Source organism: Trifolium pratense, linkage group LG6 (genome assembly GCF_020283565.1).
Source record: "Trifolium pratense cultivar HEN17-A07 linkage group LG6, ARS_RC_1.1, whole genome shotgun sequence".
Taxonomy (NCBI): Eukaryota; Viridiplantae; Streptophyta; class Magnoliopsida; order Fabales; family Fabaceae; genus Trifolium; species Trifolium pratense.
Window position 1 is genome coordinate 23271158 of NC_060064.1, and position 72089 is coordinate 23343246.

The window sequence follows — 72089 nt, forward strand, 5'->3', positions numbered from 1 at the left end:
TCTATCACGCAAGAGTTCACACACGCCTCCAGCAGCACAACCAAGCAGATTATTTATAGTTTCAAAAGAATAACTCACCTTGACACCCCTAACCACAGAAATATATTCCGGAAACATAGGTTGATCCGGTAAATAAGCATTTGCAAAGAACTCCCTAGCCCACATCTGATTTCCAGGATTCACCTCATCTTTAATCATCAATTTATTAAATTTCTCCCATCCCCTAGACTTTATTTCATTCCCTAACTCAGCTACACCAGTCAACAAGTCTTCACCAAAACCTTTTTCTTGATTAATAGTAAAAGTTCGAATCTGTGAGTACCTTTTCTCATGCACTTCACTAATGAAGTGAGGATGAACTTGCGGTCTGGTGACACTGCTCCGGCGAGGAGGGGATGCTTGAGCAGACCTAGAAGATTGGCCCTTGCTAGCACTCATCTTTGTTCTTGGTTTCTTTGGAGGTTCTTGTGGTGGGTTAGCATCACTCTTCTTCTTTCCCTTTCCGGTTAGCCGTGTCAACATGGTGAGAGTAGATAGATTGAAATGGGTTAATTTGGGAAAATGGTGAAATGAGATGAATTGGAAGTGGAATTTGAGTGGGTGATATGAGTGGTATGTGAATGTGAATGAAATGGATGATTGGAGGTGATTAGAAGTGAAATTGGAGAAGTTTGAAGAGTGAAAATGGGTTGTCAATGGAGTTTTCCGTGTGGGATACCGTGTGAATTGATGATGGGACGGATGGAGTGGTTGAGAAGATGAAGAAATTCAAATTTTACACGCTTTCCTGTGTAACCACGCCGCGCGTGACCCCTGCTACGCCGCGCGTAGTACCAATTGTAACGGTCAAGAACTTATTTCTTCAAGGCCACGCCGCGCGTAATCACCATCACGCGGCGCGTAATCACTAAGTCAGAGACTCCATATTTCTCCAGTTTTCACGCGGCGCGTGATGCACCCCTACGCCGCGCGTAATGCCTTCTGAAAACTTCTTCCTCTGTGATGAAGGATCACGCCGCGCGTGATTGTACTGCGCCCCCGGCGTAGTAGAATTCTGTTCTGCCCTGTTTTGCTTCCGTCCTTGCTTCTGCTGCACACCTTACCTACATACTTCAAAAGGAAACAAACTAAAACATTAGAAACCGTTGGGTTGCCTCCCAACCAGCGCTTGTTTAACGTTCCGATGCTTGACGTTCCATACCCCTAAGGGTTAAGGAAAAGAAGTGCCACCATGTGGCACGTAGTGTGCATTCCAAGGTAATTTAAGAGCATGTTTAACCATATGATCATAAACCTGGATTTTAAAACATTGTGGGTCTCCATCATCACACTCCATCTTATCAAAGACATTGAATGTAACCTGCTGATCATCAGTCCTTAGCATGAGTTCGCCCATCTCCACATCGATTAGGGCACGGCTGGTTGCTAAGAAGGGTCTACCAAGTAGCAAAGGTTCCCACTCCCTAGTCTCTTCTATGTCTAAGACCACAAAATCCGCGGGAAACACAAACCCAGCAACTTTAACCAACACATCATGGAGAATACCTTCCGGATGCACAACCGATCTATCCGCCAAAGAGAGACTCATCTTTGTCGGTTTTGCTACCGCTCCCGGTATCTTCTTCATCATTGATAACGGCATCAGATTAATGCTAGCACCCAAATCACACAAAGCTTTTTCAATAGTGAGCGTTCCAATAGAACAAGGAATTGTAAAGCTCCCCGGATCTTTCTTTTTCTGAGGTAGCTTCCGTTGAATGAGGGCGCTGCACCCTTCTGTCATACTCACCATTTCATCATCCAATGGTTTTCTTTTCTTTGTAAGCAGCTCCTTCAAAAACTTTGCATAACTTGGCATTTGCTCCAATGCCTCCACTAACGGTATAGCCATCTCAAGCTTGTTCAACACCTTCATAAACTTCTTGAACTCCTTCTCCCGCTCAAGATTCTTAACTTTCTTTCTCCTAGGAAAAGGCATCCTAGCATATGGTGATTCATCAACTCCTTTATCTTTCTCAACCTTCTTACTCTCTTTTTCTTTTATCTCCCTCTGTTTTTCAACTTCTTCTACTTCATCCTCACTAATCTCAACTTCCTTAGGCATATTTTCCTTTTCTACTTCTCCCTCATATTTCTCATTTTCAACTACAACTTCTTGCTTATTTTCAACTTCTCTCTCAATGACCTTCTTTTTCAAGGGTTTCTCCACAGCTGGTCTTTCCGGTATCTCTCTACTCCTCAAGGTGATTCCATTGCAAGTTTCATTTTTCGGATTGTCATGAGTGTTTCCACCGAACCCTCCTTGGTTTTGCAACATAGAGAACTGTCTTGACAGCTGGCCCATTTGCACCTCAAGATTCTTTATAGAAGCTTCATGATTCTTGTTAGAGGTTGCTTGACTCGATTTCATCGCTTCAAAGTTGCTTTGAGTCATGAGCATGAACAGATTTAGAGTCTCTTCCATCCTTGATGGAGGCCTTGGCTGCTGTTGCGTTGCACCTTGACTTTGCATACCATTCCCCCATCCGGAACCGTTGTTATTGTTGTACGGCTTCCGAAAATTGGCCAAGTAGCGAGCCTCCTCTGAACCTTCCGGGAAGCATCCGCCATTTGGGTGGTCCTGCAAACAAAAATCACAGCGCACATTGTCAATTTTACCTATCGGAGAAGTTTGGACTTGCGGATTGGATAGCAATTTCATCATTGCTTCCATTTGGCTAGTCATGAGCTTTTGCTGTGCCAATAGTGCTGTTTGAGTATCCAATTCCAACACTCCGCCTTTCTTTTTGGCTCCTCTATCATTAGTAGCTCTATACTCGTTTTGAGCCATGCTTTCCACCAATTCTCTTGCTTCAGTTTCGTCACGGTTTTTCAACGAACCACCGGCTGATGCATCAAGTATCATTCGCGTTTGAGCCCTCAAACCTTGGGTAAACATTTGCATCTGATTGTGGCCATCGAAACCGTGATTCGGACACCTTTTAAGACAAACTTTGAACCTCTCCCAAGCATCATACAACGTCTCACCATCCGCTTGTTCGAAGTTGCTAATTTCAGCCCTTCTTTCTAGAAACTTATGAATAGGGAAGTAACGATCTAAGAACTTCCGCTCCAGCTGTCTCCAAGTTTCAATAGTTCCGGCGGGTATCGTGTCTAACCAATCTTTAGCACGGCCGGTGAGAGAATGCTTGAATAACCTCAGCCTTTTGTCCGATTCGCTCACCCCCGGTGGATCGGTATAGTCGCAGGCTTCATAGAAATGAGACAAGTGTAAGTTCGGGCATTGAGCTTCCGAACCTGAATACGGATTCTCTTTTAAGGCGGAAAGGACCGTGTTCTTGATGTCAAATGAGACAGGATTCGCCGGCTGAAATCCTTGATTTGCCAACGCGTCGTTGTCTCTCCTCCCATAATCACCAAGGGTACGCCTTGGCGGTTGAGGAACCGGTGGAACATGGACCGGTGGAACCTGTTCTTCTTCCATTGTTGCTGAATTCTGTCCTTGACAGTACGGTGTACCACCTAGCAAAACTATTCCCCTTGAAGCTTGAGCTTCCCTTCTTGCCTTTCGAATTGCGCGAGCTGTCTTTTCAATCTCTGGATCAAATTGCAGCTCTTGAGGACCTGTTCTCCGCATGCACAATGAAACACACAAGTAGAACGCTCCGGGAAACAAATATAAAACAGAAAATAATGAAGAAAACACAGAAAATATGAACACTATTGCCTAGTTGAATCAATCACAATCCCCGGCAACGGCGCCAAAAACTTGATGGATAATTTCGCAAGTGCACGAAAACCACGTAGTAATAAAAATATCGATCCACAGGGATTGTGTGATCAAACTAGTCGAATTGTGTTCATAGACATTATACAGAAAATTACACATAAATTGGGGGTTTAGTTTGAAAGATGTGCTTGTACGAAAATGTGGAGAAATCAATTGATTAAGAATGAGGTTGGATCGTCGACAATTCCCTAAACACTAGTATTCACATGCAATTCAATTGTATCGTAATGAATCACTCGAATGTTACAACTAGATCAACAATATGGTGAATCGCAATCTCTTGTCAAAATCCACCCTATCCTCTACCGATACTTCTCCAATCTCTTGGATGGAAGCTACCGGTAGCGGAGTATTTGAAAACGCGTTGATCGTATGCTACATTCTATGTTTCAATCTCTCGACCGGAAACACTCAAATGCACAATGAATTCAGTTCTGATTTCAACTCATACTCTCGTACATAATTAAAATCTAAGTTCATTGCAAGATTGATCAGAAATTGTAAAGCATTAAGGATAGAAATTCATTGAATAACATTCATAAAAGAGAGATTCAATACAGATACAATTGATTACATGAAATACATTGGTTTAGTTCCTCATCATGATCCAACCTCAATGGAGGTCTAGCCTCTCATCGCGAAGTAGCTCGATTCTTGCTCCAACTTCAAGGATTCCACTCCCATGATGTTGAATGCTTCCAATCTAGCCACCTTTAGCCTCTGCAACGCAGGATCAGCCTTCAATCGTGCCTGGAAATCAATTCCCGAGATCAAGATCAGATTCCTCCAAAATTTTCCAACCCTGAAACAGAATTCTGATGAAAATATATATACAGAAGGCAACCACGCCGCGCGCCAGATCTATCACGCCGCGCGTGGTTGCAATTTCATCAACTACGCCGCGCGTGGTAACAGAATCACGCGGCGCGTGATCAAGTCAGAGAGCAATCTTCATCTTCAGCAAAGCTTCACGCCGCGCGTGGTAAGGCATCACGCGGCGCGTGATCAGAGTCAAAATCTGGGCTCTCTGTGAGCTCCATCACGCGACGCGTGATGGCCTACGCCCCCAGCGTAGTGAAATGCCTCCATTTCCTGCAATTTTTCCTGTTTTCTTGCAATTCAAGTAATCAAGCTAATGGTTAGATTTCTCTTATATTTATTGCTAAAAACCTACTAAAATGTACCTAATGTTGCTAAAATAGGCATGGATTAGATAGTGTGACGATTTGTCATCAGCCGTCAATAGCGGAGTTTGAAATTTTGTATAGATCACCATGTGTGTGTATATGTACGGGTGTGCGTGCATACGTATGCGTGCGCACGTAAAAGGAGATATCAAATAATACTAATGTACTTTGAAGTGTTCTTCCACTTCCACGAACTAGGTACTATCATTATTTTTTACGTTAACCAGGTACGTATAATTGGTAATTAATCATCTGTACAAAACACCTCTCTCCCTCACACACTCTCCTCCCTTAATTTTTTATGAACAAATCGAGAAACCTAGTAACCACGTTTGAACATGTCTCTAAAAAATTGTAAAAAAATCTTTTGTGCATTCACAACATTTTTCACATTAATTTTATTTCTTATCCTTTCTATCTATGTAATTTTCAAACTCAGACCATTCGATTCCACAAAACCTCAATTCTCACTTCAACTCTTTGACATCCAAGCATTAAATCTGTCAGGAACAATCCTAATCTCAACGATGAAAATCGATCTTTTATCAAAAAACCCAAACACGAGAATTGACATTTAATAACCAATGATTCAATTGTGCAATCATTTGACCAAGGATATTTTAGAGACAAATATACTGTCATCTTTTTTATATGCAAATGGTTTGATAGTTGCACCATCCACTAGTGTTGGATTGAGTTGAGATGTAATGTCTGGAACATTGAATCTCACTCTTAAAGCTAATGGAATGTTAAAATGGGGATTGGAAGTCAGATCCTTACCCAATCTTAGTTAACTGTGCATCTGTTGTTTATTTTGATGGAAATTTCCCTCATATAACTACATTACAGGAATGCACAACCTCTAGAGGTTGAGTCATCTGCTACTCATAACAAAGTATTTGGTATGAAACAACATATTCTAAAAAGTATAGCATTGTTAAGAGTCTTTATGGTGCTCTTGTGATTGCTGAAATTGAGTTTGTAATTCTAAATTGTCTGAATTTTATGACTAGTTTATCAAATGTTGTAGTTGTGTAGAAGGTGTGTAATGAGGCAGTAAATAGTTTTAGTTAGCCTGTCAAAAATTAGTGGTTGTTGTAGTTGGTTGGGTTGCATTCCAGACTATTGTATGAACTCATATTGTAATGATCTCTTATATATGAAATGGAAGTTTCATGTGGTTGGGTCGCTATGTGTGCTGGTTTCATGTGTTCTGGTTTGTGCTTTTTTATTTTTATTTTAGAGTCTTAGTTTTATTAACATTATTAACAGTATAAAAAAGGAAAACATAAAATTTGTTCTTAAATATAAGCTCATTTTCAATTCCATAGACACAATTATTATTACTTTTCAAAACATAACCTTACTTTGCGTTAAAATACGAAAAATCAACTACAAATACTTCATCCGTCCCAAATTATAAGGGAAAAATAAAAAATCACAGTTATTAAGAAAAATGTAAAACATGATAATTTGGAATAATTTTTTATGGATTTTCTTTGAAATAATTTGAAATAATTTTTTATGGATTTTCTTTGAAATAAGTTCGGGTACAGGTCAGGTCTCGGGTCAACAATTGCAAAAAATCGGACATGAATGGTTGCACATGCGGGTCTCGAAAGTTCTATCTCTTAGTAACCGATCGAACAACCATTAAGATGCAAATTAATTTTTTTTCCTTCTCTCCCTCTCCCACTTAATCTTGTATACTCTTTGCTATGTTGTTTTTATCCATATTCGATATAGGAGATAAATGTTATATTTTACAAGCTTATAATATATTGATGAAGGAGGTGCGAAATATATATTTAATACTTCTTCTCTTCAAAAAAAAAAAATATATATTTAATACTTCTCTTCTACTTTATATATTATTGTCTTTAGATCTACAAATTTGAAATAAAGTAACATCTCACCCTCTTTGAACTATTTGAAAATTACGAATTTTTGGATAATGAAGTTTTAGATGTAAACAAAGTTTCAATCTAATCTGTAATAATCGACTCATTCTACCCGCCACCCAACAAATCAAAAATGTAGACTGTCGAAATTGGGTCCAAATTAAATGGTTGCGGTTTTTATCGGTTTTACGATTTTCGGCTTGAACCCGACCGAAACCAACCGATGCTTAGGCATCTGAACACCAAAACAAACAAGAAATATTAGGATTTCCGTTGATCTCAAACCTAACATACCCCTTTTTTCAAACGTGAAACACGTCGATATTTAACGTGAATGATATGGCCTTTTTCATAAAACAACCACACAAACGAACTAGTTGAACCTTACCTCTCACATATATCTTGCTCAAACTTCATTTTGGGACTTCAAACGTCATATTTACTGCGCAACACAAATGTAACTATATGTTGTCTCTAAACAAAATATGACCCTTTAGAAGAGGCTCTTCAGTTGAGGATTGGGACATTTTATAAAGTATGACTTTCATTCTCTAAACTTTATTAAACTAAACTTGTGTATATGTTATTACTCAATTTAGATGTTTTTTCTTTCTTGCATTTTTTATGCATGCTGTATACATCATTTCAGATCTTCCGCATGCACGCTGCATGCCACGACCTCATGAAGTCAAAATTATAACTAAATTATCTTTCATTAAAAATTATTGTTTTGTATTTTTTGGCTTTCTTGTTTAGCAATGAAATGTTAAGTAATCAAACATAAAAACAAAATTGAATATTTCAAAACAAAAAAAAAAATGTATAGCAATTAACTAGAAGAATAATACAAAGATAATTTTTAATGACAACTATATTATATGTTAATATAAAAAATTAAAAAAATATAAGAGGAGGTTCAAAATACAAAGAGAACCATATAAATACACTTCACCAGAACTCAAACACTAAGGAATTTGAGTTTGATCAATTTACTACTCATCCATTTATAAGAGAGATAGACACAAATGAATATTAGTGGGACCCACTAATTGGTGGGAATCTTTACTTGTGTCTATCTCTTTCATAAATGGATCACAAATGGATGAGTAGTAAATTGACCAAACCCAAACTCAACTCTAAGGTAAGACAAGTAAACAAACAGACAAATAAACCTAACCAATAATGCCCACCCCAACAAACTAGAGCTCCTCAAAGGCACCACCACGAGAGGAAGAATACCCCTCAGAATGAGAAAGGTAAGGATCAACCATAGATAAGACATAACAATAAGAGGACATCCAATCCCCCTGACTCATCAAGACCCAACACGATACCACAACTAGGGGTGGGGAAAAAACCAAAAACTGAACCGAACTGCAGAACTAAACTGAACCAAACCAAAAAAAACGGAACCATAACTAACAGTTTTAAAACTAAAATGAAACAGTTTGGTTCGGTTCATGATTATCAGTTTGGTTCGGTTCGGTTATCTTAATGGTTCAGTTCTTTTTAGTCAAAAGTTAGTTATTGTTTGGTTCAGAACCATAAAACCAAACCATTTTAACAGTTTGGTTTGGTTCGGTTTAAAAGACAAACGGTTCAATTCGATTTGGTTATTATGAATTTTGAAAACAATTTGGTTCAGTTCGGTTTGATTTTCCTTAAAAACCGAACCATGCCCACCCCTAACCACAACAAACTCTACCAATTCCAACATAAAGTAGAGTACCCCACTCGTAGAAGAAATAGGTGGAGCCATGATTTTTACCTAATTGACCAGACACTGGATCGAAAAGTTCCTTCCGAAAAGAACACATCATTTCGAGAATTCAAAATAATGCACACAATAGTATGTCAAATTAACAACCATTCAAATCTATCTTCTTTTTTTTATCCATTGAGTTCTTCATCATAAAATAATTGAACTTCAAATAGTAATACGAATTATTAAAATAAAAAATCTCTTAGTGGCGACACTAGCTAATGGGTAATGACATCGATCACAAACAATTCTTGTTTAACTTTTCTATATCTCACATCAATATTTCTTATTATTTTCATAGTAATGCATGCCTCAGATATGAAAATATTAAATGCATAAACAACATAAATATCTCAAATTAGGTCGTGTGTCTCATAATTAAGGTAACAAAGTTGCTTCTTTTTCTTTTTTTGACAAAAGAAAGTTGCTTCTTAAAATTAGACTATGTTATTCAACATATAGTGCGTCCTTTGTCATGAAATATTTTACAATAAATATGACAATGCAAACAGAATCAACTGATTTTAAAATAAGTGTGCCATTAAAAAAAAACCGATGTTAAAATAATTACAACATTTTTCAAATGATTGTGTATGAAACTGAAGATTCAGAAACTCGCAGTGGCGGAGGGCCGCAACGGTGCAATATGGGGTTTGCTAATTTAGACTCATCTAAAAACATGAAGGTCTAAATTAGCAATAAGGTGCACATTTTCAATAATAATTTATTGACACCAAGTTAGGATTTGTTGACACCAAGTGTTAAACATTACTTTGACACAAAAATAATTTATTTAGGGGTATATTAATATTATATATGCCAAAAAAAATGAATAAATAAATAAGGGTCCATTTAGAATAACTTATTTTTGAACTTGTATAAATAAATAAATTTTTATGTATTATTATAAATTTTTCAAAGTAGTTTGTGAAAAAAGTAGCTTATAAAAATACAATTTTTGTTGGTTGGAACTTATAAATTAACATAAAAACTTATTTATTTGCATAAATTATTTTGTATAATAAATAAGCTATTCCAAACAGGCTCTCTCTCTCTCTCTCTCTCTCTCTCTCTCTCTCTCTCTCTCTCTCTCTATATATATATATATATATATATATATGGTGACTATTGCATCTACCGAAAGATGTTCTTTGAAGTTCTAATTAATAAAAATTAACTAAGATTGTCAATGTCACGAGAAAGGTTGAATGATCTAGCTATTTTATGTATTGAGTAAGATACGATAGAACCTATTGAGATATAGAAACAATTATTATTGAATTTGCAATTAAAAATGCTCGTATGAAGTGTGTTATGTATGAATATTTTGATATTAAATAAAAAATTCAATGTTTTGAGGAATTAAATTTTTTTATACTACCATCTAGTAGTCAGTCTTAAATTTTAAATTCGCCCATGGACCACTAAAATCATAAAAACGGATCTGTTGATGGTCGTGGTCAAGTTGAGCTAGGCTTGCTGAATGTAGAGCTCATGGTCAAGCCGAGCTTAGAATGCTCAAACTAAAGTTTAATGTGACCTAAATGGTCAAGATGTAATAGAGTTCACTTGGTATTGTCCTCCATATATATCAGCCCACAATCCACTAAGCGTTAATCTTACTAAGACGTAGACATTTGTTCTTCATCGGGTCAGTTTGTACTAGTCCATTGTCCAAAAATCGTCAAGCCGGCCTATTAAGGAGTAGATGTTTGTTCTTCATGAGGTTGACCTGTATCAGACCACATTCCACCAAGCGTCAAGCTTGTTGAGACGTAGACATTTATTCTTCATCGAGTGGACATGAATGAATGCATGAGCAAGATCATTACTCGACAATTCAAAATCAAACAACAACTATCATCATCGGCAATATACAACGACTTAAATTCGACATCAATAATCAACGGCTATAAACAACATCAAAGAACAATAGCTCACCATAACAACACGACAAACGGCAGCACAACGGCCACCATAACAATAGCAATACAAAAATATAAATCAAATTAGTTTCTTTTAATTAGCTTTTTTTTCAATTAATTTCTTCTAAAATACAAAGGCCAACATGCCGGAACCAACAATTGTTCACACCCACCTTTATTTATAGTTATCTTCTTTATATGAAGCAAGAGATGAAATAATCCAAAAAATAAAAGAAATAGTCATTCTCACGAACTGATATAGCATAACAACATATATGTATATGTAAACTGAGCAAATTATATTGTTCACATATATGGAAGTATTCAAAGCAGGATATTATCTCACACAACAAGATGTATTTTAATCAAATTAGAAGCATAGTTAATAAAATATAAACGGACGGAACCACAAAATGCATACAAATAGTAACAAAGTTTTTCTATCTAGTTTCTCTTTTAATTTATTAGTTTCTCTCGATAAATAAATGATCTACTACCATATCACAACACAATTTCTATGAAGAATGAGTGTATAGGACAAAAGTTTTTACCTTAGATGCTTTTCTATCTAGCACCAGACTCTACCGTCCACGAAAATCACACAAGGGAAGAGGTAGGCATGTGAATGGAAGAAGTAAACGGGAACGAGTTGGCAAAGCTTAATACAATTAATTTAGCATGAGCAAGCCTTAATACAAAACTTCACGTAGGTTTGACTCAAGAGAAAATCATGATATTATATTGTTCTTTTTTGAAGAAATAATCATGTGAGGAATAAAGGATTGACATGAATCTCATTTATAATCAATTGAAGAGTTACAATGTAGCAATTTTAGCAATTTGGAGAGAATTGATGAGACTGAGGTGTCGCATATCATTGATAGCAATATTTAGGTTTTTTTTTTTTACAAAAAAGAAAACGATATTCATTCATTCCAATAATCGATAGAGCACTAGTAGAAAAAAGCTTTTTTACATCTGGCGAAAAACACTTTTTACATCTGAAAAATTTCAGATGTAGGCGCACGAGACTTAGTAAGTATACACGTTTTACATCTGGCGTAGTCAGATGTAAAAAAACACTTTTTACCTCTGACCAAGGCGAAAATCAAATATTATTTTTTTAAATTTAAATTGGACCTTTTACATCTGACTAAGTCCACCAAATGTGAAATCTTAATTTTTTTTTTTGAAAAACCTGCGGTTTTTTTATATATTTTAAATTTTTTTTTTTATTAAAAAAATCTAACCCACAATGCTAACAATATAACATAACTTGCATCAAGAACATAATACTAAAATTCAACATTCAACATCAATAGCCAAATTCAACATTCAAGATATATATAGTAATAATGTCATTAAAGTACAACCACATTGTAATCCAAAATACAAAACATCATAATAATTAATACTAATCCATCCAAAATACAAATTAAAACATATTCTGATATGCATATCAAAACAGCATTACAATATTCTTGGCAAAGAGGAAGATAAATCAAAACAGTATTACAATATGTTCGGAAAAACAATATAAAGTAGCTCTAGACAGCAATAATGATTCAAGCCTAACCTATAGTGTTGCAACCTTGACTGCAGTGGCATGCCCATCTTACCTTTCTAATCGGGGATTCAAATTGAGCTGGCTTATCTCCCTTCAATGAGTCATGTGATACTTGATTGTCTTCTTTCCCCTCGTCAACCTGTGAAGTTTGTGAAAGTTCAGGGCAATATTGCGCAAGTGCAAGCAAACAAGTACATAATTTTCAATCTACATACTTAAATATCATGACACTTAACTCCAAATTAATCATGTTGGCCAGTAACAATAAAAATTCTAAATAAGATGTTCAACTTACATCAAAATAATGTGTGCACACAAGATACTCATGGAGCTTGCCTTTCTCCAGCCAAAACTAGACAAATCATGCTTGTCCTTTGCATAAATTTTTTTTTCCACCTATTATAACAAAAAACAAATTCCAACACTTATTACTAAATTGTCAAAAGGCTAGCACCAAAATTTATAATGTCAAAATAACTTTGTAAATTGTGTCAAAACTCATGAGAATATCTCAATATTCAATATCCCAAAGGAACTTTATTCATTGTTGTAACATTGGATAACTCCAAGCCTACTGTAAAACACTATGCAATAACATTCTAACTCAAGAGTTTTAGCTTGGTTACTAAATAAAAAGTTTCTAGTTTCATCTCCAAACAAAGCAAATTTAATTGAGTTACTAAATAATTGTTTTCTTCTAAACCATGATCATTCTCTTTTTAAAATAGCATGAAAATTTTGAAAACAAGCATAATAGATATACTATACATGCCTCGGCCTCTCAATAAAACATGGCTAGTTCAAACATTTCATTCCCAAAACCAATAATCTACTTGGTTCACATGCAAAAATTTGTTTGCATGAGTATATACATTGATAATGACTTGTCATGTGGAGACTGATGAACACTCATTTGGCATTTTCTCAAAATCTTTCTTCCACGAAACTTCGATGAGTCATACAGGACCACTATTACATAAGAATAAGAACCACAAAATTAATGTGAATTCACAAAGTTTTAAAAAACAAAAATTGATAATGGAATTGCATGTTATACGAGCGCTTTTATTTTATTTTTTAATTGAAAAATTATACCAGCCCCGTAGGATCTATGAATTCTTTTCTTGTATAATGATAATCATTATATCATAATTAATCATATAATTATGTTTTTATTTTCCTTTTTCTTTTTATTCCTCATTTTGAAATCTGATTAATCAACGAAAAAGCTGGGGAAAATGAAACTGTAATCCTCATCTAATATAGTCCTCTAAAAAATGTCTTTATTTTTTTGGTATATTTCTTTCTACTTATATTATTATTATTATTATTATTATTATTATTATTGTTATACAATCTACTTTTTCAAAAACAAAAAAAAAAAAAAAAAGAGACTTTTATGTTAGAAAATTTTCCTTGTGTACTTTTTCAAAAACAAAAAAAAAAAAGACTTTTATATATGTTAAAAAATATGAATTACAATTTGATTTTATGGTTTTTTTTTTTGAAACATTGATTTTATGGTGTTTGAATTTAAGTTTTGCAAAATTTTCTCGGTCATTCTCACCGCAATTATTAGGAATTTGGATCCTAATGCAGCTTCCACATCAAAATAGTTTTATGTTGCTATTTTAATTTACTTGGTAAAATATAGGTTTAAATGCATTTTTATTTCCCTATTTTTGTTGAATCGGAATTTTACTCTCTAATTTAAAATCCAAAATTTTAACCCTCCTATTTTATAATTATTTGGATTTTGCCCCTATGATATTTGCTATCAAATAGATACATGTTCATAAAATACCAATTTCAATAAGCTTTTCATATTAACTTTTGTAAACAAAACAACTTATACAATAATTTATATATAAACACCTATGATAAATCACATTAATTACTTAATTTCAACATGTATAAAGCTATTTGGTGACAAATATCATAAAATGGGACAAAATCCAAAAAATCATAAAATAAAAGGGTTAAAATTCCGAATTTTAAAATAGGGGATAAATTCTGATTCAATCAAAATAGGGGGATAAAACTCCATCTAAGCTTAAAATATAATAAAAAAAAATCATTTGCTTGAAAAAGAAAGACAATCCTTAAATTACTTGGTAAAATATAATAGAAAAAAAAGGCTTTATTAGTAAAATAGTCCCTTAAAGACTTTTTTTGTTTCACATTGGTCCCTTAAAAAAAGAGGTTCGAATAGGTCCCTTAAATACATCTTCGTTAATTAGTTTGGTTTTTTCCGTCCATTTTTTCCAGAAACCGTTAAGTAGTGTACACGTGGCACTGTGGCTGCTTACATGGCATACATTATGTGGTAAATCGTGACGGCTTACATGACATATATGTAGTAAATCATTTAAGCGTTTCTGGAAAAACTGGACGGAAAGGACCAAACTAATTAACGGATATATCTTTAAGGACCTATTCGAACTTTTTTTTTAAGGGACCTATTCAGACTTTTTTTTAAGGGGTCATTGTGAAACTAAAAATATCTTTAAGGGACCATTTTATTAATTAAGAAAAAAAAATTAAATAGCTAGCTAGCCAGGGCTGGTTTTATTCTTCTGAAATATCCGTACTTCTCTCCTTATATTGAAAAAAGCATCCGTACTTTTCTACCGCGATATAAATTTCATTTGACATTCTAGTATCAGTGGTATGTATGTATTTGTATCTTACTTACATTATGTGTGGTTTAGAAGAAAGTGAGAGGAAATAAAGTCAGAGAAAGGGAAAAGGAGTGGAAATAGGATGGTTACTGGTTCCATTAATTGTTTGGAGTAATTTAATTTTTATTTTTGGACTAAATTGAGCAATTAATCATTTTTTTTAAATCAAATGTACTCTCTGTGTACAATTGTAAAGATTAATTTTCTCGAAGTAACTGATATTCATATAAGAGGTTGATATCTTCTAACAATTTTTTTTTTAACTCAATTGAGCAATTAATCAATTTTATAATGTACTAAAAATAAAATACAATTATCCAGATTATTCTTGCCGCAATCATCAACATTGGCTTTAACAAAATGAAGGGAGGGAGCTTCTCATTTTTTAAGAAACTCTATCAATAACAAGTTTTTTCAAATATGTAATCTTTAGATAAAATTATCATCAACAACTATTTTTCAAATTTTATATTGAAACTAGAGACTTGTACAAATGATATTTAAGTTTATTATTATGTTCAAGTAGAAAATTTATTTAAAATAAAATATTAATAATACTCCTTCTAGTTATTATTATATGTTCTGGACGAGTAGAACATATGGTTCCTTCAAGTAGGCTGGAAAATGTACCTGTAAAAATGTTAGCAATTCAACGTTCAAGTTAGTATTTGCTCAATGTGAAAAATAGTTCAAGTCAGTCTTGCACAATCAGTCCTACACAAACTAGCTGTTACGCGCTCTGAATAATGTTCATTTTGGCCTCAAGATTTCCCAGTGCATCACATGTTGGACAAGATCAAGACTTTTTTCTACAGGTGGTTGAAAGCGACGAGTTGTATTTTTGCTTTGAACTGTCATAGCTGGTGGTCTAGTCTTATGCTTTGTTTGGACCTTGTATAGTTTCTTTTGGTTCGTGTATCTTGACTCTTTGTATCCTTACTTAGTCTTTCTTGGCACCTCTTGAGATGGGAAGATGATATATATATATATATATATATATATATATATATATATATATATATATATATCATTTTGGTTTGTTCAAAAAAGTATTTGCTCGATGTGAGATATTGTAAATTGGGTAAGAATGTGTATCTTGAGGATGAATGCGCATGTGCATATATAAAATAATGATGTGCATAACAATTTATGAGTCCCTCCATGTGAGTGGAATGAGTCACAAACATCTTATAAGGGGATCATTTATTCGCTAGTGTTGATGAATTATACAAATACATTAGACTTCCGGGATATGTCATTTATACATTATGCATGAAGCTCTATGAAGATGATACACATTAGTTAAATGTATACGTGTTGATGGGTTGTGACGAAATGGGCTACTTATGTCTATGGGTCTTTGGCCAGTCCAGAACAGTTGCCCTCATGTCCTTACTATATGTGATATAATAAGGATTTAAATATTCACTCTTGAGGAATCAAGATGGAAAGTGTGTTCACTATATGTGAAAAATCTTCAATAGGATGGATGTTAGGGAGTACGGATGTACTTTAGCAAACGTTTATCTTGTGTGTCTTTATAGACTGTCTATGGTGGCATAGGAACATTGTGAAAGTGAAACACTTTTGGGATATCTTTTGCTCCTCATAGCGGTTAGCACGTGCTGACGTGTACTCTATGCGGAAATGAAGAGACATTTTAGGGAACAATAATTGCCATGTTTCCCACTCGTTCGTAGGTGTACAACAACGTGCCTAGATTCATTTGAGTGCAAAGATACTTCCAAGATGACCCTTCAAACAACGCTTCGTTTACTTCCCCCATCATTGAATAAAACTTCAACGTTTTCTCGTTAGGAAGTATTTCCTCTTCGCCGCTCCCTTCGTAAGACATGTTCACCCCGAGAGCGTCACCATTCATATCTTCCATCTGGCCAAAGTTTTCACACTCCTTTTTGCTCCACTGCTCAAAGCGTGCATATTAACATCAAATCGAGCATTAATATATTCGGTGGCTCTTGTTCACGTAATAATCTCCACTCTCCACATGTAATAATTATTCATAAATCCAACCTTCTCTAAATGATCTATGACATCTTTTGACCTCTGAATTAACTCATACATATATTTAAGACACAAAAATCTTATCTCTCCCGCTCTTTTAACAATATCTTGTTACACCGTGGAAGTAACAAATTCTTCAACGATCCATCTTTAAAACGCGCTTTAATTTCCCTTCTACCATGATATTTCTATCATACATCCAAATTTAATGAGAAAAATGGAGGAAGGGTTATTGAAGAAGAAGATGAGTGAGGGTATGCTAGGTTACTTTGAGATACTTGTGTGAGAGAAAACGTGTTTGTCTGAAAAATGAAATATACTATAGATACACTACAAGAAAACAACGTATTACTGGCGGTCAAAAGCCCTCAATAATGCACAAATTTCGTCAAAATTGCATGCATTATTGGCGGCCAAGGGCCCTCTGGAAAATGCTCGCCGGTAATGTTTACTGGCGGCCCAGGACCGTCAATAACGTTACTGACGGCCTGGAGCCGCCAATAATGCACAACGGTCAAATCAAAAAGCATCCTCATTTGTGACGGCCTGCAGCCGCCAATAACGGAATTCGAGGGTGAATTTCTGGCGGACTGCAGCCGTCGGTAATGCACTATGAATTTTAAAAAAATAATTTAATAATTTAATTATTTAAAAATCAATAATATTGATTTTTAAATAATTAAATTATTAAATTATTTTTTAAAAATTCGAGTTTTAAAAAGAGGAATATAAATATACTGTTTTTTTGGAAAAAAATAAATTCTTTTTTTTAAAAAATATTTACTGTTTTCGAAATGTTCAAAATTAAATTTATTTTTTTAATTTTTTTTACAAAAACAATAATTTTTATACATAGTGATAATAAAATGTTAGTAACAATTAATAACTATTACTAAGTATACGGTCAAAAAAAACTATCACTAAGTATTATAAAATAAAATTACGTTACTTACTTGGGTGCCGAGTAGATTCTTACTTGGCGCGCTCCTAACCCACAAACTCCGCTCCTAACCCACGACCTCCGATGCCACGAGAATAAGACTTGCTAATAAAAATGGTAAACAACAAATATTAGAACATATACATTTAAATAACAAAGCAAAAATTTTAACTTTGTAAAAGTAAAATACAAACACTTACCACTTTTTGGATGAAGATATGAAAGTTAAAAGTATGAAATTTAGGAGAGAAGTTAGAGAAAATTTAGAGAGAGAATGGAAATGTTAAAATGAAGTGAAGTAGAATGGATTTGTTGAGGAGTTATATATAGGAGAAGTAGGAGAAGTGAATTAAATAAAATATTCACGTAACGTTCACATTTGAAATTCGAATTTGTACATTACTGGCGGCCCCTGACCGCCACAAATGCTCAACGGTAATTGTATTACTGGCGGCCTGCAGCCGTCGTAAATACTGACACCTTTTACGTCGTTCAAGATGCATTACTGGCGGCCCCTAGCCGCCACTAATGTTCAATTTGACCGTTTTGAATTTTTACGTCGTCCAAGATGCATTACTGGCGGCCTTATACGTTATTGACGGCTGGGAGCCTTCAATAACCCACAAATACATTACTGAGGGCTTTTAGCCCTCAATAAGTTTGGTCAATAATGTTATGTTTTCTTGTAGTGATATAACCATCCATCTTCCTTTTTGTTCTATTTTGCTTTCAATATGGTCTTTGCCTACTTGGCATCAGATTTTAAACGGAAGTGACATGTATTAGTCAACGAAGTCAACAAACCGTCGTCGGCACTATCAAACGGTTCTTTGCTAAAAATTAATGTTAGAGACTATTCTGACTAACGGAAGTTACATTTATAGATTTTAAAATATTTTTTTATGATTCAAGGATTATTATGATAACGAGTGACACTTTCAAGAAATAAAATAACTCTATATGCTCAGACAAAATGCTAAAAAGTGCACAGTAAAACATAAGACTAAAATTCTGAAGATTAAAGTTCAAATTCAATCAAAATAAAATGTTGAAACTGCATTTAAGTGAAAGATAAATCAAGGAGTAATTGATATTGCAAAATAAAAAGGTATGGGCCTTAGGGATACCCTCACGTAGGTACGAGGCAGTTAATGCTCATTTATAGACAAAGAATGGTACAATAGTATGAACATGTATCTACTGATATACATTTATCATTAATGGTTATGTGGTCACCACTCTGTCTCTCTCACACACACCCTATACATCACTAAAACGAATGTTTGGCTACTACAAGTCTACAACCATTATCCATAAGCACCAACTTTTACATCCAAAAGAAAATGGACACGACACATTCATTTCAACGTGTTTTCTTCCTTATTATTGCCAACGCGGTTCCTTAACATAATTCTAAGCCTCTTTCTCTCTTTTTTTCTTTTATTTTAGTTTTCACTACCTATATCCAGCTTACTAGAACGTCTAATCGGATTTGGAGATCAGTTCTGACATAAAGTGATTTCAGCCCCTCCAAATCTCATTTGCAGAGAGAATCGAACTGTGATCCTCCTTATCAAATTCAACAACACAGATCATCATTGGATCACTTAACAATTGGTCAATTGTAAATCTCTCTTTGGAAAATGATAGTGAAGAAACTATAACAAATAAGAATTTACAAAAATATGTTAAAAATAATTTGAAAACAACTTATCAACATGTTATAAAATATTTCTTAAATTCTCTCAAACAATTTTATGGTTGTTCAGACTAGTTGTTTCAACTTCACCATTCTACATTTGTTGAGGTATTGTCTTGTTTGAGATTTGTACAAGGCATCATAAGTTTAATCTTTGTAAAAAACATTTCATTATATTGAAAAGTGTGTGTTATTTATAAACTGATTTTAGCCTCAATTTTTAAATAAAGTAGGAATATTTTTGTGTACTAGAATATCGATCAATAATTTCAAAGTGGAAGTATTTTTGTGTACTAAAATATTATTTAATTTTATTGGATTTCTAATGTATTTGGCATATGTTACAGGTCACATACATTATTTATTAAATTAACCTAAAAAAGAATTTTATTTTTTTAATTAAGAATCAAAAACTGTAAAATTACCAAATTTAAAATATAAACCGTGTGTTATCAAAATCAGACATCCCACAACCATTGACCCCAAGTAACACTTGTGTTACGTATATGAAAATGATTACTATTATTATTGTACCAACATCAATAATACACCTGTTTGTTTACAACTTACATTAAAAAAAAAATCGTGTACTAAGTATTGTCGTACGTTCAAAGGCAGCATCCAACCTAGAAGTGATTATCTTTAAATAGCTTCCGTATTCCACTCTTCACTACACCACATAACTTACTCTTCTTTTCCTTTCCTTTCCTTTCCTTTCCTTTCACCCAAATATACTTCAAAACAGCCATTATTTTAATAGTGCGTGGCTCTTGAAGTTTAGTTTCTTTAAAGATTATTCATTAATCTCCAAAAGCACGTTAGAAAATCTCCAGCACCAATAATCATTAACCACGGCAACTCTAAACCCAAACAAATCCTTATCTATCTTAAATCAGTTAGATATAAGGTACAAAACGACACCGTTATGGCAGAAAACACGCAAATTCAAACACAAAACGAGTCAAAACGCGTCGTTTTGTTCGGTAAATACGAAATTGGAAGATTATTGGGCGTTGGTGCATCCGCGAAGGTGTATCACGCGACAAACGTTGAAAACGGGAAGAGCGTGGCGGTGAAAGTCATAAGCAAGAAAAAACTCATCAATGGAGAATTCGCCGCCAACATTGAACGCGAGATCTCAATTCTCCGCCGTCTCCACCACCCTAACATCATTGACCTGTTTGAAGTTCTCGCATCGAAGTCCAAAATTTACTTCATCGTTGAATTCGCCGCCGCCGGCGAACTCTTCGAAGAAGTAGCAGGCAAAGAAAAGCTTACTGAAGGCCACGCTAGAAGATACTTCCGGCAACTCATCTCCGCCGTGAAACACTGTCACTCTCGCGGCGTTTTCCACCGCGATCTTAAACTCGATAATCTTTTACTCGACGAGAATGATAATCTCAAAGTAACGGATTTCGGTTTAAGCGCCGTTAAAAACCAGATCCGACCCGACGGTTTACTTCACACCGTTTGTGGTACACCGTCCTACGTGGCACCGGAGATACTCGCGAAGAAAGGCTACGATGGTGCGAAAGCTGATGTATGGTCATGCGGCGTCGTTTTGTTTGCTCTTACTACAGGGTATTTACCGTTTAATGATTATAATATTACCGTGCTTTATAGAAAAATTTACCGCGGTCAATTTCGTTTACCGAAAGAGATATCTTGTGATCTGAAGAATCTCTTATCACGTTTGTTGGAAACGAATCCTAAGACAAGGATAACCGTTGATGAGATTCTTGAAGACCCGTGGTTCAACTTGGGTGGATTTAAGTTGGACCGGGTTTTAGTTAAGTCTGAGCTGGAGGGGGAGAATCGAATCGGATTTAAACCAATGAACGCATTTGACTTGATATCTTTTTCAACTGGGTTGGATATGTCGGGTATGTTTGAGGAAAATGACGGGTCAGTTTTAATTGAACGGGTTGTTTCGGCGGAGGTGCCGGCAAGGATTTTGGAGAGGGTGGTGGAAATGGTGAAGGGGACAAAAGTAGTGGTGAAAAGAATGGAGAATTGTGGTGGAGCAAAGTTGGAAGGGCAAGAAGGTAATTTGATTGCTCTTGTTGTGGTTTACCGGTTAACGGATGAGTTAGTTGTAGTTGAAATGAAGAAGCGTGGAAAAGGGGAGGAATATGGCGCGCAATTGTGGAAAAATAAATTGAAACCTTTTCTTGTTGAGTTGGCTAAGAAACAGGAAGTGCCGGTTTCTCGGTGACTTCTTGTTTAGTTTATTAAATTAAATTGGATTATTATTATTATTTGGAATCTATATTGTTTTTTGTATATGGTACCAAGTACCAACATCTTTGCATCAATAACTTCCGTAAAAAAATAAAATAATAATCCATTGGTAACAATTTTTTTTGAAGTATGATACTCACAATTTACTGGTTGTTGGCTTTATAATTTTTTTAAGGATTAGATATATTTTTTGTTAATTTCTATAAAATTATAAAATATTAAGTTTAATTTCGTTATGAATTCAATTTTATTGTCTATTTTAATTTGACTTTACCAAAAAAAAATAGTAAATACTTAATACTAACCTTTTAAGAATGTCCATTTCGTAAAAAAAATGTCCATGTCATGCTGTAAACAATGAAGAGAATATCCATGTGATAAGTGAACTTTTGGTTTTTTACTTAAGAAACAAGTAGAAGGGAAAGGGACCAAATCTAAAGAGAGGAATAAGTACCTTTCAGAAAAAGAAAGAGGTGAATAAGTATTTAACCAAATTTAGAAGATATATCGGTCAGTTTAGTTGAATGAAAAGAAAGAGAAAAAAAAAATTACGAAAATTAATAAATGGATTTAGATTAATTTTAGTCTAAGTTGATTCACTGGTTTCCGTAATTTTTTTTCTTCCCTCTTTCTTTCGACTCAGTCAAACGGACTCGTGTTGAATGACATGTTGACCCTAGGGGATGACAGAAAAATCCAAACTTGAGAGATCCATCCGAACTCAAACCAAAGTCAACGGGCGAAACTCGAGTTGACTGAGTTTGGGTTTGGGTGACACCCGATAATATGGGTGTGGGTTGGGTATCGGTCAAACTCACACCCGAAACTCATACACTCACCCGAAATATTTTATAATTACCTAATTATCCCCCATACTCTCCCTCAATTTCCTTGGAAGACCTTAATTTTAGTTGTACATTAATTTCTTGAAAGTTTATGTTGTAATTTCTTGAAAGTCTATGTTTGAATTTCCTTGGAAGACCTTAATTTTAGTTGTAATTTAATTCAAAGTCTACGTTGAAATTTAATTTCTTAAATTTGTAAATTATTTTCAAATGCGCTGCAGGTTTGGATTTGGGTGGAAAAAACCCGAACCCAATAGGTGTGGGCGTGGATGTTGTTTTGCCACCCGAACAGCATTTGGGTTTGAGTGATGATATCGGGTGTGAGTTTGGTAAGTGTCAAACTCGCACATATGGGCGCCTGTTGCCATCCCTACTTGACCCAATATTATTTTATGTCTTTCTAATTAACTAAGGCCCTGTTTGGTTTATCTTATTTTTGAGCTTATGCAAATAACTTATGCAATATAAATTAGATTTTATGCTATTTTATAAGTTCACACTAGTGAGACTTGTGTTTTTTATAAGCTATTTTATTATAAACTACTTTGACAAATTTATAATAATACATAAAAATAACCCACTTGGGGTTGGTCTAGTGGTGTTGGCTTGGGTCCTTGGAGTATGCTCCTCTCAAGGTCTCAGGTTCGATTCCCCCTGGAGTCAATTTCGGTGGGCTAAGTCCATACAAAGAAAAAAAAACTCTGGCTTTAATTGGGGCCCTCGCAAGTGGACGGTGGGATTGGTCCTCTTGGATTAGTCTGACCTAAGGCCGGATACCAAGTTTTAAAAAGAAAAACAATACATAAAAATTACATAAACTCAAAAATAAGTTAATCCAAACAAAGCCTAATTAAGAGTTTGTCAAAAAAAATTAACTAATTAAGAGTTTCTTTCCTCTACTTTTTTATTTGACCAATTTTATAATTTCTTTTTAACGGTGTCATTACTAAAACAACTACAAATGACAAGATTGAATATCAATTAAATAATTTTTTGTTTTAATTAAAAAAATAGTGGTCTCAGCATCAAGTAAATAATTAGTTTCAGTTAAAAATATATTTATAAGTCTGTAAAACATAAACCAACAAAAATATATTTATATGTAAAACATAACTCAACCAACAATTATTAATGTTATTAGATTGAACATCGATCTTCATTCAAATTTAAATTATATATAAAAATAAAATCTAACAATTACGTATGTGAATTTTTTGTGGTAAATATAATTATCACTTCCTCTATTGGCAAAAATTATATTTGAGTATGTTCCTTCAAACTTTACATAGTTTATGATGATGAACTCCTTTTTTCATGATCCACATACAAAGAAACATAAAGTATCAATACAGTTGATCTAGTGATGATTGACGTTGAACTTTATACCGCAATTGTGATCAAGAGAAGACATAAATCACTTGATACCAGGTTTTGATTTCCGAACCAGATTAGTCGATCTATTAGGTCGGATATCAGTTATTGGAAAAAAAGAAAAAAAGTATTTAAATTGCTTTCCAGACAGACAAATTTGAAACACATGAGGTAGGGGAGTGAGTGATACCATAGTATATACGCCCGGATACCAGCGCAAACCAAAGTAAACAGTAGAACAAAATTTAGATCACGGTAGAGCTTTTCTAGTCACACATGATAAGAGGGTAAAGACAAATGTGGATGATTGAGATATTAGACATCAATCATTATTGAAGTATGGCAAACAACGTTTGTGGCTCATAATAATGCATCATAGTTTATGTATTATTGCGTTGATTTTATTTTCTTTTTGCAAATCATAGGGATTAGCTGTGTGCAATGAAAGATAAAACAATAAGATGTTGTGTTTTTCGTTTAGTTGTCAGGGACATCGAATAATTGTTCATGAGTCGAAAATCAAATTTTGGACACTTTATCTTTTTATCTTTAAGGTAAATTTTTTAACTGCTGGTCTATTTGACCAAAAAAATAAAAATAAATAAGATGATAACAATAATACTATTTGTTAGAATTACTAAAATTTTATTAGTTTCTTTTAGGTTTTAATGCACGTTTGATCCCCTATTTTGAAAAACTTAAACTTTTGATCCCCTATTTTAAAAGTCAACTTTTTTATCCCCTATTTTGAAAAATCTGAACTTTTGATCCCTCTATTTTAAAAGTCAACTTTTTGATCCCCTATTTTGAAAAACCTGAAGTTTTAATTTCCTATTTTAGATTTTCCTGAATTTTAGTTCCCCAACTCAATTTGGTGACTATAATTCAGAAAAATCTAAAATAGGGGATCAAAACTTCTGGTTTTTTAAAATAGGGATCAAAAAGTTGGCTTTTAAAATAGGGGGATTCAGATTTTTCAAAATAGGGGATCAAAAGTTCATTAAAGCTATTTTTTTTTTTAATATATTACCTACATGGAATTTTTATTTAACATTTCCTAAGAGAAATTGCATTTTATTGTCAAAAATAAAAATGAAAAATTACCTCTTAATTTGTACTACAATGTAAGAACTCGAATGAAAAATCGAAAAGGGGATCACCAATTTGTTTCTTGATAAATATGTTGGGTTTAGACAATTTTTTAAGTTATTTTTTTATGTATAATTATCTTTTTATTTTTTAGGAGAAATATCCTTAGTAATTCAAAATTTAACAGCGATCAAAATAAATATAGTAAAAAACAATTTACTTCAAATTTATTAAATAAGAAGTTAGCATTTAAAATAAAAGAACGTCAATCATTTGGACAATCTTTTGATAAATTCCTACTCTATCAATCTAGATCACAAAATAAAAACCAACTAAACTTGGTAACGTGCTGAAATTTAAATGCTCTAAATAACGACCAACTTAACATTTCTAATCATGTTCTACATATAGTTTAATATTTATTTATATGCCCCTTGGTTCATATATAGTGAAATCGAGTCTCGGTAATCTAGAATTCGGCCACGAAGTAATATGATTCGAATATCGGTTCCTGCAATAATTTGCAATATCGCTGTCAATTGAGAATTTGTTATATGCTCCCCGGAACAGGAACACTAATGTCTGGATTTATATAATTCAAAATTGACATATAAATTTTTTTGAATTAACATCATTTACATTTGGTCCCTAATATCTAGCTCAATTAATAAATACCAATATTAATATTAAGTTAAAAATCTTCACTCAAGTTTAAACTCGAAATCACAATTGTATGTACTAATTAATGTTAATGGATATTTATCATTTTGTCGGCAAAAATAAAGAAAAACATGTCCTTCAATTTCAAAGATAATAATGAAGATAAATAGCAGCAATGTAAAATTCTCATCAACTTCTTGTTATAGTACTACTTTGGGCTTCCAAAAAGTTTTGGTTAATTTAATTGTTATGCACTGTCAGTATATTTTTTTTTTACATATATATCTAATGACGCGTTGCCACATCATTCAATGAATTGACACATCATATGTTTTTAATTATCATACATGATGTGTCGGTATATTATTTGATACATGTGCAAAATAATTTTATACCGACGATGTATATAAATTAAATTAAGCTGTAATTGCATCAAGTTGCATAAGTCCTATTATAATAATATTGCCGCAATTTCTTCTGAATATATAAAGTTTCGGTCAATTTTCCTAATTCCTACTTCCTAACCTTCTAATAAAAGTATACTCTCCAACTTGACAAAAAAAAAGTATGCTCCAACTTCTTTTGTAAGTTTACCCAAAATGACTTTGAGAATTTTATATTCTTTTTTGGCTGGCTGTTATAAGATATATCAATAATAATGACAACTCTTACAATATGTTCAAACACATGAAAAGTGGATGTATGTATCATATAAGATACTAAGACAGCTAGGTGCTTATCATTATCATTTATTTATCTATTATAACCAATTAATGCACGTGGGGGGTTTAATTTAATATAATCAAATGAATCCTGTTTGAATGTACACTTAGACATAAAAATATACACATTTGCTTATTAAGTTATTATACAAAATGAGGGAAGTGAGCATAAGCTGCTGAATGGTGGAACTATGTTAGGCATGACCTAAATGAGGGAAGTGGGCATAAGCTGAATGGTGGAAACATGACCGGAATGGTCGAGATGAGGTAGATTTAATCTGAATGGTCAAGTTGATGTAGGATATGAATATAATCAGTTGGCTAATTAAGGTGAAATAGTAGGGGCCATATGATATATGATATGATAATTTACACTAGTCTAACAACCATATTTTATTTTATTTTATTTTTATTTTTATGAATAAGCCAAAGAATATATTAAAAATATAAGGTGTGTGTCAAAAAAATCACATTACAAAGAAATAACGACAAGAAAGCTCTCACAAAATAAAAAGCAAAAACTCAAAAACTAGTTATGCTGAAGCAAGTAGAAGGGTTAATTCACCACTGATTTAAAAGAAACATCAGTCTTTTTTACGGGCTTTCAACTACCAACAAGAGAAAACCTTAATTTTATTTAATAAAAGCTCCTTGATCAGTGTGTTTGCTTGGAAAATTTGATTATTTCTTTCTTTCTAGACTAACCAACAACAAACCACTCAAACCAAGTTAAAAATTTGGCTAACACCCTTACCCTAACCTCCCAAACAACCACATTACATGTCTAAACACACTTTATCCCAATTAACCCAATGAATCTTCCTCACCTCCTCACTCCCACATAAAATATTTAAACAAGGATTCAATAGAAAAAATAATGCTTGTGACAACTTTGAAGAATGAAAGAAAATAAACTGAAATCGATGACAAGACAAATTTAAGGAGAACCAATTGACCACCCATGGAAAGGTTCCTCCCTACTCTTCCAGCCAGAATGTTTCTTGTGAATTTTCTTAACTAGAGGATACCAGAATGATAAATGGCGAGGATTTCCACAAATCGGCAAATCTAAATACAAAAAAAAGGACACAACCAATCTTATGGTTCAACACAAAAGTAACATCCACTAACCAAGACTCCTCCACATTCACCTTTATCAAGGAGCTCATTATGAAAATTAATTCTAAGTCCAGACATCAATTCAAAAAGAATCAATATTGCTTTCAAAGCTCTATCATTCGCCCAACTCTTCTCATCTAAAATCAAAGTATCATTAGGAAATTGAAGATGAGAAATTCTTCATTGAGACACTGAGATTGCATCAAACTTGTTACCTCGAAAAAAAATTAGCATCTGCTACTATCTTCAACATCACATGCAACCCTTTAAGACAATTAATTAAAAAAAGAAATGGCGACAAAGGATCACCTTGTGCAAGCCTCGCCTTAACTGAAACTCATATATCACACACCTATTAACTAAAACTGAAGTCGGAGTTGTGCTAATATATTCTAACATCTACCTTCTCCATTTTTCTAGAAACCTCATTTTACTCATCACTGCATCCGAATGTAGCTCCATTCCATGGAATCACAGACTTTCTAAAAATTCATTTTAAATAAAAGAAGCTCTTTTTTATGCTTCTAAGCATCATCCACTATCTCAATATAGTAATTATAATCCCATCAAAAATTTGTCTACTCTTGATAAAAACAAACTGAGTATTAGATATAACATTTCCAATAACTTACTTTAATCTGTTAGTCAAGACTTCAAAATTATATTTTATTATAATATATTTAAATATGACAAAAGTAAATGTAAACTAATAAGCTTAGATGAAGAAAAAAAATGTAAAAAATAGATGATGTTTAACACATAATACAAAGTCTAACAAAATAGAATAAATATAATGTAAGCTAATATGTCAAAATTAACCAATCTTAACATAGTATGTGTGCAATAACTGACAACCAATCAACCACATCAAATAATATATAGTCCCAACAGTGGCATAAAAGAATTCAAATTTCAGAGGAACTATGAACAAAACTCAAAATTTATATAATATGCTTTACATATTAATTATAGAATGAAACGATGATTTGACCTTGATAAAATTTGGTGAACACTTCAATTTGAATATATATCACCATTGAGGTAGTTAATTTTATTAGGGTTTAAATTTTTAATAAACATTATTTATAAATCTATTAAAGTTAATAAATATTATTTATATCGCACCATATGTGTAGAAGTTGGGGTTCGCGCCCCAGACACTCAACATATTCACCTTAAAGGTGGATTTTTTAGTCACTAAACACTTGAAAAGAAAAAAAAGAATTATCAACTATAAGATGCAGGCCAATTCTAACATGCACAAGTGCATCATGTCTTTCATGATGCATATCAAAATAAGATATGTACGAAAAAATTTACCTAAGAAATGAGAGACTATGACACCTGTACATGTCCCTTCCCCCACTCTTCCACCAAGTGCTAACATATTTTCTATCTTGCATTGCGGCGAAAGTTAAATACGAGATGTGTTCTCTTTGGGCTTTAGTTCACACTTGGATTAGTATTTCACCGACGAGTTTCACTTCTATTTGGGATCACTTTGTTTAGTTTACTCTCTCAGCTGGTGGATCTAGAGCACACCGGTCTTTTTTGCAACTCATTTGGCTTGCTAGCGTATGAGTTGTGTGGACGGAAAGAAATCACGGGTTGTTCAAAGGCTCAGACAGTACTCTTCATCAGTTGTTGGACAAGATCAAACTTTTTTCTATAGGTGGTTGAAGACCACTAGTGTTACTATAGTCTCAAACTACAATAGTTGGTGGTCAAGTCTTTTATTATGTTTGGGCCTTGTATGATTGTTTGTATTTCTTTCTATGACTTTTTGTAAACTCTGGTAGTCTATCTTGACATGTCTTGTGCTGAGGAGACTTTTTTGTTAATATATCTCATTTTTACTTGTTCAAATTTTTTTTTTAATATTTAACTAAATTATTGGACTCAAGGTAATGAGATTCCTCTAAAATAAATTGCTTAAAAGAAACTTTTTTTTTTATATAAGATTTGGCATATATATATATATATATATATATATATATATATATATATATATATATATATATATATATACACCATCCGTCCTAAAATATAAGCAAAAATTGATCAATGAAAGTTGATGTATTTGGTTTAAAATTTAGTCCAGATACATTCACTTTTGTTGACCTCCTTTTGCTTATATTTTGGGACGGAGTAGTGTGTATATATATATATAAGATAATTACACATTGATGAAAAGTAGGCGGCAACAAGCTGTGCCGCTAAAAGAACTTGAATTAAAATTTTTATAGAAATAATTTTTAGCAGACATTAAATTCTAAATTATAGAGTTTTTCCTTAAAAACCAGATTTTTAATTATAAAAAATAATATTTAATACAAATAAAAAATAATTTTACACTACAAGGCCCGACACCCACAACCGCATTTACAATAATAGAAATGGACAAATTCCTTATACCCAAAAATAATTTTACACTACAAGGCTACTAGATTTAGTCTAGTGGTAAGGAGTTTGGGTAATATGCAGGAGGTCAGATTCGATTCTCTCTCGCTCCATTTTAACCAAAAAAAAAAAATAAGAAAAGAATTAGTAAAAAAAAAATGGACACATTTCTCATTTATAAAAAAAATAAAGAATGCCATATAGTACGTATGCCATTTTTCAATATAAAAAGATTGAACTAGTCTCGAAGAAATTATAGAACAGAAGACAGAAAGCGAAATGTTGTGTGTTTTAAGCATTGTCATCATTCAGCATCACTCTCACATTCACAATAATGCATGTTGTATTACGTCTTATTGATGTTTTAATTTATCCGTAATTATGAATTATCTACTATTTTATCCTTAAAATTATAATAAAAATTATTTGAATTAAATATTGTGGTTATTGTTAGTTGAAAACTCATTATCACATTACTCAATAATGCATGCAAAAATGGAAAGAGTACATTATTTCAACACTTGTCGTTCGTATATTTGAATTGAGAAAATGAGGCCTAACTAAAACTCATAATATAATTGAAGAGAAAACGAAGGATGACCCACCATTTCTATTTACAACCACACTTGTAATCGATTAAGTAGAACATGCTGCTTGGATCAAAAGTTTTCAAATATTTTGCCTTTTTGAGAGTTTTTATTCCTATTTAATAAACTTTTTTATGTGAAAAACCAACCTAGCGGCAAAACTCACACGCATTAGAAATATTGAGAAGTAAAAATTATAGATTTAATTATGTGAGTTAAGCTTAATTGGTAAGAATATCACATTTTATATGTATTGATCGGAGTTCAAACTCGGAACACTTCACTTATTCATCTTAAGGATGGAATTTCTAGTTGTTCATGTATATGAATACAAGAGGTGAGCTCCCTTGAGAGTTCAAGAGCACTCAAGAGCACTCAATATATTATTTTTGACCTAGAATGAATCTGTCATTTTCCTCCTAAGTGTCACCTTTTATAGTCCAACATCTCTTGACCTAATGGACCTTCTCTTGTGTTGAGGTATCCAAGCCCAATAAGTATGACATTGAGATCCATAAGCAGCTCGTCCGTATAGGACACGTGGAATTAAAACTCATGTGGCTCACGTCATTCGTCCGTGCAGATCACGTGAAGGTGGAACACACCTAGTTCACGTCACTCGTCCGTGCAGATCACGTGGAGGTGGAACGTGTGATGGTGGAGCTCATGGCGTGGTAGAGCTAGGCCTGTAGGAGTGGAGCTCATGACGTGGTAGAGTTAGGCCTGTAGGAGTAGAGCTCATGATGACCTGAATGGTCAATCTATAATATTATTTCATGATATGGTCTCCGTATCAGTTCACAGTCTCTCAGACGTCAAGTTGGTTAAGGTTAATTGGTAGTGGAAATGGATTGAACACGTATTTGAATCCCATGGTACGTGGTTCGATTTCCAGGGAAGGCAAAAACTCCACTAGAGAGGGGGTGAAGAAGATCGTGAGGTGGCAGTGCCGGGACCACCTAAGGTGGTAGGGTCTGGGCTGTTACACGAGTCATTCTATCAATCATATCGCATGTTGACTGAGGCAACCAGGCCACCTGCATATAGTAGTTGGGGATAGAATTTAACATAGACTTGACGAGAGTCATGCGACCTGCCTTATTCAACAAATTATGTTGCCAACTAGCAAGCCGCCGACTAATTTTCTCCTCAAAGAACTCATAATCTTTGCGATGAAGACGGCCATGTATCATTGGGAACCCCAAATATTTTTCCAAAGAAAGAGTGCGGCTAATTCCTGTCCTGGAAACAATGGAAATAATTTTTCCTCTCTTGGTGGAGGAGGAGAAGAACACATTTTAAAATCATTTGAACCGCATTTCTGAAAAACTTTGAACTTTAAAATAATGTGCAATTATTTAAATGTTCGGGATCCTATTATTTTTTTAAAATTTAAGACCTAATTGCAAAACATTGTCTAGTTAAAAACTCAAATACACTTGTTTTTTTAGAATACAGGAGGCTCGAAGTCCAAAAGAAGAAACTGCGAGTTGGAAATATTACATTTTTTAATTCAAGGTGATTTTTAGAATAATTAAACTAACATGTACTATCAAGTCCAACTCCACTCATGTGTTGGTTATGCGACTACATTTGGCCTCAACTTTTTTAGGCTCTATGATAATAGTTACTCAATATTCATAAACTATTATGGCCTGGATACATTAGTAGTAGACTTACTATCCAAAAAAATAAAATTAGTGGTAAATTATGATGTTTGTGTAAGTAAGGTCCTTGACTCAAATATTTATATTGTCATTTTTTCTGTATAATTTTAATTCTAGTCATTTTAAATTAAATTAAAACCGATAATTTTTTTTGAAAAACCTAAGAATTGAAACAATTACATGTAGAACCTATTCACAACCTCAATCACTAGGTCATTTCAATCTTTGCTTCAAAATAATCAATTCACAACCTCAATAGTTTTATATGTTTTTTTACGTTATTTACAATTTAAATAGAAGACAATTCATTTAAATTTTTTGCAATGTTTTTATCAAGCACCCAATTTTAATATTTGAGCAAGGCGTCCAAATGATCGAGGTCGACGCTACGTATTATTTGAGAGATTTTTTGCCACCATGCCACTTTCTCGCGCGCTCTACTAGTTTCTTATTTTATCCTACCACTATTTAAGTAGCGGACATGTAAAGGAGTATGTTTATATCCTTAAATTTCTCATTTGTATGATGTCTGCTACTTAAGTAACTGATAGAATTTGCTACTTAAATAGCTTACGGTGACTATTTTAGTAATTTTACACTGCAAAGCTAGAAAATTGGTAGGGTGAGAAGATAAAATCTCGTATTATTTGCCCCATATTTATATAGTATGTGTATCTCATTTTAGCAAACAGAAATGAGAGTTACTTTTGTCGTCCTACTGATTATTCAAACATTGTCCGCTATTTAAGTAGCGGGTGGAATTTTTTCTCAAAAATTTCTGATTTTATAACATCCGCTACTTAAAAATAAGGCGTGCAAGTAACCAGTAGGGTGACAAAAATAGCTCCCAACGGAAATATCTTATTGTCTTGTTACCTTTGTGAAACTGGATCGCAAAATTAGGGCCTACAAATAAACCCCAATGAGGTTCTCATGCAATTGGGCCATTCTCAAAGCATGTGTTATTTTCTAGTCTGACAAAAAAAACCATGTGTTATTGTGTCCACAGTTTGCTTAGTGATAATAACTATTTTCTTAAAACATCTCCATTTCATTCTTGGTGGGATTTAAAATAATGTGACTTGCATTTCAAATCAAACTTTTAATTTGGTACTATAAATGCTCTTTGTATCTCCACCAACAAGTTGGGAAGAATGTGTGGGACATGGATAGAGGAATGCACATTCATAATTAGGGATCCCATGTAATGTAATCAATTAATATATATTGATAATTGTTAGATTGAGATGAAACATTTAAATTTGTAAATATTGAGTTTTTTTATAAAAAAAAAATATAAAATATAAACGTAGAATATGAATTGTTTAATCTTAATTTAACGATCACTAATTTACTTAGTCCGTCATATGTGGAATATTTGATTACAGTGAATCCAAATATGTTATTTCATTGCAAGCTCCTTCACTGATATGAATAGTGGCAACAATTTAAATGATTAATAGTTAAATGTTCATTAAAAAACTATAAATATAAAAATGGAAGGGGAAAAAGGTAATAATACATCATCAATTGTATAGAAAATATTGTATGCTAGGATTATTTTTTTTCCTTGAAAATAATTGATTCTTGTAAATTTGGCATAGAAATTATCATCTAATATAGACTACTTTATGAATATTCATTATTCAAACTCCTCCATATTTGAATGCAAAATTAAACCCAACTAAAACTTAAGAAGGTTTTTTTTTTGAAGAAGCTAAATTAGCCCACTCAAATTGACGCCAGAGAGAATCAAACCTCAGACCTCAAGAGGGGCACACTCCCATGTCCCAAGCCAATACCAATGCACCAACTCAAGTGGGTTTAAAACCTAAGAAGGTTGATTTGGTAGTTAGTTAGATTCAACTCATATTTCCAAAAAATATAAATATGAAAAATGTTAAACAATGTCTCTAGAGGATTAGTTAAACATATTAACAAGGAAAAAATCAACCTATTTTATTTTAAATATTTTTAATTTTAAAATGTCACTTAGGTAATTTTTAGTCAAAAAAATCAACATGAGAAAAAATAAATCATTCGTAAATGAGCCACCTGGAATTAAGTAGTTTGATTAATAAGTCTATAACGCCCCGGCTCTTGCACATATAATACGATGTTCCTGCCAACAAAGCTAAGTTCACAGGGTACTCCATATAGTATTTTAATATTGTTATTTTATGAATACTAGGGATAAACCCGTGCGTTGCACGGGTTCGATTAAAATATATAATTAAAATATTTTTATAAATAAAAAATAATAATTGTGATAAGTATAATCATATATAGTTAAAAGATATACATTAATTTAAAATATGATTATATTTAATATTAGTATATAAGTATAAATTAAAAAAAAAGTTGTTTAGAAATATGAGATTTTTCATTAATTTATATCGTAGTTTTGTTTATAATTTAATGTAATAGATCTCTTATAATATTTTAGAATCATATTTTATTTTAATAGTGTAATCGTATAAGATCTTAGTTTTCTTTATATGAATTGCAACTGTATAGTCACATGTACCACTTTGTTTTTTATTTTTGATGTATTTTTTTTTCCAATAAGATCTTAGTTTGGATGTTGATTTTCTTTATAAGATCTTAGTTTATTTTTGTTATAAATGTGAATATTTTTTGTTGTCAATATATAAGTTTGGATGATGATTTCATATATATGAATTTAGGCTTAGTTATTTGGCTCAGGTAAAGAAAGTTTATTATTTTAGAAGAATTTCACATGTCATCTTATTATTTGCTTAAAAAATGTTATATTTTTCTTACAAACATCTCACTATTTTATTTTGAGCCGTAACTTAAACATTTTTTTAACACTTTATAGAATATGTACTTATTTTATTTAAATATTTGCATTATTATTTAAATCAAATCAATAATTTTGGAATTTTTAGTGAATTTCAGATCACATGCACACACTATATGTAAAGAATGAGATTATCTAAATCACCTTATTATTTTGCATGTAATTATGTTTTAATATCTACAGTTTCTACAATTTCTAAAATTTATTTTGACGTATGAGCATCAACAATTTATATAGTTGATGATTTTTCATCTTAATCTTGAAAAATTATAACTATTTACTCTACCCCTTCACACAATTTAAGGTCTCTCAGATTTATAAAAAAGACGATTCTTGTTCTGATAATAAATTGTTTCTATTGAAGTTTCTTCTCAAACATTCACCTGGTAGAATATTTATATCCCATATTTTATTGGTCAAAAATTTTCATAATGTTTTTAGCTAGCGGTTTTATTTATCTTCTTTTTACTATGCTTAATTCATTTTTTTTATCTTTCATTTTTTTTAATGATTTTTTTTGTCCCCTCATTTTTTTTTTGTCTTTTGCTATTGAATAATTTTTATTCGGGTTTTCAGTATAGTTTAGTAGTGCTTATTAGAATGCAATACTCTCTTTTTATAGAGGGGTACTTTTTTTTTGATAATATAGAGCAGTACTCTTAAATCATATTCTCAAAATATTATGCACAAAAAATTATTAGATCGAATTGTAGTCTTGCAAGATCATAAAAGCAATATAAAGGATACAATTTATAAATCCAGTAACCTGGTTACACATGAAAATTATTAGAGTTGATGTCTTGAAAGATTTTGAGAACGTATAAAAAATTGAAATTTATAAACAATAAAAGACATATATGTAAACTAATATATTTTTTTAATCATTGAATAACATAACTGATATTCAAGAGATTGACTCATCAACTACCACAAAAACCAATACTTGAAATGTAACCCATAAGGTATTCAATGCAAAAAGTTATTTCATTCTAATAGAAGGTGAATAATATGTAACCTTTGAATAATGAATAAGAATAGTAAATGTCATTATATATACATAGTATATTTTTTATGTTGAGCATACATAAAATTTATATATACATACTTTAGTGACGTATTTTCATTTTTTTTCTTTTATAATTTTGATCCTCTTTTTTTATTTTAGCACCATTAATTTACATTATTTGTTACTTATTAATTTCCAATACTTTCAAGGTATGCATAGATATAATATACCATATATAAACGTAATATTATGTTACTTGCATTTTATTTTTTACAATATTTGCATTTGTTTTAAACCCATTATAATCTGCCTAGATATAATTTATGTTAGTCTCAAGACTAATGATTTGGATGATGAAATGGACACAAAATAAATTTTAGAGTAATGTTTAAATATAGCTAGAGAAAATTTTCTCTAAAGCATGCTACATAGGCAAAAATTTGGAGGCTTCAAAATAACCAAGAGTAAAATACACAGCTTGTTGAAGACGAACCGTCACATACATGTTATTGGTCATATACAGGGGCGGAGCCCTTCATGGGCTGGACAGGGCCATGGCCCGCCCCAGAATTTTTAATTTTTTTTTCATAGGTATACTATTTAGCGGCGGTTATAAACCCCCGCTACATAGTCTGTGTAGTTTGTTAAATTTTGTTTCGCGGGGGTTTCAAACCATACAATCCAGTATTCTTTAACATGTTTTCAGTTTGCGTGGGTTTAAAACCCCCGCTAGTTTTACGTCCCAGAATTCAAATATACTTTTTAATTTATTTTTTTAAGCATCCCTTCTAATGTTTTATTGTTTAATAATTTATAGATGTCTTAAAATGTGTAATTTATTTTGTCGAAGTATTCAAGTATATTTTTTTGGAGAAAAAAGTACTCAAATTTGTATTTAAAATAGAGTTTGTGCATAAAAATTCATGTTTGATCAATCTTTTGTTAAAAAAATTTAAATTTTTGTTAGAGAGATGCATATAATATTATAAACATAAATACAAAAACTAATTAAAAAGTATGAAATTTACACATTTGACATAAAATATATTTCATAATATATTTTTAAAATTTATTTAATAAACATGTTAATGGTCCACCTTTTGACTACTTTTGAGATATGCATACTAGACAAACTTTCGATATGATATATCTTTTTTTTAGTAATTTCTTTTGCATGTTCGATTTATATTTGTAGCGGCCCGCCCCAATTTTTCGGGCTAGCTCCGCCACTGGTCATATATCTAGCTCCAAAAAATGCATGTTGATTTTGACCGCACACATAACTCCATTATAGAAAAACGTAATCCACAATTATTAGAAGACATAATTCATAATGATTATGAATGAAAGATGTAGAACATAAAGACGGTTGTAGTTTTAACACTTTTTTTTTTACCGGAAAGTTGTAGCACATATACAATGTAATATCCACAATATTATGAAATAAAATAATGGAAAAAGATTTGGTTAATCTAAATATATAGTGACTTCAGCTTCAATCCTATAAGAAAAGCCAATGAAAAATTTTAAGAGTATCATCAAATAGTTGTTTGAATAAAGCGATGATGATCCAAAATCAATTTTTTTTATTATAGATAGATAGATAGATAGATAGATAGATAGATAGATAGATAGATAGATAGATAGATAGATAGATAGATAGATAGATAGATAGATAGATAGATAGATAGATAGATAGATAGATAGATAGATAGATAGATAGATAGATAGATAGATAGATAGATAGATAGATAGATAGATAGATAGATAGATAGATAGATAGATAGATAGATAGATAGATAGATAGATAGATAGATAGATAGATAGATAGATAGATAGATAGATAGATAGATAGATAGATAGGGGGGATTGCCCTTGACTGCCCGTGAAATGTCAGGTAAACTCTCCACTATATGGAAGATTGCGGATCAATGGAAGATGATTTCTCTAGGTAGAGGATTTTATGAGTTTCAGTTTGTCTCCTTTGAGGACATGCGCTTAGCATGGTCTTTGGGAACCATAAACCTCAAACCCGGGGTGCTTAGGCTTTCTAAGTGGTCTAATGCTTTTAATCCGTACATAGTATTCAAGCTTGTAAACTGGCTGAAACCGTCTGAAGCGAAGGTTAATAATCGTGGCAACAAGATTATCACAATGAAGAAGGAAGTTGCGAACATGCAGTACATACCAAAAAAAGAAGGACAATGCCTTACCTACACTTTTGCTGAAGTGAAAAAAAAAATCAGCAATCCAATTTGATATGAACACATGAGGAAAATAAGCAAAATGAGGAGCATGAAGCGGAACGCCAACAAGCACATGAGAGTCTAAAAAATTCAGTTAATGATAATGGCGCAATTCCGGATACTGATGATGGAGTTGTTGTCCAACATTAAACCTCCTTTAGTATGATGCTGAATAATGTTCAGGATGACATTGTTCTTGGAGATATTCTAATCGATGATCCGGTGCTGCAACAAGTGGCCACTAATGATGTGGCTGATGTTACTCTTATTAATGAAGATTTGGACCAAGAATATGAGGTAATGAATGATAACTCCTCTAGTGTTCCAGATACGTAGGTAGCATTTGTGAAGCAAGCTGTTGGAAAACCTTTCACTCTGGTAAATATTGCAGTCTCGATGGCTAACGAGTTTGATGCCTCCACTCGTGCTATACCTGATACAAAGCAAAACATTGTGATATTGCCGGATGATGAGTTTGATGAGGTGGTCCAAGCAAACCTTCAAGTGATTAAACAAGTTTGGACAGCGATGGAGAAATGAGAGAAGCCTTCCACCCTGTTAATTCTAAAAGCCAAAAGAAGAAGATAGAACAATTGGCTCGGAGTGTTGGACAACCATATAACACTTGTTCTATGGGTGAAACATCTTACACGTCCCTATGAACTGGGTGGGGGTTTTGGCAAACCGGAAGCTCGAGTTCTTTGTGAATTTCCTTTGTAGGGATGATTATTCCGTACTACTTTATATTGTTTACTTTTAGGATAAGGTCTAGCCCCCATGTACATTTTTTTTTTCTTCTTATTTATTTATATTAATATGTAATGTAAGTATATGATGAGAGTTTTTAGATGCGCCAACTTATTTGAAATGTTTATACAATCCTTGATACCTAAATGTTTTTAACTTATTAAAAAAAATGTTTTTGTTATGTTTTGTTATGATACTAGATAGTGACCCGTGCATCGCACGGATTTTATAAATAATAGAATAAAAAATGGATAATCAAATTAAAGCGAGAAACAAATAAGTTAGATGATAAAGACAAAAAAAAAAAAAGAGACATGGTGAGGATGAAATAATGGACGAACTTTAGAAGTGTATTTTGTATCATATTAATTTTAAAAAAATTCCTATAAAACAAAATTAATCTTTAGATCTAATGTAAATCGTAAATAAATCTTTAGTGTTTCTTTTTATTATCCTTATCGTATTACCCATATTTGAGGGAAGAGAACTACGATAGGAGCAATCAAAGCCACTTGATGCTAGAATTGAGTCAATCGTTAGTTTGCCTAGTGGTGTTTGACACTCCATTAGGTAGGGAGGACCACTGTTCAATCTCTTGCAATTACGACCGGGAGGAGATTAAAACCATTTGATGCCAGAACATACCCCGAACCAAATTAGACGGTCCAGTAGGCCGGATACTGGTGGTGAAAAAAAAAGAAGAATATGAAGATATCCCTTAATATCTAGAAATCTAGACCTAGTAAGTCGGCTAAGCCTATGTAAACTTGGCCAGAATTTAGAAAAACTCAGATACACGACCATTAAAAAAAACACATTGGTTCTATTTCATTTGTCATTCTTATCACGAGACCAATTCGTGTGCTGACAACTTGACTAATAGGGGATGTGATGGTGGTCGTGCTTTGATTATTTATGAGCAAGTTCATGCTCAAATTAGATGTTATTTTTTTGTGACATTGTTGGAGTTGTTATTCCTCACTTGATTAATATGTTATTTTCTTATTCGGGCTTTAGCCCTCTTTTAATCCAAAAAAAAAAAAAGGTAACATAAAGAAAAATACAAAACACTTGAAACGAAAATTAATACAAAATATATTAAATGGTATTTCATTACAATTTAGTAGCTTATGCGTTTATGCGTACATGCGTTGACAAACCTCAGGCTACAAAACATTGATTGTAAAAGTTTGTGATTGATCACTATCATCTGTTATTAATATCTTTAAATCAGCTCGAGTTCTAACACGGGAAACGACAACATATAATTGATCAGGTGTAAAAATAGGCTTAGGAAGATACAAACCAAGGATAGAAACATAATAAGAAAAAAATTAAATCAGAATTTTGGTAAAGCCCTAAAATACATAACTTTTGTCTAATAACTCCAAATTCAAAATTAAAGCCATTACATAACAATCTCTTCAAACATAGAGTCGACAAATTAAATTAATGTGTGGTGTTAAATGTATGATAGCATATATATACATTAAATAATAAACAATCCTCCATATACTATGTATCAATTTTACCATTCTATTCCTTTTTCTTCTCCTTATCCCTCAAGATTCTCATCATATATGCATTAGTGCCTATCTTCTCAAAAAGCATACCTAATATAGGTGCACCTGTAATAAAAGTAGCATGTCAAATATATTGTATGAAAGTTGCGAAAGTAAAGTAACAAAATGCAACATGTTTCATCCAAGAGTAGGTCAAATATATGGTATGAAAGTTAAGTAACAAAATGCAACATGTTTCATCCAAGATACATGCACCAGTTTTGGTGTAATAGCTCCCAAACGTCCAACACAATTTTCTTAATTAATTCAAAATCTTGTATATAATGGCAATAAGGTAGCATATAACGTTTGTCCCTCTAGTTAAGCACTTACACTAATGTTAAAATAGTCCCAATCAGAAGTTTTAAAACGACAGAGAAAATAATTAGCTGTATAAAAGAAGTGCATATCATGCAATTTCATTGTACCAAGGAAACAAAATTAGTCCTCTATTGCAATATAGAATGCACTGGTTCCCATATCTGGTTAATGGTCACAAACCTGTTATGGTTCAGGTAGGGTGTTTTCAGGCTCATTAAAACCAGAAGTGAAATGTTCCATTGGTGCGTGATTTTCTGCGAATTGGGCACGAATTGGTGTCACCAAACCAATTCGCAAAAGTACCATAAATTGGTACTCACAAACCAGTTCACGATTCTCGTGGCACTCTAGCGAATTATGATACTATGACTCAGACAATTCACAAAATACCTATTTCAGATGCCATTATAGGTTGAGTTAAAATGAAAATGGTAACAATCCCAAAAGGAATAGGTCATTACACTCTTCATAGAGAAGCATAAGACTATAGGAGGGTATATATTTCACATGAGGACCAATACACAGAGAACTTGATAAGTTTCATAAACAAAGGAAAAGCAGCCATCAGCCTATGCAGCACAGACACAGACAGTTGTAAAACTATTCTACCGATACATTCATCTAACTCCTAGAATCCATGAGATTTTTCAAATTCTAAAAAGTTCAAGTTCAACCAAATTTAATTAAAAATAGAAACATTTTTGATAAAAAAATGTTATAAAGTATAGACGCCGCCAAACTAACCCAGATGTGACATATAATTAATTGATATCCAGTCACAATATGTATATATATATATATATATATATTAGAATTAAAATACGAACAAATTTTGCCCGCCCAAAAGACAAAACCGGCCAGATACTGCTACGACTCCGCTACGAAAATGCTATTCACTGGCAAATAGCGGCTGCTATTTCCGCTTCTCTAAATAGCGGAAAGCAGACCTATAGCATAGCGGGGAGGGGGTCTGCCGCTACGCTATCCCGCGCTATAGCGCTGCTATTAACATCATAGAGAAAAAGCAGTTATTGGAATGAACAACTTTGGTCAATCAACCTACACCATATTTATACTACATTTTGTTTGAGGACTCTAATAGATTTAAACCAATAAGTCATTGTGTATCTATTTTTCAAGTTTCCATTCTAATCCAGTGAATGATCAGAGATAGAGGAGTACATTTTCATAAAGGTGTTGTGCACACTTTGTGATGAAGAACATACATAATTAGTCATGAATTCTAAACAGGGCAATTTGTGAAGGGCTACATAATTAGTCAAGTATATCATTCAAAACTTGTAAAAAATATGACAGTAAAGACATGACATATTGATCCATATCATGATTAGTTAAGGATGACACTTTAATAGTAAAGACCAATATAGTTAGCAATTAAGACTTAAGAGTGATTAATAATAAATCACCTTAAACTTTCAACTACAACCACATATTCTTTTTCATTCCATCACATGTAGTTAGATACAAATGTGAATATCATATTCAACCTATATTTCACTAACATGTTATGAAAAATTCAAATGCAAGGAGATCCAAATTTTGTTATAAAAAACAGCAACCTTTTTATTTAACCTTTGAAATTGCAGGTCTAACCTGTTGTTGTTCCATGCGGATCTCCACTTACCTTCCAAATCTGGAATAAACAACACAACAGAAAACCATCAAAATCCAGCTCATATGATCATCAATCAATAGATAGCATTTAAGAAATAATTAAGTTTGCGAAAGTGAAACATCATCCATTTGATTTAAACCCTTTTGCAAAAGTGAAACTCATAAGTAGAAACCAGGAAAAAGGAAAGATAGACATAGTGAAAGTCATTAACATATAAAACCAAAAAGACATTAACATATAAACAAAAATGAAAGATAGACACGGTGAAAGACATTAACATATAACTTTCTTACCACTTCCACTATCAAATGATCAATATCCAAATTAATTAATAAATGAAAATTGAACCTAATTGAAATTTAGAGGAAACATGAACCTGAAAACTAAATATAATTGGAAAAAATACCAGACATTCAATGAAAGAAGCCATGGACTCCAACATTTGTTAAGGAACATAATCAAAAGACCTAAAGTGTTAGGGAACATATAGGTTGTAGAGAAAGAAAAAACCATATATTGATCAACCTAATATTCGTAGAGAAAAGGCCAAGTAAAATTACTCCATATCAATTATGAATATATGAAAGCACAAAAAATAAGACCACAAAGCCATCAATTTTTCATATTGAGACATTTCTTCAAATACTTTGAGTGCTCACTTTCACTATAAGAAAAATCAAAAGAAATTCAAATGCAGAATAATTAACAACATAAAGCATTAACCTTAACACAACAATCACAAAAACAATATCTATAACTTATTAACAACAAAAAGGTTTACCCCTGAAATATCAAATTTTTCCAAATTGGATAACAACTACCGGTAATGAATCAGGTGCACCCTTAAGAACACCCTTAAACAAATGAATCAGGTGCCTCCGGACAGTAGCATGAATCTTGCAGCCCTGGTAAACAATTTATTTAAGTAGATAAGCATAATTACATTACATATAAATAAATAAAAATGATTTAATTAAGCTATTGTACCTTCTCATTGATAAGCACCATTTCAATTGAATTGTCCTGGCCAGATATTAGATTGGACTTGATGATCCACAAACGCATCACATGAACCTTCAAACACCATGGAAATCTAATTCAGGAATAATGAACATTAAAGCATTATAATAGACTTACTTGTGAAAAGATAAAAAAGAGATAAAATCTAGGATTTAAAACAAATGGATGAATTCTTTTGCAAACCCTTGTGAACCCTTGTCAGAGGAATGAGTCAAATAATGAATTTTTGTGGATGAGAGGAGTAAAATTGGATGAATTTGAGTGAGAAAAGATGAAAATTTGTGAGAAATGAGAGTATTATAGGGTTTGAATGCTTTTGCAAAATTGAGAATTTAGGAAAAGGGATGCATACTTTTGAAACCAGCCGAGAAAAACTTGCCTTCAATAAGAATATCTTTAAACAAATGAATCAAATGCCTTTGGACAGTAGCATGAATCTTGGAACCCTGAAAATAACTAATATGACTGAATAACCAATTAAATTTTACGATGCATATAAAACACAAATAGATTTAATTAACCTAATGTACCTTCTCATCGATAAGCACCATTTCAATTGAATTCTCCTGGCCAGGAATGAAATTGGACTTCACGATCCACAAACACATCACACGAACCTTCAACAACCATGGCAATTTCCCAACACGAACATCACTGATTTTGCTATAAACATTAACCATTGCTTTGAATTAAATCTTTCAAGAACCAAATCCAAAATCGAAAATAAATAACCCAGTGTTTCATTTTTTCGATTAGGCCAGGGACACTTATATACTTCAAAAATCAGATTTTTGTACCAGATATAGATATAGGACAGATTTCTGAATCAAAGAACAGATCTAAAAAGCGATATTCAGAAAGGGAAAAGGAAAAACCTGCCATCATTGTTCAGAACCACACATAACACGACACGCGAGCAAGAGAATGGGAAATTCTGGATCAGAAATGGCAGAAGACGAAACCACCAAAAACGCGAATCAACAGTGAATTTGAGGGATACTCTCTTCGTGAAGAGTATAGATGTTAAATTGTACCTACTTGAAAAAAATTCTCACTCTTAAAATACATTTTCTTTCTCAATCCTTAAATGAATACTAAACTCCAAAACAATTATAGAGAGATGAAATCAAACTAAAGAAAAACACTTTACATAAAAACCAAAATCCCACTTTATAAAATAAAATTAAAATATGAAATTTTTTAAAAACAATAAAAATTAGAAAATAAAAACAAAAGAAGAAAATATTTAATAGAATCTAATATCTAAATACTTGCATTTTTCAGAAAGACAAAAATCCCACTTTATAAAAGAAAGTTGTATTTTGTTGTTCCGTTTTTGTGCAGTATATTTTGTTGTACCATCTTTATGCGATGTTTATTTGTTTTAGGTTGAAGCATTAGTTCGGTCTAGTGCAAATTCAATCCATGTCGACTTTGGTGTTATCAACGCTTCAGATTCAGAGACATGAATATTTCGAACACTTCGATATAGTCATATTTAAATTTGTAGGCTTATGTAATTTGTCGTTTTATGCCATCAACATGAGTACCGTAGGTTAGTTCGTGAATTTATTATTTTTGTTTTTAGTGACTTTGAATTTGTATTGCATCATCGATGTGCTCTATCAATTTCGATGAACGAATATCGTTTATTTTAAGTAAAAAAAAAGAAAGTTATGAAAATTTTAAAATGAAAATAAAAATTAGAAAGAAAAAAACAAAAGAAGAAAAAATTTTAATAAAATCTAAATACTTACATTTTTCAGCAAGTAAAATCTAAATACTTAAATTTTTCAGCAAGAAAAATATATTTATCCATTAAAAAATTAATTTCTTTCTTTTACCCCTATTTCTCTCTCTTCTTATCTTCTTTCTCTCTCTTCTCTCCGCGCATAGTTTCTTTCTCTCTCTCTCTCTCTCTCTTCTTTTGCGGAACCCAAACACCACGACGGAGGCTCCGACCCGAATCGTCCGAGTTGAGTCCAGCTCCGAACACGTTCAGGTGCTTCTCCCTCAATCGCATTTCGCTCCCATTTTCTTCTTCTCATTTTCACCGTCGCCACCGAATCCGTAAGCTTTCGATTCCCATTCTATTTTCCTTTCGATTCATGCCACAATCTCCATTGCTGAACCTCAAATTCGTTCATTTTTTTGTACTTTTTATTTCACAGTTCTTAAATATTCGATTTTCTTGTTAAACTTTTGAGGCATTAGCTTCTACAATAGGTTAATTCCATTTCTATTTTTCCATTTGTGGTAACAGATTCTAATTTTATTCATTTCTATTTTATTTATTTTTATGATTTTTAGGTTTGAGATTTTAGGGTTCTAAAGTTTCTGGTTCTGAAACTCTCTTGGATATTTATTTGGAGAAGGAAAGGTTAAGAGGATTAGGGTTTTCTTGAAAAACGTTGATTTTTGTTGGGGAAAAAGAGAGGTTATAGTTAAGAGGATTAGGGTTAGAGGATAATGTGTATACTGTGTGTGATTCAGAAGTTGTCTCGCCGGGTTGCTACAGTGCTACCATGGTTGGTTATTCCATTAATCGGTTTATGGGCACTTTCTCAGCTTCTTCCGCCGGCCTTTCGGTTTGAGATTACTTCACCTCGTCTGGCTTGTGTGTTTGTGTTGTTGGTTACTTTATTTTGGTATGAGATTTTGATGCCTCAGTTGTCGGCTTGGCGGGTAAGGAGGAATGCTAGGCTTAGGGAGAGAAAGAGGTTTGAGGCTTTAGAGATGCAGAAGCTGCGGAAAACAGCTACAAGGAGATGCCGCAACTGTTATAATCCCTATAGGGATCAAAACCCTGGTGGGGGTAGGTTCATGTGTTCGTATTGTGGGCATGTTTCAAAGAGACCGGCTTTAGACTTGCCGCCGGGGTTTGCGATTTCTAATTCTGGCATAGTTAAGGAGTTGGTTGGTAAAAGTGGATGGATGTGTAGTCAGGACTGGCTGGATAATGGAAACTGGATTGGGGGTTCTATTCCAGGCAATCCTAGCAACTGGAAGACAAATGAGAATGCTGGTCTTTTTGGAGGAGATGAGCATTGTTTAACAGAGAGGTCGTATTCCGGTATTTTGTTTTTTATTTGTAAGCTTTTAACATCTTTTTTCTTGAGCATTAGATGGCTCTGGAGAAAGATTTTTAGAATTAGTTCAAGGGAAGAATGTTCATCGGATGCTGAACATAGAGCACTCTTAGCAAAACGGGGTGAGAATGGAGAAAGTCTCAATGAGAGTAGAGGGGAAAAAGCACGCAGGAAAGCTGAGGAGAAAAGGCAAGCAAGGCTGGAGAAAGAACTTTTGGAAGAGGAAGAAAGAAAACAGAGGGAGGAGGTTGCAAGGTTAGTGGAGGAGCGTAGGAGATTGAGAGATGAAAAAGCGGAAGCTGAAAAGGATCGCACGAGATCATTAAATCCCAGTAAGGAGAAAAATAACAGGAAGGAAACTGAAAAGAAGCGTCAGGAAAAAAGAAAAGATAAAGATAAAGGGTCTAGTAAGAGTAACTCTGATGTGGAAGAATTGGAAAGAAAAGCCGGAAAGGAAAGTGAACGGAAGCGTGATGTTGAGAAAAAAAGTGAAAATGATCGTAGAGAGCATCAGAAATCTGGGTCAGATAGTGGCAAAGGACAGAGTACAGACAATGCACATAGTAAAAATGTGACTACAAACAATTATAATCGAGGAAATACTGGAACCAGGTACCTTGATCGCATGCGGGGTACATTTTTGTCCTCTTCAAAAGCCTTTGGTTTTGGAAGGGGAGCTAATAGTCCTGCCACAATGGTGAAAGAAACCAAGTTCAACAGTTCTGTTGATCATGTTCATACTGCTGCCAGCAAGAGAGATGTTTGTCCTCCTGAACGTCCAACTGCAAAAACCAATTCAAACGGAGATGATAGGAATATCAATCACTCTGTAAGTTGCCTTGCTATCTGTTTTATTTTCTGTCGTTTCATAATACTGTTATTGTTGAAGATCAATTGGTGTTGGAACATTAAGAAATTATTTTCTAAAATGTTATGCTGACATTCAATGTGTTTGTTGACATTCGAAACTTTTGGTCTGAGATTTGTTAACAAAATTATATGATGCTTTATTTAATATAAATTACTTGATCTTTCTCCGCAGGTACTCCCAGAACCGAAGCCATGGACGGCGCCTAAAATGTCATGGCATCAATTATTTACTCGATCTTCTCCTGTTCCACCATCCTCAAATACAAATGTCATATGTAGACCAAATTCCAAAACTCAAGCAGAATCCAAAAGCCCTCAGTCATCTGGCCAGTCACCAGTTACTCAATCTTTTAATAATCCAATTCACTTTGGTCTTCCATCACCATTTAATATTTCCACCCATCCAAATGGTGGATCAACTAGTAGTAGTTTAGGTTTTTCTCCTGCAATTGAGCAATTATTCTCTCCTGTTAGAAATACATCACATGATTTTAGACATGATGAGCAAGAGCTTTTTGAAGACCCATGTTATGATCCAGATCCAGCTTCCTTGCTTGGGCCTGTTTCAGAGTCCCTTGAAAATTTTCAGTTGGACTTGGGAACTGGCTTTGGGACTGGCTTTGGGACAGACATGGAATTAGCAAAGCCTCACTCTTTAAAAAACATATCTGCTGGTTCCGATTTCAATAAGCTATCTCCGATTGAGTCTCCTTTGTCCCGGGAAAAGCATGCTTCTCCTGCAGATGATGCAACTGCAAGTGATAAGGGAACATGGCAGATGTGGAGTACTTCACCACTTGGTCAAGAAGGTTTAGGCTTGGTAGGTGGCCCAGGAAGTTGGCTTTTATCTTCACAAAGGAATGTGCCAAACAAGGATGATTTTATGCTTCCATCAGCTCAGAAGACTATGGCTTCCCTTTTCAACAACGACAATAACATGATTTCCAATACTCATTCCCCTCAAAATGTTTTTCTTCCTAATGGTCAGAGTGGCGGGAACATAAGCCCTGTTACAAGTTCAAGTAGTTATGATCCATGGTCACAAAGTACTTTATTCCCACCATTTTCAAGTGGCTTTAATGGCCATGAGGGAGCTACACAAAATGAAATTATATATGGAAGTCCCAATGGATCTGCTAGTAACCATGTACTTGAGGGTTCTCCGGCTAACAGTTGGTCCAAGTGAGTAATAACTATTTGACTTATTATACTTTTTCTTTTTATCATTTACCTAATGCGGAGTCCCTGCTATATATATGAACATTTTAAGTTTATGAAACTTGTTTTGGCAATTTGGCTAATAAATGAGTAAACCAATTCCCTTATTTTATTTTCCCAAATGAATTGTATAGCTGTAAAGATTGATTGGTGGGGATATTTTGTATCTTTCTATTTCTAGTGAGATTTATCATGCTTTGTTGACTTGCAATATTTCTCTATATATGACACAACAAAAAATAGTTCAACATGAATTAATATGTCTAAGTATTATGTGCTGTGTTTATTTTAAGTGTGGTCTTGAGCTGTTTCTGGAACTAAAGTGCATATTGCTTAGAGTATTTTTGAACAGATTGAATGCATCAAATTATAATTCTTCCTTATAGAAAACAGGCTTCTAAATTAGAATTAGCTTCATGTTTTAAATGACAATGAACTGCTCTTGATGCTTGTTGGTAATATCTTGACAGTTAGACTTAGAGGTATATGCTTCTAAACTGTTATGTTGTCAATTGTCATGTCCAGCCTGTATTTCTTCAAAGAAGAATAAGGAATTGTCAATTGATAGGGATACTAGATAATGTAAATTGAAATAGATGGCCTCAATGTGGTGTTATAGAATCTCAGATTTTTAAATATTTCCCTAACAATTGAGTCAAAAAAAAAAATTCCCTAACAATTAATGTGATTTGTACACTCTTTTCAACTCATTTCTTATGATCAGCTCATTATTAAAAGGTATGTCAATACGTTGTAAATGGATTATTTTTTAATTAATACGTTGAAATTTTTGAAAATTAACCAACTACTATGTGTTGTAGAGTGTGTCAAAAGGAGTATATTGCTTGCATTCTATTTTCCCTAATTTTGGCGTTTTTCTGTTGTCCATTGGCCACATATTGATGCATATGATAGATAACTGTTTGATTGAAAACCAATCTTGTGTATGCCTTTGGATGCATATATAAGCAAATGCATTGTTGGATTTATGTTGTCATTGAGTAAATATGGATTTAGTTGCAAGTTAAAAGTCGAATGATTACTTTACCAAAACAAAAAGTCGAATGATTAAGTGAATTTATTTGTATCTTACGCTCTTTTACTTGTGAAATTATTGGTTTGTATTGGAATGGGACAAAAAAATGATTTAGTTGGTGGTGTCAGGGTAGTTAATCCTGCGGGATCGCGGCAGAGCGGTGGTTCGCCGCTATGGGTTGGCTGAGAGCGGAGCAGTTAGTGATAGCGGCGCTTCAGCCGGGATAGCGGTGGATCAGAGCGGAGCGGGTCATGGACGTTCATTGCGGGTCAAGCCCGCTTTTGTATGTTCAAGGTTAAATTCAAAATTACCTCAATTTTTGAGAATGCGATCTTGTAAAAAACCGACATGGCCCTTGAAAATTAAATCATTTGAAGGAGAAGGAGGAGGTAGTGAAGAATAGAAGTAAAAGTAGAAGAAGCAGAAAACACGCATGGAGAAGAATACACAGCAGCAGTGGCAGCGCAGTGTTTGAGATCTGTATTATCTAGGTCAAAACTAAAGCAGAAGAAGAAAGAAGACATTTGGGCTTGAGGCCAGGCCTAACTTGCAAAAATAAACATGTTGGGTCATTCTATGTATATATAAATCACATCATTAGTTTGTCATAATATCAAAGTAACATAATCAAATAAGAATTATATTATTTAGTAATAAAAGACCAGATATTAATAATAACAATCCTAATAGTAAAATAATTACTTTAACATATTTTAGTATAAACATATTTGGATTTATATAGTATAAATCGTAAAAATAATTAAAAATAATTATTTGGGATATATATAATAGAAATAAATTATTTAGATAAAAATAAATATTCAAATAGCAGTCATACCGCTATATGCTATTCCGCTATTCCAGTTTTGAGTTCGGCCGCTCAGCTTTGCCATCTGGGATTGACTACTATGGGTGGTGTTGTACTGTGTAGTGCGTTCTTTTTTTTGCATCTTGTATGCTGTTTACTGTACAACCATGTCAATTTGATAAGTCTTTGTCGTAAACTTGTAATAAATTTGATATACCTTTCTAGATAGAACTTTGTTGATAAACTTGCAGCTTAAGTTGTATAAAGAGTAAACTGCTGCCTTGTTGAACTGAGAAATAAAGAAACAATTGATCATAATAAAAAGTGAAAGTGAAGGGAATCCTCTTAATGCATCCGAAATATTGACGCAGTATGCATGTCTTGTATGCATTTTGAGCATAGGGTGACTCATTAGACTGCTTGTGCCGACTTTGTCTTGGAAATGTTATTTTTCCCTGATTCTGTAACATGTGAGGCTTTTTGTGACCCTTTTGATGTTTGTACTGATATAGTCTTGCATGTGTTCTTCTTGATTCTGTAACATGTCCTCCCCTGATATAAATTTATTTTGCTAGATGATTTAAGTTGATGTTTTGGCCTCGTTCCTTTTCTTATGATGTGTTTGTTCTTTTAAAAAAAAAAGCTAAGCTTATTTGAACTGATAAATTTTAACAGGTTATTTTTGTTTACCTTGCAGAAAGGAATGGCCTATACATGGTTCAGCGGAAAGCACAGGGAAATCATCTGTTTCTCGTTCCCTTAATGGAGGTCTACAGCCAACCTCTGATGTACAGTCATTTTGGTCATTTGATTAAAAATAGGTGATAGTAGTGACAGGGTAAGAGGATCTATGTAGACACAAATGTTGTTGAGGCTATAGTGTAGCTTCTTGTGGGGGAAGAGTTTACAATTTATATCTTCCTTCTTTTATGAGGGGAGATTGATGTTTACATGACATTAGCATTGATAGGAATACAATGTTGGATGCATGGCAACAAAGAGAGGTGCCCCCATTTTGAAGTAAATTTGTCTTTGGAGAATGGTGCCTTTGCATTCCCTGTTGTCATGATCTTCAAATATGCAGCCGCAATTGAAGCCTTGTATGGAAAATTAACCTACATGACATGAAAATAGTCGTGTTTCTCTATGTCTCGTAATTTTAAAAATCGAGCTGCATCTTTGATCACATGGTGCGCAAAGTTGGCTGTGATCCTACCTGGGTTTTAAAACACAGCCAGTGTTTTTTTCCCTTCATTTTTGTTTGAGTTTAATGGCTGTGCACTAATAGTATAAAAGATTTTTACATGTCACCCAATCATATCATACAATGTAGATATTTGTCGATGGAAAAAACATAGTATTTTGAAAGCACTATTAACACATTTTTCTCATCTCTCTCTCTCTTACTGTTTGAAATTAAAATAGATCTTACTATTTTGAAAATGTGCCCTACTACAAAAAATTTAACTTCATGTAAATTTGACTTATAAAGTGTATTTGAAGATTGTGTACTTCAAATTTATATTTAGGGTTAAATTTTTATTTTTTTTTGACAAAGGGTTAAACATGTTTTTAGTCTCTATATTTTAGGGACTTTCGATAAATAGTCCCTACATTTTTTTTTATTATATCTTTAGTCCCTCTAGTTTTTTCCGTTTGTATTTTTAGTCCTGCTGTCAACTTTGAGTGATTAGGCTAACGGTAGACGCCATGTAGGATGACAATGTTTCGACAAAGTCTCTACATTTTTTTATTATATTTTTAGTCGCTCTAGTTTTTTCCGTTTGCATTTTTAATTCCTGGTGTCAATCTTGCATCAAGTCTCTGATTAATGTACTTCCTCCAAACTTTTTCTTGAAGTTGGCATACAATACAAATGCCTTAAGCAAAACCTATGCTCAACATTGCATCAAAAGTTTGGAGTAGAACCTGTTACATTTGAAATGAACGAGTAAGAAATTTTATAAACAAAAATTAAATTTTAAAGGATAATACCTTCTGATGGTCAATGAACTATTATTGCACCTTCCAAGAGGTCGAAATCATGTTTTGACATGTTTCAATTTCTAAAAAATTTACGGTTAATCCTCACCATGGTTCCCATTTACTGACACTAGTGTTGATTTACAGGGATTTACATAACAATGAAGCTTTGGGGTCTACTCTTGCTTCCTAGTTACTGCATAATGTAGTTGTAGTTCTAAACTAACTATACTAGTTGCAAATCCATATGTTAATGATATATTCATTTGTGCATTGTAAATAGGTAGTTGATAACTGTTTAACCCTTTTGCTTGCTGTATTGGTAAAGCTCACAAATTGCATTCTCCTACATCTACCACTTCAATAATTTGTTAATCATTACTTGCTAAAGCACTTACAGTTTTAAAGTGCTTCTACAAAAGTCTGAATTTCAGTTTTCTTTCGCTATACATTCTGATTCGGATGATGAATTCCAATTTCAAAGATCTTGGTTTCAGAAATGTTCATTAGAATGAAAGTAAAGATAAAATAATAGAAATAGGAGTTAGACAGTTTCACCACCTTGCGCATGCAACATCGTGGGATCACAATTTTACATCTTCCACAACTCCCTCCATGTATTTTTTCATGTTCCTCTATTATTCATATTTCTATTATGTTTCCTATGAATCTGTGTCTCCTCTCTATCAGTTCGTTTACCATCTTTTGTTAATCTTGTGTACTCATCACCTACATTTAGGGGTGTAAGCCGTTCAGACAAAACTGATCAAACTTACAAACTAAACCACACCAAAAAATAACCGATCTTGTTTGGTTTTAATAAAAAAATCAAATGAAACCGAAGAAAACCAAACTGATTTGATTTTCAATTTTCAATTTTCAATTTTAAAAACGATAAACCGAACCTCTTATCAATACCATTTTAGTCTAGGGTCAGACCGGGAGAAGTTATTATACATAAGTGTAATCCTTATGCATGGTACATAAGTCAATAACATCCATTAGATTGAGCATCCACATGTAATAATCCTAGCCAATCTCAACTCACACACTCACACCCCCCAAATTTCTCACGTACCCCCCAAATTACTCGCGCACCCCCAAATTTCTTGTGCACCCCCAAATTTCTCATGCACCCCCCAATTTCTCGCGCACCCCCCAAATTTCTAGCGCACACCCCAAAATTTTTCACGCACCCCCCAGATGACTTGTGCGCCCAATTTTTTTTTAACCCCCCATATTTCAAGCCTAAACCATTTTGCTGTGGGAATGGTTTCAAAAATATACACTCCAAAACCATTAAGTGCATAAGATGGTTTTGAAGTACAACCTATAATTAGAATCATAATTGTTTTTTTTTTGTACAATTATAATCATTATTTAAAACCAGTTAAATGGTTTCAGATAGTTATACACTAAAACCATTTGTATTGTAAAATGGTTTTATGTGTGTTTTTATGGTTTCAAAAATTCTGGAAACCATTATGCTGGTTAAATGGTTTAAGATAGTTATACACTGAAACCATTTGTATTGTAAAATGGTTTAATGTGTGTTTTTATGGTTTTAAAAATTCTGGAAACCATTATGTTGGTTAAATGGTTTCAGATAGTTATACACTGAAACCATTTATATTGTAAAATGGTTTTATGTGTGTTTATATGGTTTTAAAAATTCTGGAAACCATTATGTTGGTTAAATGGTTTCAAATCACAATTATTGTTTGTATTCTAATTATATGGTTGTACTCTAAAACCATCTTATACACTTAATGATTTTGGAGTGCATATCTCTGAAACCATTCCCACAACAAAATGGTTTAGGCTAGAAATGTGGAGGGGACCAAAAAAATAAAATTGGGGGGCAAAAGTCATATTGGGGGTGTGCGAGAAATTTTGGGGGTGCATGAGAAATTTGGGGGTGCATGAGAAATTTGGGGGTGCACAAGTAATTTGGGGGGTGCATGAGAAATTTGGGGGTGTGCTAGTAATTTGAGGGGTGCACTAAATAACTTATGCATGGTGCATAAGAATAGCTTATGTATAATAACCAATCCCGGTCAGACCCAATAGAAACACTCAAGTTGGAAAATGAATTGAATTTTAGTTTTGATGTATTTGTAATTTGAGTTTAGTTTAATTATCATTTTAGTTTGTTCAGTTCCACTCTTGAAAAGCATTAAAAAGCAAACCAAACCAGTGTAAATTTCATCCGTTCAAACATTTTTTACTGAAAATTGATTCAGTCCGAACTGTTACACCTCCATACGACCTAAAACAGGCACCTTGTGCTTGGTGCGGAAGACCAACATGAACATTAATGCAGTATGGTGCAATTCTTCTTGATTAGCCCATGTATAGCTTAAGCGCAACGTTTTCATTCTAATAAGTTGGTTTATCACATTTTCATTTACTATCTTTCATTCTAATAAGCTTGTATAGGTTAACATGATTCTAAGCTTTAGAAATTTTGATGGCTCAAGGTGTAATTCATAACCACTTGAGTTATGGTGTTGATCATTGTACAAAACATTCAGCAGTCATATCAGCAAATTTATTTATACTATAGATGAAAGTAAGTTACCCTACTTATATAATCAAGGTAGCCAACAACAGTAAAAGGACTCAGCTAATTACCATTAAGCTCTTCTACTTTGTTTTCTCTTCCTTTTCAGGCTCTTAAATCCTTTTTCTTTTGAAATGTGAAACTCAATACAATAGTTTGTTAACTATACTACAACAAGATCCATCACAAGCAGAACAAAAACGGCTTCGTTTATCTCATTCCAAATATCTTCTGTCTCAATATTTACAGCTCAATCAAGCCCACAATCCAGTCTTCTCTGCCGGAAAACCTTGCTCTTGATCATGACAATAATCTGCCATTAATAGCAAGTATCCCATGACATTAGCAAATATCTTCAGGAAACACTCGGTCAAACCAGAATGAATCTTTTGAAGCCCAACAGCTCGTCTAGCCAAATGTCAGCGGCTGGAATAATCTAGGAATGAGAGAGTTATTCTCACAACCATTGGATTAATCCAACTGCCATCACTAGATTGGACTGAGCTGCAAGGATGCTTCCACAATATAATACCAAGAAAATGCTCACTAATATTGATTTCGGTTTACTTTTGTAGATTCATCAGCACTAAGATTACGCGCAAATATGCAAAGCCAAAACAAAATCTACATGATGCATTTCATCTTTCAATTTAAAAATTGAGGTCTGCATCTGATATGCAATTAAAATCTGAAAGCTGATGGAAGAAAGAAAAACAAAACACAAAATTATATATTTGATTATAACCCTAATCCAATGATTATGACATGTATATCCAATGCCAATTGAAAAAGTAGTGGATATAGTGTCATGTGCATACCATTGTTGGTTTTTCCTGAACTCAGTAAGCACTGGATATATGTTCTCAAAGGCTGTGTAAGTCTCATCTCTCACCTAAACAAATGGAGATTAAAACATTAGTCCAATGTGGTAGGAAAATGGTAAAAATAAAAAAATTAAATAAGAATATCTCAAGACCAATACCTTGGCTCCAGTCAGAACAATTTTCCCAGATACGAATATAAGCAATACTATCTTGGGTTGCTTCATTCGATAGATTAGTCCTGGAAACAACTCTGGTTCATACTATCACCAGGAACAAGCAAGTTCAACATACATTTATCATTCACTAAACTTCAAGAGTAGAAAGAAATTATAAAATATAAAATATCTACAAAAACCATTTTGCAGTGGACCTTTTAAGAACAAAGGAGCTTCTACTTGATAAAATATAAAATATAATTGGATCTGTGATTGTTTTGCTGTCATGGAAATCAGGATTTTTTGCATCTGTATTATTCAAATATTTGTTTTCCATGGTTAACACTTCTGATACTGGTGCCTCTAATGTAGGTGCGGCCTTCGGAAGAATACTAGAATTCAGGAATATAATTCAAGGAAACAGCATATGAATCATCTAAGATGATACTAGTGAGAGACATTTTTCCATCAAATCCACTAGGAGAAACAGAAAATAATAGCTTCATGCCATACTTACGCTTGAAAAAGCACCATGGGAATATGCAAGACCCTCGAGCCGTATGGGGAACTTGACATCACAAGAGCCAACAATGTTCTGAATCTTAAAATCCTAAATTACAATAGAAAAGGAATAAATCAATTATTAAGCACAACCCATGTAGTGATGGGTGGAAAAATGAAAATAATTTTGTATGAAGCGATAATGAGTAGAAGTAGTACCTTAAACTTAGCTGGGAAGCCCAGTTTCTGGATAATTCTAGCATACTGAAGAAGGAGAAAACAAAAATTAGATAATACTATGAAGTATAAATTTTCACAAATATGTGTGCATCAAGTTAAGCCAGATATGCGAACAATAGATTAATAAAACCAGCCATCCTCCTCAATTGGATTAAGGAGCTTCTTTCTGAAAACTCAAAAAGGAATATGCTCAAAAGCAATCTAAGATTAATGGCAAGGTTCTCCAGTCTAATGATCCTCAACTTGAGAAACTTCAATAATACAAAGGCCGAATGAGCTTAGAGAAAAAAGAACGTCAATTTACCTTCCTTGCTGCCAATTTCGATTGTACCTCACTCTTAGCTCCAGTACAGACCTAACCATAGCAATTAAATTTAAAAATGTATTTAAAAAAAAAAAAGAAACCATCAACAAGTAACATGCTAAAATAATGTTATTGCAGAAGTAGTGATAGAGGCTCTCAGAATAGGCAGTAAAGAATGTGGTCCAATATAAATAGAATAGCTTCCTCATTTTAATTTTTATGCACGATAAATATTGGAGTTTCCATTATACCCTCTTAACCCGGTATCTATGCCTAGCAAGAGAAACCCTTTTTCTTCCGTCCATTCTGTTTCTCTCCTCTTCGCGGTTCCATCACATATCTACAGATCCGCAGGGAGGGGGGGGGGGGGGGGGGGGCTATGAGGGTCGCCTCACTACAGCAACACAGTTGCATGTGCCCAATCACAGGTCTACTACATATCTCCATTTGCAGTCAGCTCATCTGAACCCATCTCTGGCAAAATTAAATTCCGACAACACTAGTCATCACATCACCGCCTCGGTTAGTTACCCCACAGTGGCTAAATGGATCCTAAAGTCTAGGCCAGCTCTGACGATACAGGTCTTGATTCGGGCACCAAAACTAAACATCAATCAAGTATCAAGCTACTGCAACTAAGCTAGACAGGAGTACCACATGCAACAAAAGGAACATACCATCTTGCCAGATGCAAAAATAAGTGCAGTTGTTTTTGGTTCTCGGATCCTCATAATCACAGCAGCAAAACGCTGCAGAGGTTTAAATGACAAACATCAGCACTGCAGAAAAAGGACCAACTAGCATGACAACATATCAAGCATGTAAATTAATTATTTTATTATTGATTATTGATTTCAGATCACAAAATGTAGTGCATAAGTGGTTGGCTTCAATAATAATATTGGTAGAATATCTTAGATCAACCAAGCCTCTCTGGACCAGATAGGAAGACTGCCAAGAAGACCAAACTCCACAACTAAACAAAAACCAAGTAAACCTTCTTTGAAATTTTTGTGCAACAACAAAATATGTGATGCACGCATATTTATGTTGGTGAAACTAAATTAAGAAACAAAACTTGCCTTGGGATTGTACTCTGCATTACGAGCTTGAAGCGCAATTGATTTCAGCTCCAACTTACAGTCCAAATTGACAGTTGAAACAATATTTCTAGCATATACAAATAGCACATTTTTAGATACAATAAATTTATAATGTGCATATATATATGCAATTGTTAAACTATCTCAATATTTCTGCATCAAGCATATTGTGCATATATTTTGAGTTTGTCATAGAAGAAACAAGTAATTTCAATTGGAATATAATTACTCCCCATTATGAACATTTTTATTTGACCAAATCTCATGCACTAAGCTTCAATGGCATAAACTTTTATTGGGCTAAGCACAGCCCTAAAAAAGAACAGTATCAGTCAAGGTTTTAAATAAAGGTCCATTACTGTTAGAAGTCCCACATTGGCTAGAGATATGGCATAGCTAGCCTTTATAATAGTAGTGCAAACCTCAACTCTCAAGCTAACTTTTGTGGTTGAGTATATGCCTTCCAAATTCTAATAGTTACCACGAAAAAGGCCGCGACAAAAAGGTATAGGCGCCTACCGTTACCGTTTTTATATGGTGAAAAAAAATCACGCCGATTCGGCCGCGACGAAACACCGATACAGCCGCAACGAAACACAATATGGCCGCGACAAAATGCTAATAGATAGAGGCTTCTATTTTTTCCAATAGAAAATGAATAAAAATCACATTTTTAATACAAATATGAATAAAAATGAATTAAGTGTTATAACTTTTTAACTCTTTCCTAGTTCAAAACTTGACATTTATCTCATATTTAAGTTGTTATACATATATTATAGTACAAATAATTTTAATAAGATTTGTGCGATATTGTGATTAATTCACATCGCGACGACCGTATTTCGTAACGCAGCAGCCATAACAACCGAAATAGCGAAATCCTTGACGCGACCGACGACTATTTAAAACCTTGGTATCAGTAAAACTTATCAAACTATATGCTCTAACAAATGATAAATACCAAAAACAGGAATGACCATGTATAGATAACTCTCACGCAAGATAGTTTGTTTAGCCCAAATATCGATAAAAACTAATACTCATAGGAACCAAGCAAGACGCGAGCTAAATTTTGGTAGCCGTAATCACGTTAGGGAAGAGTTACTTTTATTATTATTATTATTATTATTATTACTATTATTTGCGGGAGTATTCTCAATATCATACATGGGGTCTAACTATAATTCCCAAATGAGCACACCCACATAACACACCACAGCTCAAACTCTCATATATCACTCATTCGAATCAAACAAAACACACAGTGACAGCACATTTACCCATCTTCTCATGCTTACAATTACGATTGACAGGTAACCAGTCAGAAAACATTCAATTCAAAGATACTCACTGAAGAGTAGGCACAATTCCAGAAGGGTGCTTTGATAGATCCACAGGTTGGCTTCCTTCTAATCCTTGGTCAGCCATGGCTCCTATTAATAAGTCTTAATGTGTATCCTATTAAGTCTTAAAATCTGTCCATCAACAATAACCACCATAATCAGTATCAAAACCTTCACTTTTCCTTACAAAATCACACAAATGACAAAACCATAAAAAATAAAATTAAAAAAAAAACCCCACAACCCATTAACCCAAAATCAACAATAACCACCATTTTCCACATTAATCAATACCCAAAATCTTCACTCAATTTAAAAAATTTAAAAAAATAAAAAATAAAACAAACCCAGATCTCTAATTTTGTAATAAACATGAAAAATAAAATAAAAAAACCAATTAGGTTGTAAAAATTCATCATCTTTAAGAGAGGAAAAAAAAAAAGACAAATTTTTGGAAAAATCAGACCCATTTTTGGGGGAAAATGGTAATTAGTCAAAATCTATGTAATAACAAATTAGATCTATAGTTTTATTGCACAAATCAGACCTTATTTTGTTTGATTTGAGAGAAATCGATGAAGATTAGAAATAAGAACTAGGGTTTGTTAATTTTGAATGTTTTTTGTGTGATTTTTTTGATAGATCTAAGAGAAATTGGAGTTGAATTGAATGGAATTGAAGAAAAGAGTGAGAGTGATGAGAGAGCGGGAAGAAATTGATGTTAGAATTTGTAATTGAGGGTTTAAAAAGGGAGAGAGTTTATGTAAGAAAGAGTTTATGAATGCGATTGGGAAACAAACGATGGGATCTCGTAGCTTATGCAATGCAGAGATAAGATTTTGAAGAGAGAGAAAGATTAAAGTGGTTGGTTGGGGTTTATTTGCCAGCTGCTTATTTCTATGTGACTGTTTTGCCCCTTTGTGTTTGAAAAAGTGGGCAAATTTGTAAGGGTATAATGGGAAATGGGATATGCGTATGGATGGATGTTAAAAATTAAGTTAAATAAATAAAAAACGGCAATGGTACCGGTTGTTTGGTCAAATCAATATTTTATTTGCAAAATAAAATGTTTCAAAATAAATTGGATATTGATTTTTTTTATTGAAAAAAATTTAAAAAAATTAAAAGTTAAAATGTATAGAATTGGGTGGTAAGAGCATGATTATCGGTCGTCTATAAACTTTATAGAAATGTTCATTGTCTGTAAATATCAATATTCAACACTTTTCTACAATTCGTATATCTATGAATGCTTCACTGCACAACAACGTGCTTTAAGTGACACATGCGCATACTTACAAATCCAAACTATTGATAATGAAGTTTCAAGAAGCAAAGTTGAAGCTTCAGGAAGCAAAATTGAAGCAATCAACGGTTTGACAATCTAATATTAACAGAGCATTATCTATTGGTAACTTTGGATCGTAGCTTCTGAATTTAAGCGAGTTCGGATTATATCTTCTGAACATAGTCATTTTCGGATCTCATTTTCCGAAGTTGAAGTTGCTTTGCGCTAAGCAAATAAACTCACAATTAAAAATCAAAAGCAAACCCATGAAGAAAATGATGTTTCATCTTCTTATTGAACCTGAAATATAGTTTTAAATATCAATTCTGGAAACAAAAACACATGAAATATCAATTTCAAGATGCAAAAGAAAAATTCAAGAAAGAGATACAGTAACAAGAGTAGAGGCATGCATATGTTAGTCCAAACTAGACCAAACAAAACACCCTATACCAAAGGAAGAAGATGCTACAGCGGTGTGACTACATTTCCGATGACGTTGCTGCAGAGAAGAAGATGGAGTATCGTTTTCTACTTATTTGCGTTTCGGATCTTATATTCCGAAGCTGTTTTGCGCTATTTTGATTTCGGATCGTATAAATACAAACCAACCTAGGTCCAAAAATAGGGGGTATTTTTGGTTTTTGGGAGGCCTGGAAGCACTATGGAGGACATAAAAAGCAATTTTAAGTAGGGAAATAGGTCCCACCCCAAAGGTTCGAAGACCATAAAAGTTATGGAACACTTTTTTTTTGTTTTTTTGAAAAGACAGAAAAGAATGCAATAATAAGGTAGAGGTAAAAAAAAAACTGGTAACACATAAAAGTTACAAGGTAGAGTACAATCCATTTTTTATTTTTTTGTTTGGAATAAGTACCCATATCATGGAACTGGAATTGCATACCACACTAAACTTTCTATGCTAAACCATTAAAATGCAAATCCCTTAATGCAACCAACTCAATGAAAACCAATAAAAAAATAACCAAAAAAACTATCGGGGCCAAATGCTGTGATGAAAAATGGCAGGAATACAATAATTGGAGATTTAGATGGACAACATGTGCCACATTGACACACACAAAGCCAAACACATACCTTCTAATTCCCTGGACTACAAAACCTATGCACCTGCACCCAAGCAAGCTATACGATTCAAGAACCATTGACCAATGACATAATTCGTGCTTTTAGTTTTGAACTTCAACCAATTTCACGAACATCTTTTTACCTCTTCAATCAAATTATCCATGTATATTTATTTTTGATTCCTTGATTTCTAAATATTCCACACTCCAGCAAAGCAAATCACACTAACTATTGGAGAGAAGGCTCTACCGCAGCTAATCAAGCCTTCAAATTGCTCTAAATGGGATATCACTTCATTCTAAAGCGATGTTGACGTTCCTAACCACCTACACACTTGATACCCAAATAGTTAAAATCTTATTTTAAATCGTAAATTCTATCGATTCTTTCGTATTAAATCAAGGCTAAAATAATTTTGAGTAAAATTACAAGTCAAAACGAGTTTACACGATTTAACTCTTTATAAAATCGGTAAAATCATTTAAACTCGCATGTTTTCACCTACTCGAACAATTAAAAATCTTAATATTTTTTTGTCAGTTCAAATGCCCCATTTTGTCATTTGAACATAATTTTTTTTTTTTTACAAAAGAGCATAAATCTTTTTAAAAGTACATAATATCATATTAGTAATAAATATAATATGACATGTCTAAGTATTTAGACACACTTAATTTTTTAATAACAGTGTGTGTTAATAATTAGACGGGTAATAATTTTTTTACATTAGTGAGTATTTTAATAAGGTTCAATATTCGATCTATATTATAGATCAAGTATATCAATTATTCTAAAAGTGAATTTTTGCTTATAGCAGCCAGCAGGGAACAATATCTCTTATTTTATGCATGTGTGCAAATTTTTTTTATAAAAAAAATACACAAAAGAATAGATGAAAACATGTGAGTGACGAAACATATAAATGATTAGATTTTGATAAAATAATACAATATAACAAAATTTTATGCAATTATTCAAATATAATAAGTTATTTAATAAATAATATATACACAAATGTAATAGGGGTTTCGTAAAAATAAGGTAACATGGGTTGAAATTTACAATACAATAACTTTATATTTCAAACATATATAATATTCATTCTTACATGACATGCATGATTTAAAGAGTCATATGAAGAAGAAGAAGAAAAAAAAAAAGAGTGATATTATTCTTTACAAGATATATTGTGGGTATATAATTGTTGGTGCCATTTGTTGGAAAAATCAAGACTTTTCAACATGTATATTTTCAACCAACACCAACAATATTTTATTGAAATGCATGACTATAATCATATTTAATTCACGAGAATGAGAGAAAATCAATTGAGTGTGAATTAACTACTATTTAAAATTGATTTTTGAATCTAAAATTAATAATATATTTTTTTTTATATTTTCTTTAATTAAAATTCATAAAACTTAAATTTCTAGATTAAAAATAAAATTATTAATTATAGATTAAGTTAAAAATCAAATAGGTTATGTATAATTTTAATATGAAGTAAATTCTACGAGTTTACTAGCTGAGTTTTTTTTTTGCTTGATACCACAACCCTGCAAAAATTAGACACTCGAAAAAACTATGAGAAGCCGATTCCTCCATACCGCAACCTCCGACACACTAGGATGATCCAGCACCAGTGACCCCTCTTCTTACTAGATTATCTTTTGTAGCTAATCTATTTTGAAACAATCTCCAAACTTAGCAAGAAACTTTTGATGGAATCGATTTGTGTCAAGCTCTCGCCCATTAGGCAAACTTGGGTTATTCAGCATAATCGATTCATATGCGGCTTTTACCGAATAACCATTAACTAACTCCCTATCATCACACTCTATTTGTGTTTCTACCAATAGGAACTATCCCTTCCACCTTCCAAGAGATCCACCCCTTTCACCCGATAGTTATATTTCTCTCGTCCTCACTTCCACTCAATAAAAAAAACAAATTAAAAAGAGATTCAAGATAAGATATGATACCTGACTTATGGAGCACTTAATAATTCCCTCTAAGGACACTATTGATCAAGAATAAGTGTTTGCTGGAATTAAGTTCAATGAACTATATTTCTTCAAATAACCAACAACTAATGTTGCCAAAATAAAATCCAATAGAATAAACAAAACATTCAAATTGATATTGGTATACTAGGGCCCGTTTGGTGCGCAGGATAGCATAGTGACAGGATATGATATAAAACAGGATAAGGATGAGATATGATAACAGCAGGATAACAGTTATACCCAGTTATCATATCCTGTGTTTGGTGCACACAGGATAACAAACATGATAACTATTATATTTTGTTTTTAATACATACTTGCTCATAATAATATGATAAGATATATAACATATTCAATTGACAAAATTACTCTTGTAAAACAATTGTTATTTTTTTAAAATTATTTTGTAATACTTTGAATTTTATAAATAAAAAATATAAATAAGTAATCAAATAACTTTATATAATAATCATTTTACTTTAAAATAAAAAATATAAATCAGTTTCCTATTTGTCAATTTTTTAATAATCATTTTACTTTAAAATATTATAATTTTAGTAAAATTTTGATTTTTTTAGAATATATAAATTACAAAATTACTCCTGTGAGAAAATCACATATATTTAAAAATTAATTATTTTATTATTTATATTTTATTTATTTTATTTTATGTATTTTAAAATATATTTTATAAAATAAATCAATAATTTTCCTATCCTGCTGGTAACCCAGCTCAAATTCAGGATAAGAATTATAACTAGAGAGACAGGATAGGATAAGTTTCAGGATTAACTTATCATATCCTGCTGTATCACCAAACACTGGATTGCGGCAGGATATGATACAGTTATCATATCATGTCTCTTATTCTGTGCACCAAACGGGCCCTAAAATTTAATTTATTTGATTGCAATCAACAAAATTTAGAAAAATACAATCATACTTAACAAAACATAAGCTTCTCAAACATGTCCACATGTATAAAAAATTACAATGTCATTGTCCACGTACAAGGTTGTTGTCCAACCTTAATGTTCATCAACTCATCACCATCGCATATTAGCAAATTCATATAAGATCTTACTCATCACCACTTAATAAATGTTTGAATTCTCCATAATATCTACATTCTCATCTGTATCAAAATCACCAACCTCCTTCAATCGTCTAGAGCCTCAAACAACCTTCAATCGCCTACAATTGGGAGAGAACTTTTTGAAGTACTCTTTGAAGAATTTGATTAACTCTTTTTTCTTTATTCTTTTTTTCCAATTCATTGGCTACCTTTTGGGTAATATTGAATTGGCAGCCGCAAATAATTTTAAGCAATTAGAAATATATAAAACACTTTGGACCGAACAAAGTATCCAGGGGCGAAAATTTCTCATCCCACTACCCACTTTCTCACCCACCCCTTGAAAATTCCATTTTTGCCCTTGGCAAAAAAATTCAGAACGCGTTTTCCGAATTTTTTGACCAAGGGCAAAAATGGAATTTCCAGGGGGTGGGTGAGAAAGTGGGTAGGTGGGATGAGAAATTTTCCCGAGGGGCTATCCCCCCAAGCCCAATAACGCATAACGGGTCATTCGCCTAAGACCATGAGAGCCCAAAAGGACTAAGTTCGGATGTCCTCCCATGGCGCAGACGAGATATCCATAATCTTAAGGGGATAAGACCAAAAAGATAGCTCACATGGGATAACCACTCCAGGAATAGTAGAGTCATTTGCTCCATGACGTAGGCGAGAATATCTTGCCCGGGACCGTTATATAATCTTAAGGAAATCATCACATTTTTACATACTCACTTACTCTATGACTTAGACCTAGAATAATCTCTAGATAAGTATCAATACCTTGGTTCCAAGGAGGAACACACTTATATTTTATAATTTCTTCCTACACTCAAACAACTTTCTTTGAGAGAGATGAACAATTCTGCAACTTCTTGTTCATTAAACTACTTCTATAATTTCTTTTTGCACCCCCTATGTTTCAAATTTTACTCCTTCCGCTACTTAAGTAGCAAATGTTGTAAGAATGAGAAAATGAGGATAAACACCATTTGCTACTTGACTAGCTAACACACCCTATACATGAAAATTTACACGTTCGCTACTTATATAGAGAATTGAGCTTGCTACTTAACTAGCTAACACATCCTATACATGAAATTTTAGGATTTTACACATCCACCTTCAAGGAGATAAAACCCGTTTTGAATTAAAATCTATATTCACCGAGACAATTTCGTATTCTTAAGTTATTTACATTTTTTCAGATATAGATGTTCCTCAAGATTCTCGTGTCGATGTGATACAAGATATTGTTTCAATGTCTTACTACACATCAACTTATAAATCTTGAGGAATATCGAGATATGAACACAATTCTCTACTTAAGTAGCGAACATTTTAAAATCCTAAAAATTTCATGTATAAAAGGTCTTAGCTAGTTAAGTAGTGAACGCAGTTCTATACCTAAGCAACGAACATTGTAAAATTTCATGTATAGACGGTGTTAGCTAGTTAAATAGCGAATTGTGTTTGCAAGTTAAATAGTGAAAGAGGTATTTTGGTAATTTCAGGGACCTCTTTAACCAATATCAAAGACCTCTTTAACGATTTTATCTTTAAAACTTAAAAGGTAACAATTTGTTCGTAATTTAGACCCTAGAAACCGATTGGAGTTTTGGATTGGAGATTTTACAGGTGTAGAAAAATCATCTAATGAAATGGTTGCAAAAGTGGTAAGAAGAAAATCAAATGAACAAATTCTGTTTGTTGAGGCAGAGGAAGATTTTGCTGACTTTGTATTTAGTTTTCACACATTTCCCTTAGGAGCCGGGTGTGTTGCATGTTCTTCAAGGGTTCTCTATTTTTTAAGCTGCATTGATAATTTATATACGAGCATGACTGAGTTGAGTCCAGACCGATGTTTAAATTCACAGGAGCTCAAAGATAAACTAACTAGTCCTCGTCTTTGCTCGGCGGTATGGGCTGAACTCAAGAACCAGATATTACTGTTACATGACGACCTTGGTAATGATAGACTTTATAAATATGTTGATCCTAAATCTCCTATTTCAGGAGGATTTATGAGGCAGAACGGAAGCGCTAAGGTTAGCAAAACGCTAACCCTAATGGATAAAGACAAGCCGCAAGCACAAACTTGTCAAAATAGGGTTTCGGAGTCCACCGAAAGAGTAACTAATCTAGAATCCACTAGACTTCCGGAATCCACCAGAAGGAGTAATTTGGAATCCACCAAATTTAAGAGAAAACTCTATATTTTATTAAATCAAAAAGTTGCCTTCAAGGCTACAATAGTTTAGCTTAAATAGTAGTGAAAAATAAAAATACTAAATCTCCTAAAAGATTGTAAAAGAAAATAACAAACATAACTAAATAAAAATAACAAATCTACCTAAAATATAAAAATAACTAATCTAGGTGAAATATAAAAATAAGAAATCTACCTAAAATATAATAAAACTAAATCTATCTAAAATAATAAATTACTAAAGAAATCCTCCTACATCAGTCTCCTCTACCTCAAAAGAACTCGACCCCGAGTTCTCATCTTGATAAGGAGCTTCCCTTGCAAGTTGATTCCTCCAATGAACAAGAGACCACCCTCCTGGATCCCATTGAGTGAAGTGAGAGGACCCGTCTTGTGCCAACACATCCAAATTACCACCGGGGTCCCATTCCTCAAAGATGGCATACAAAGTTGGAAATTTATCACAGAAGGATGTTTGACCCACCTTAGTTAACATGTATGAGTTAGTGTCACTAACATCAAGTTCACTAATTAGGTAATAATAATGGTGCTGAATGAGGGAAGTTTGAGAACTCCAAGTATCAACTTCAAGTGGCTCATTCTCACTTATTTGAGTCTCGGTTGCTGCATCCATGATCCTTTCAAACGCAACCATTGATTCATTGTGATATTTAGACGCTGGTACTATGCAATCTGTGACTGGCGTCGCCTCTGTTTGGACACAGATTAAAGGAGCAGATTGCACATTGGGATTGATGACGTTTGAAACCATAGCTGATTTGGTGTTATCGATTTCAAAATCCACGACTTCATCGTGTTGGGAATCTCTAATAACATCGTGAACTTGCTCGACTTCATCGGCCTCTTTATTTTCATCTTTGGATTCTTCACCTTCAACTGAAACATCTGGTTCAACAACTACTTCAGTTTCTTTCAGTTTGGATTTATCAGCAGAATCGTCAAGTTTCTCGGGATGAGATGGTTGGTTATCATCTAGGGTTTCATTAGCTATGTGACGTAGTTGAAAATTGTTGGCATGATTGTTGTTGTTGGAATTATTGATGAGGCTCCATGCTTCATCGAATTTAACCTTAACATACCAATTAATATACGTTATCAAAACAGAATGTTTAGCAATATCTTTAATCGTCTTACGCAAGTTACCTGACATTCTGTAAGCATGTCTCAAAAGGTCGGACAAGGAGTAATCTTTGTTGCAACAAAACGGACAACGATATGTCGAATCAGAGATTTTAAACGTGTAGTAATCATCCTTCAACCTTTTGTAGTATCTACGCTCATAGTATTCCAAATCAGATTCACCACGCGTATGTTCTGATTTTATGTAGGTAACAATAGTTTGGTTGTTATTACGAACCCTAATAACCGGAATTCGTTCTCCTCCCCTATTCGGATTGATTATGTTGTTGTTAACGTTGTTGGATAACGTCGTCATCTGTGTTGTCAGAGCGGTGATGGCCCCGGTTAAACCCGCTATGGCACCATCAAACTCTGTTTTCGTCACCGGTTGATCTCCCATCTGATCACTTCACGAAAGAACAGGGGAAACCTGCTCTGATGCCAACTGACGCAGAACGGAAGCGCTAAGGTTAGCAAAACGCTAACCCTAATGGATAAAGACAAGCCGCAAGCACAAACTTGTCAAAATAGGGTTTCGGAGTCCACCGAAAGAGTAACTAATCTAGAATCCACTAGACTTCCGGAATCCACCAGAAGGAGTAATTTGGAATCCACCAAATTTAAGAGAAAACTCTATATTTTATTAAATCAAAAAGTTGCCTTCAAGGCTACAATAGTTTAGCTTAAATAGTAGTGAAAAATAAAAATACTAAATCTCCTAAAAGATTGTAAAAGAAAATAACAAACATAACTAAATAAAAATAACAAATCTACCTAAAATATAAAAATAACTAATCTAGGTGAAATATAAAAATAAGAAATCTACCTAAAATATAATAAAACTAAATCTATCTAAAATAATAAATTACTAAAGAAATCCTCCTACATCAATTTACTAGAGGACCAATAACATTCATGGTGACCGGCGACTTGGTTGTGACTCAACTGTCATCTATTTCTATTGTTTCGCATTTAGAAAGAATGAAGGTTCACCTTGATCAGGATCCGTCGGAAGGGGATATGCCATATGCCAGTGCTTGAAACTTCAGTTTGGAGTTTGGACACACTTGCATCTTATTAATACTAGTTGTATCAGATTCTCAGCATACAATACTATTTGATTGTATGATGATGCAGGGTCTCAGGATTTTAAAATCTGATCGTGGTGTATTTTCAATTCTCATTAATATTCTAGCACAGTTATTTCTTGTTTAGGCTAACAATTTCTAGTGATAACCAATACTTCATTGACATCAAAAGCTGTTTTAATAGATAGTCTCTATTACCATTTGAATCAGCCTAATGAAGAAAATCAATGCTGATTTAACATGTAGGGTTTATAACCGATATTGTGTTTTGACTTTTTTTGCACATTGGAACATTCTCACCTCCCTCAAGTATGAATCCACCAAATTGAATCAACCAAACTGATTCTTAGTTAAGTAAACTAAAAATAACTTAGCATTAAGTTAATCGCATAATTTGAATCAACAAAGTAAAAAGAAAAAAAAAAAAAAAAGCAATATAAGGTATCAATTTTTAAAATAAAAAATTGTCCCAATTTCATCTCTAATCCCCTTTCAGATAAAATGGGGCATAATATCAATTTTTTAAAACCAAAGGTAACTTCCGTGCGCAACTGCGAAGACTAATCTCTTCGAGATAACTGAATCCACTTAAGGTTTAACCGCTCCCAACAAATGTTTTTCCATATGCACAAACTGGGAATCAAACTCAAACTCATAATCAAATGTTTTTCCACTTATGTGCAATAATAAAAAGCAACAGAATATAAAGAATAATAATGAGGGATGGAAGAAAAGACCCAACTGGTTCAATTCTAACTTTAGCCATACAAGTCTTTGTAAGTATGTCTTCAGAAACAACACATGACAAAGTCTAAACTAAGAAGCTTATAGTACTGTTAAATTTAGAACTTGACCAAAATCATAAAAAAGTATCACAAAACATACAACAACCTAGTGAAACAACATTGATTCTGCAATTCACTACAAAACATCCTCAAATTTGATCAGTAAGAGATGGTTGTTGCTTGCTCCTCCAGCACTGCTTCATGTTGGAGTTCATGAGGTTGTTCTCCTTGCCAATTCCACACAATGTCCTTAAGTGCTGGTCTAATTTCCTGATGCAAAAGCTTCTGATACTCCACTGTATCGCCATCGGACTTCTTAAGTTCCACAAGATGGAAGAGAGGTGTAATCTCGAAAATCTCGGCATCAATATTCAGAGTCCCTTTCCTTCTTTCCTTTGAACTTTCCAGCTTCAATAAACCTCCATCTTTTTTCGTAATTTTCAAGCGAAGACACTTGCAAATTTCTTCGAACTTGGAGATTATAATCGAAGCCGGCTTGTAAGATGTAAACCGCATCTCTTTCTTTTGAATTGTGTCTTCGAACAAGCTGGATAAATCAAAACCAGACGAGAAGGAGATGATATCAAAGGCGTTTAAGTTGTTACAGGGTTTGGCTTGCTGTTGTTTTGACTCCGTATTAGAATCACTTCCGTTCTCGGACACTTCGAACAGTCCATCAGCGTGCAGAGAAGCTAGGTCATTTTTTTCGATATCGATAACAATCGGCTTCTCTAACCCCCTTTTAAACCAAGAATTTTCCATGATCTTGGCCATTGATATGCGAGTCTTCAGATTTGGATCCAATATTTTGGACAACAACCGGCGAACCTCTAGTCCAAACCATTTAGGAAATTTGACTTCTCCTTTACCGATTTGCCTGTACATCTCCATCAGATTTTGATCATGGAATGGAAGATAACCAGCCAATAGAACAAACAAGATTACGCCGCACGACCAAATATCAGCTTTGCATCCCTCATAGCCCTTTCGGTTTATCACTTCAGGAGCAACATACGCAGGTGTACCACATGTAGTGTGAAGTAATCCATCCTGGCACTTAGATTCAGAAAAGGTACTCAAACCAAAATCCGAAACCTTCAAATTATCATTTTCATCCAATAGTAGATTTTCGGGTTTCAAATCTCGATGAAACACACCCCTGCTGTGGCAGAAGTCAACTGCACTAATCAGCTGCTGAAAATATCTCCTAGCAACATCGACCTTGAGCTTTCCTTTCGCTATCTTGTTGAAGAGCTCACCACCTTTTGCATACTCCATGACAATGAAAATTTTGGTCTTAGTCGCCATTACCTCATAAAGCTCGACCACATTCGGGTGTCTTACTAATCTCATCACTGAAATTTCACGCTTAATCTGTTCAACCATCCCGACTTTCAAAACCTTTTCTTTATCAACTACCTTAATGGCCACATTCATGCCAGTTACAAGGTTCCTAGCATGGTAGACCTTCGCAAACGTTCCTTGGCCTAATAATCTCCCCAGCTCATATCTTTGCATTAACACACTTCCCTTCTTTTCCATTTCGGTAACACTTTTTGCGTACAACCAATACTACTATCGATTATATAGTCCTCAAAGCTCAACCATCTTCACAAACATCAGGTTTCGACGTTATACAACTACCGAGATTTCCAGCTAACTCAGCCACATGAGTACAAAATAGATATTGACGGGAAACTAAATATCCGATCTCATCAAGTATTAAAAAGGTATGCTCGGATGGAGGTACAACCTCATTAATTTCATACAAGGAACTCTTTGCTTTGAACCACATCTTTCAGCATCCCCTGGTTTTGGTAATGACACTA

The 72089-nt window shown here is 33.3% G+C and overlaps 5 protein-coding genes and 1 long non-coding RNA gene across 13 annotated transcripts in view; 2 read left to right on the top strand and 4 right to left on the bottom strand.

Moving 5' to 3' along the window:
• Positions 1–19868: 19868 nt before the first annotated feature.
• LOC123888908 (CBL-interacting serine/threonine-protein kinase 14-like) lies at positions 19869–21732 on the top strand. The gene has a single exon (XM_045938069.1). It carries the CDS (start codon positions 20403–20405, stop codon positions 21690–21692), a length of 1290 nt encoding a protein of 429 aa, XP_045794025.1. The 5' UTR covers positions 19869–20402; the 3' UTR covers positions 21693–21732.
• An 18806-nt stretch (positions 21733–40538) lies between these two features.
• LOC123890196 lies at positions 40539–42970 on the bottom strand. Its single transcript, XR_006802770.1, has 3 exons — positions 42927–42970; positions 42499–42538; positions 40539–40629 (listed from the first exon to the last, which is right to left on the bottom strand). It is a non-coding gene; the product is annotated as an uncharacterized LOC123890196 (long non-coding RNA).
• A 350-nt stretch (positions 42971–43320) lies between these two features.
• LOC123890197 lies at positions 43321–44526 on the bottom strand. 5 transcript variants are annotated; one of them, XR_006802773.1, is made up of 5 exons: positions 44416–44526; positions 44071–44157; positions 43893–43986; positions 43508–43594; positions 43321–43425 (listed from the first exon to the last, which is right to left on the bottom strand). XR_006802773.1 is itself a non-coding variant. In XM_045939752.1 (4 exons), the coding sequence occupies exons 1-3, from the start codon at positions 44218–44220 to the stop codon at positions 43530–43532; spliced, it is 282 nt and encodes a 93-aa protein (XP_045795708.1). In that variant the 5' UTR covers positions 44221–44276; the 3' UTR covers positions 43321–43425; positions 43508–43529. The 5 variants fall into 5 exon arrangements, 2 of the variants coding, with proteins under 2 accessions (XP_045795708.1, XP_045795707.1); XR_006802772.1 differs by having other exon boundaries at positions 44071–44203; XR_006802771.1 differs by lacking the exon at positions 44416–44526 and having other exon boundaries at positions 43508–43613; positions 44071–44276.
• An 856-nt stretch (positions 44527–45382) lies between these two features.
• LOC123889753 lies at positions 45383–51871 on the top strand. 2 transcript variants are annotated; one of them, XM_045939238.1, is made up of 4 exons: positions 45383–45610; positions 45851–47458; positions 47672–48681; positions 51259–51871. In XM_045939238.1, the coding sequence occupies exons 2-4, from the start codon at positions 46010–46012 to the stop codon at positions 51374–51376; spliced, it is 2577 nt and encodes an 858-aa protein (XP_045795194.1). In that variant the 5' UTR covers positions 45383–45610; positions 45851–46009; the 3' UTR covers positions 51377–51871. The 2 variants fall into 2 exon arrangements, with proteins under 2 accessions (XP_045795194.1, XP_045795195.1); XM_045939239.1 differs by lacking the exon at positions 51259–51871 and adding an exon at positions 49882–50426 and having other exon boundaries at positions 45433–45610.
• Positions 51872–55073: 3202 nt separating this feature from the next.
• LOC123891192 (TATA-box-binding protein) lies at positions 55074–60447 on the bottom strand. Of its 2 annotated transcripts, none has more exons than XM_045941036.1 (10): positions 60128–60447; positions 59589–59712; positions 58214–58301; positions 57809–57880; positions 57132–57182; positions 56807–56851; positions 56604–56696; positions 56090–56191; positions 55926–55999; positions 55074–55420 (listed from the first exon to the last, which is right to left on the bottom strand). In XM_045941036.1, coding segments are annotated over exons 2-10 (603 nt in total). In that variant the 5' UTR covers positions 59666–59712; positions 60128–60447; the 3' UTR covers positions 55074–55419. The 2 variants fall into 2 exon arrangements, with proteins under 2 accessions (XP_045796992.1, XP_045796991.1); XM_045941035.1 differs by lacking the exon at positions 55074–55420 and adding an exon at positions 55436–55802 and having other exon boundaries at positions 60128–60420.
• Positions 60448–70199: 9752 nt separating this feature from the next.
• Positions 70200–72089, bottom strand: part of LOC123889255 (CBL-interacting protein kinase 2-like) — a 3785-nt gene continuing 1895 nt past the window's right edge. For both annotated transcript variants that reach the window (XM_045938512.1, XM_045938513.1), the window contains one exon: positions 70200–72089. This exon is cut by the window's right edge and continues 120 nt beyond it. In XM_045938512.1, coding sequence (XP_045794468.1) covers positions 70420–71802 — 1383 coding nt within the window. In that variant the 5' untranslated portion in view covers positions 71803–72089 and the 3' untranslated portion in view covers positions 70200–70419.

Bases quoted from the DNA above. Each gene is read 5' to 3' on its own strand.
- LOC123888908 (XM_045938069.1), top strand. From the start codon at position 20,403: ATGGCAGAAAACACGCAAATTCAAACACAAAACGAGTCAAAACGCGTC.
- LOC123890197 (XM_045939751.1), bottom strand. From the start codon at position 44,220: ATGGTTAATGTTTATAGCAAAATCAGTGATGTTCGTGTTGGGAAATTG. The intron at 43,987-44,070 runs GTACATTAGGTT...AGTTATTTTCAG, and splicing joins TGGTGCTTATCGATGAGAAG to GGTTCCAAGATTCATGCTAC. The intron at 43,595-43,892 runs GTATGCATCCCT...TGGTGTTTGAAG, and splicing joins TTTCTCGGCTGGTTTCAAAA to GTTCATGTGATGCGTTTGTG.
- LOC123889753 (XM_045939238.1), top strand. From the start codon at position 46,010: ATGTGTATACTGTGTGTGATTCAGAAGTTGTCTCGCCGGGTTGCTACA. The intron at 47,459-47,671 runs GTAAGTTGCCTT...CTTTCTCCGCAG, and splicing joins ATAGGAATATCAATCACTCT to GTACTCCCAGAACCGAAGCC. The intron at 48,682-51,258 runs GTGAGTAATAAC...TTTACCTTGCAG, and splicing joins CCGGCTAACAGTTGGTCCAA to AAAGGAATGGCCTATACATG.
- LOC123891192 (XM_045941035.1), bottom strand. From the start codon at position 59,665: ATGGCTGACCAAGGATTAGAAGGAAGCCAACCTGTGGATCTATCAAAG. The intron at 57,881-58,213 runs GCAAGTTTTGTT...AAACCTCTGCAG, and splicing joins ATGCAGAGTACAATCCCAAG to CGTTTTGCTGCTGTGATTAT. The intron at 56,000-56,089 runs GTATTGGTCTTG...CCATTTGTTTAG, and splicing joins TTGTTCTGACTGGAGCCAAG to GTGAGAGATGAGACTTACAC.